The sequence below is a fragment of the Pongo abelii genome, chromosome 5 (assembly GCF_028885655.2).
Source record: "Pongo abelii isolate AG06213 chromosome 5, NHGRI_mPonAbe1-v2.0_pri, whole genome shotgun sequence".
Classification (NCBI taxonomy): domain Eukaryota; kingdom Metazoa; phylum Chordata; class Mammalia; order Primates; family Hominidae; genus Pongo; species Pongo abelii.
Genome location: NC_071990.2, coordinates 29680686 through 29751610, shown reverse-complemented (window position 1 = coordinate 29751610; position 70925 = coordinate 29680686). Strand labels below are relative to the sequence as shown.

Genomic DNA, 70925 nt, shown 5'->3' with positions numbered 1-70925 from the left:
GGACAGTCCAAGCAGGATAATCCTCATCTTAAAGTCAACTGACTGGGGACTTTAAATATATCTGCAAAACCCCTTCACAGCAGCACCTGCGTTAGTGTCAACTGAGTAACTGGGGTAACCTGAGTAACCAAGGGTGGTTATTGGGGTGTCATCATAGAATCAGCCTAGCATAGCCTGGATCTTCCTTTTGTGTTTAAATAGAACATACAAGTTGAAGATAAAAAAATAGATCATTGTTAATGATAATAAAATATATCTTATATAACCATGGAAATTTTTCTTAAATATTAAAAGGAAATGACATGTTTAATATCTTATAATGAATTTAGAGCAAATGAAAAAGTTCAATGATTCATCCTCTCTTGTGAAGCTGTATTAGTTATCTACTGCTGCATAACAGTCACCTACAACTTAGCAGCTCAAACCAACAAATATTTATCATCTCCCACAGTTTTCAATGGTCAGGAATCCAGGAGAGGTTTCTCTGAATGCTTCTGGCTCAGGGCCTCTCACAACGTTACAGTCTAGTTGTCATCCAGGGCTGAATCATCTGAGGGCTCAAATGGGGCCGGGGATTCACAAGACACAAGAATCTCTCACGTGGCTGTTGGAAGAGGCATTAGCTTCTTATTGTCTTGTCCCAGGAGGACTCACTTCCTAGTCACATGGACCTTTCCACAGGCCTCCTTATGACACAACAGCCAGCTTCCCCCAGGGCTCATGATTCCAGAGAAAGAAAGAACCAAAGTAGAAACTTCAGTGGGTCTTATGTTCTACACCCAGAATCACAAACTATTATGTCAGCATTACTCTATCAGTTAGAAGTGAGTCATTAAGTCCAGGCCACACGAACAGGGAGGGAATGAAGCTGCACTTCTGGAAAGGAGGAGTATCAAAGAATTTATAACCATGTTAAAAGCAAAATTAACATTATTGTTTCAGGATTTTGTAAATCAAATACTTCTTGTATCTGACTATTTTTTTAATACTTTAAAATTCTCTTCTGTAAAGTTGATTAAATATTTGAGACAGAGAAAGAAGATACAACAATATCTCAGTTTTTTTTTGCAAATGCCTTTAATATTAATGTTCTCTTTGATAAGTTGCAACAAAGTTGAGAAAATACAGTAGCTAAATCAAAGTGTCCCAAGACTTTGGTGCCATACAATAATGCCTTTACAATCATAACTATGTTTGTTTTTCTTCAGAGGTTTCTAATTCAGTTTAAGAATGCCCAATATGCCAATTTTCTTACTCAAGCATCTACAAAAATATTTGCCTAATCTGGGTGCTTTGCAGTTAGAAAAATGTGAATCTCACACCTCTGTCTATACACTAGCTTAGCATCATGACAATAATTTGTTTGGCTAGGGTAGGCAGAAATTGTTTACTCCAATCTGGGAACAAGATTTTTCAATAACTGGCTATTCAGTGGGCATCCTATGAAAGTTTAACATCTTTCACTGTGTTTTTTATTAGATGTGGTAAAAGTGATTTGGACTCCAGTATGATTCTGAAAAACACTGTTCTTTTGTGCTGCTAACATTGCTGTAAAAGCAGCTCTTTCATGTTTTCCATTCTTATTGCTATTTCATCACTAGTTATTCCTTTATGTCTTTTCATTTAATTTATTTTGCTCAACAATGTTTTTTTTTTACTCTGTAAAAGTTTAATCCACTTGTATGTGTGGTAAAATGTGAGCAACATATCAAATTCTCAAATTCTTTGCAAGATACAATTGCCTTGCACATCAGATTGAACATTGTATGCCAGACAATGTAGAGAGTTGCCAATTGGCCCAGGATCAAATGACCTCTTTCCAGCCAAGGCTATTTTTCATGAGATCCTGGTCCTCTCTGTCACATGACTCTTTAAAATTGGCTGTGGCTTTGTTTTAACGTGTGTAGTTATTGCTAAGGATCCTTGAGATGAACTTTGGTATTTTCTTTTCTCTTTCTTTTCCAAATAATCAGTCAGGAACGGCACACAAGGTACATTTTGAAAAATGACACTTTAAAGATTTGTGGGCCAGGAATGGTGGCTCATGTCTATAATCCCAGCACTTTGGAAGGCCGAAGTTGGCAGATCACCTGAGGTCAGGAGTTCAAGACCAACCTGGACAACATGGTGAAACCCCATCTCTACTAAAAATACAAAAACCACCTGGGTGTCATGGTGGATGCCTGTAATTCCAGCTACTCAGGAGGCTGAGGTAGGAGAATTACTTGAACCTTGGAGGCAGAGGTTGCAGTGAGCTGAGATCACGCCACTGCACTCCAGCCTGGGCAACAAGAGGGAGACTCCATCTCGAAAATAAATACATAAATAAATAAATAAATAAATAAATAAATAAATAAAGATTTATGATCAAGTAACTTAACTACCTGGACATCCGCTCCTGGCATAAAAAACAAAACCTATGAAGCCACCCTCGGCTGTTGTCCAATTCTATTCCCCAAAAGGAACTTCTATCTTGAGTCTTGTGTTTACTATTCCTTTTCATTTTCTCTAAAGATTTTTACAATAAGTATATATATATATATATATCCAAATCACAGTTTGACCCGTTTTTTTTTAACTTCCCCGCACAGAGAACTCACACAATGTGTATTCTTCTGTGATGCATGTTATGTGTAGGAGAGTTATCTCTGATGTGGGAGGTTGCTGTTCATTCACTGTTGCTGCTAAAGTTTTACTTTTTATTATTATATGACAATTTTGTTAATTCCCTTTGATGTATATGTGATTGTTTCCAGTTTTTGCCATAAACATTGGTGTACACATCTCCTGGACACATAGCCAAGAATGTCCCCAGAGTGTATGGTCAGGAGGCAGATGGTGGGATTATATGAAGTATGGACATTAATCATAGTAGATAAGGCTAATTTGGTTTCTCAAGTGCTTGTACCAAGAATGGGAAAGAGCTCATGTTGCTCATGTGTTCTGAAAACATTCAGTTGAAGGCAGAAATTAAATGTTAAAAGCCACTGTCTTGGCTACAGAATCACCCTAGGCATTTTTTCATATTCCATTAACAACTTCCTTTTCTTTACTTTTATATTATAAATTATGGCATTATACTTTCAGCATAAAGTTCAAATAATGCTTTCTTTTAGCCTAAACACTTGGAGTTTATGAAAAAAATGGAGGGAGGAAAAAAGCTCTGAGGGAAGAAAGGAGGAAAGAACGAAGGAAGGACAGAGAAAGACAAAATTTAAAAATGTTCAAAAAAGAATAGGAGGAAAGGGTTGGAAAGAGCAAGTATGGCTAATGTTATTAAAATGCAAGGGATTAAAAGATATGTAGATAATATCCATGGAATAATGGAAACTTAAGAAAGCCTTAATAGTTATCAAGTGCTGTGTCACAAACTACCTCAAAATTTAGTAGCTTAGTAGAACAAATATCTGTTAACTCAAAGGGACACTACAAACACAAGTAAAATAAATTCTGTGGGGGTGGCAGAAGTTGAATAAAGAGAAGGATTTTACAGGTTGGAATAAGTAAGAGTTATTGGTGTGCAGATGGAAATAACTTTTAGTCCAAGTCCTTCAAGGAGCAGATGCCAAGATGAGCTTAAAGTCTGTGACATCTTATGAGGGGACACACCTGTAAGGGAATATGGGAAGCGAGCCAGAAATCCCTGGAAAAGACGGCAGACCATGATGCAAGTGTGACCCCAAGTGCTGGACAGAAGGAGAGAAAGTTTGTTCGACACATCCTGGAACACAGGCAATCTAAGGAGAGTTGAACAAGGCCGTGGAGGAGTCTTCCAACTACAGTTGGCCATCAGAGGAGTCCCGTGTCTCCCAGGAATGGCTTGCCTTAATGTGCCTGCTGTGACCAGTCCCTGGCTGGGAACAGCCCCTGGGAAGCAGGGCTTTGCACCAATCCTGCAGAGGATGTCAGAGCACAGGAGCACAGCCTTGGGACATTACCTATGAGTGTCACTCAATCCTTCCTTCCTGAGGGTTCTGGGCTCTTGAATATGAAACCCTCTCAGGCTGGGTTGCTGGATGATTCTGCTCACACTTACAACAGGACAAGGGGAACCATAAGGTCTCCAAATGGATCTCTTATTTCCACACACACTTCTCCTGCCCTCCTTGTGTGATAGCAGCCCTGCCTCCTCCTCTTCTCACCTGCTTGTGTCTGGACACATACTCTTCAAACATCCCTTGGGGCAACCATAATGTGTAGTTCCATGGACTCTCATTTGTCTCCTTGCCAGGGTGCCCCCTTTGGGAAACCAGGACCTCTTCCCCTACAGAGCCCAGATATTGGAGATGAGAAGTGCAAAATCACCCTGAGGGTGAATATAAGGGATTAGATATGGAGCCACCCCTGCTTCGACTTCTTGGTTTTTGGACCCACGTATTCTTCCTTCTGTAAACACAGCACTATAGAGACATCTTTAATTCAATACATGCACCACATCCTGAAAGACGGCAGCCATTCCTCAGAGGGTTTCATACAAGCTGGCACTAAGTTGTGTCTGTAGAAACCTGTCCATGACTGTGTGGCTGGCAGCCCCTGGGAGGTGCAGGTGGTGATATAACCAGGGGATGCCATGGTCATGGCCCACGCTTCATCCCCTTCCCTCTGAGGTATGTCCCGCGGGCAGATAATGTACTGAAATTCTGAGCCAGTGGTTCAGGAATGCCCATAGTGATACTGGCTGAGGGTCTGAGAGCAGAGAGGAAAACCATACCACATCGAATAGGTGTCTAACCCTGTGAGGATGAACCTCCGCCTCGCGGGCCGCCTCCCACTTGAGCTGACTGATCTGAGCTGCTGTGTCTGCGGCTGTCAAGGAGCACAGGTCCTCGTTCAGGGCGATGTAATCCTTGCCGTCGTAGGCGAGCTGCTGATACCCGCGGACAAGGCGCCCGTCCGACCCCATTTCGCAGCCAGACATCCTCTAGATGGTGTGAGACCCTGGCCCTGCGCCCGCGGTCAGCCCCGCCCACCGAGCCCCGCCCCTGCCCGGACCAACCTGTGGGGATTTTGGTCTAAACTGAAAATGAAACCGGGTAACGGCTTCTGGGCCTCTCCCGGGTCAAGGGTCTCCGGGTCCCGCTGCCTCGGCGTGGATCTCGGACCCGGAGACTCGGGGAGACCCGGGCGTTCCGTGGGGGATGTGGAAGGGTAGTGACCTGCGCCCCAGGCCAGTGCCACCCACAGGCCTCGTTCTGGTTGTAGTAGCCGCTCAGGGTCCGCAGGTTCACTCGGTAAAGCTGTGAGTTGGCCTTGGCGGTCCCTGTCTCTTCCTCCCAATATTCCGGCCTCTCCTGCTCCATCCACGGCGCTCGCGGCTCCATCCTGGGACTCGTGGCGTCGCTGTCGAACCGCACGCACTGGGTGTCGTCCACGTAGCCCACGGAGATGAAGCGGGGATCCCCGCGGCCGGGCCGGGACATGGTGGTGTGGAAATACCTCAAGGAGTGGAAGCCTGGGGGCTAGGAGGGGGCTGAGACCCTCCGGACCCTCCTCCCGGCACCGCAACCGGGTTCCTGCGCCCCCGCCGGGCGGGCCTCTAGCTACTCCCCACAGAGGCCGTTTCCCTCCCAACCCCGCACTCACCCGCCCAGGTCTGGGTCAGGGCCAGGGCCCCCGAGAGCAGCAGAAGGAGGGTTCGGGGCGCCATGACCCCATCCTCGGCGACTGGGGAGAATCGGGGTCCCGGTGGGTGCGTGGGAACTTTAGAACCGGGACCGCGGCTACATTGATTGGCTTCTCTAGAAACCCGACTCTCAATGGGAGTGAGAACTGGGGCCGCCCGGTGAGTATCCAGGAAGAAGGACCTGACGCAGGTTGGGAGAGGGCGAAGAGAAACCCTGCGGAGATGGGGAATCTCCAACGCTGCACCTCCCCAATCCATACACCGCCTTTGGGGCCTGAGATCCTCAGAGCCATGCCTGGGGCCCTGGGACTTCGCCCTGACCCTGCTACTCCTGTGCCAAGCGCTCTGTCTCAATGTTTCCCTGAGTCTTGGCCCAGGAGCTGTCTGAGAAACCAGGGAGAAACTCTCGGCAAGGGCCCTGTCCCTCTCTCTTCACTTTGCATCACAGAATCCCCGTCCCAGAACTGGACTCCCTGCCTCCTACTCCTTACCTGTCCCCTTGGACTATTCTAGAAGAAAAATCACCCCAGGGAGCTTGGTGCCAGAGAGTGAGCTCACCCTGGGAATGGAGGTGTAGAGACAGGTTTTTTTTCTTGTTGTTGTTGTTTGTTTGTTTTTTAAATCTGGAAAAGTTGTGCCTGAGTGCATGAGATAGAATAGAGACCAATTTGCTTTTTGTTTATTACCTACAGTGGGTAGCAGAATCTTGGTAACCCCTGAATGATCAGGAATCTAATCGGCAAAAAATGTGACTTTGGTTCCTTGATATATAAATGTGTCTAAAAGCATTACAATAGGAATCACAAAGCTCCTAAGTTTCACTTTCCCAGACAATGTATCTGTGACTCCCTCTTGTAGTATTTTAAATTTACCTTCATTCCATAGCCCTGAGTTTCTGTGTGAGTCCAGGACATCTCCTAATACAAGGTAGCCACTGTGTTACTATATGTTGTAACCAGGAGCCAGTACATACTTTATTCACCTCACAGTGGCAAGCACTCAGTGCAGTTACAATGCCCATCACCAGTGCTCATGCACTGCCTGTTTTTAGGAAGTATCCACTTCTAAGTGTTGTGTATATTTTATATGAACACTTAATATTTTTTAAACCTGATTAACATTAAAAAATTAGTTTTTAGGCAGACCCACATAAGGTACTAAAGGCCAACTGCAAAGATCACCCTGCTAGGCTCTGTAGATGGATGTACTAAAATATATAAAACAATGTGTTTAAACTTGAGTTCTGCTGCTTTCGAATTCTTTCCCTCTGCTCCATTTCCTCACCTCCTGCATCTCCAGCCCTTCCCTCCGTCCCTCTCATCCCTCAGGCCCTCCTCTCCCCTTAGTCCCCACCACCCTGTCACTCCTTATTTGTGACACTAGCACTGTCCCATTACCTGCTACGTGACTGTTCTCTCCACAGTGGTCCTGCTACTGTGAGTCAAAGTGTGTCATTTCTCTACCTAAAACATTCCAGTGGCTCCACCTTGGTCTTGTGAAGTTTCTGGAATGTCAGGCACGTGAGCATATGAGGGCACACCTGGTTCATTGTAGGTATTAAATTAATTTTTGTTGACTGAATGAATGAAATATGAGTGTATTAAATTGCATCACAGAAAATTATAAAACGTAAAACACTGAAAAAGTTAAGAAAGATTTTATTTTATGTAATTAGTGTGCATATCAATTCATCAATTCATTCATGCACTACCACGCCTGGCAAAACAACACCCATTTATCTGCTTATAGTTCCTTGGTCAGAAATCTGGGCAAGATGTGGATAGAATCCCTGTTCTGGGCTTCCAAAAGCTGTGTTTTCATTTTGAATCCTCCTTCAGGCTTATACAGAGGTGGCAGAATGCAGTTTCTCACAGTTTTAAAAGACTGAGGTTCCTGTTCCTTGCTGGCTGTCAATATAGAGAAAAGGCAGGGCTGTGCTCAATTCCTGGTGCCTAACAGCATTCTTTCCTACACAGCCTCTTTATTTTCAAGCTCACAATGGAGAAAACCCCTCATGCTGAATCCCTCTCACGCTGTGAATCTCTATGCTCAGGAAGAACCCAGTCCTTTCAAGGACTCACCTAATTAGGACAGTCCAAGCAGGATAAATCCAGCCTAAAGTCAACTAATTGAGGCCCTTAGTTATATCTGCTAAATCCCTTCGCAGCAGCATCTACACTAGAGTTGCTTGAATAACTGGGGGAAAGTGAATGACCAGGAGGTGGCTGTTGGGGGCCGTCATAGAATCAGCCCAGCAAGAGTTGGATCTTCCTTTTGTGTTTAATTTGGACACAGTTGGAAATTGAAGTTAAAGTAAGGTGATCATTGTGAATGGTGATAAAATGCATCCTCTTCAGCCATGGACATTCTCCTTACCTTTTAAAACTAAGTTACGTGTTTAATGTCTTATAATTAATTTAGGCCAGGTGTGGTGGCTCACGCCTGTCATCCTAGCACTGTGGAAGGCAGAGGAAGGCAGATTTGTTGACTCCAGAAGTTGAAGATCAGCCTGGGCAACATGGAGAAACCCCCATCTCTACAAAAAAATTTAGAAAATTAGCCAGGCGTGGTGCTTCATGCCTGTAGTCCCAGTTACTCAGGATGCTGAGATAAGAGGGTCCCTTGAGCCCAGGAAGTTGACACTGCAGTGCGTGGTGATCATGCCACTGCACTCCAGCTTGGGCAATAGAGTGAGACCCTGTCTCAAAAACAATAATATTAATAATAATGATAAATTTAGAGCAAATGCAAATTAACGTGTAATAATACATCCTCTTTTGTGAAAATGTATTAGTTATTTACTATTGCATAACAAATTATATAAAACTTAGCAGCTCAAAATAGCAAATATTCATCATCTCCCGCAGTTTTCAATGGTCAGGAATCCAGGAGAGGTTTCCCTGAGTGCTTCTGGCACAGGGCCTCTCACAAGGTTGCAGTCCAGTTGTCAGCCTAGGCCTGCATCATCTGAGTGCTTCATTGGGACTGAGGATTCACATGAAACATGGCTCAGTCACATGGCTGTTGGAAAAGGCCTAGTTCCTTGTTGTCTGTTCCCAGAAGGCCCCAGTTCTCAGCCACATGGACCTTCCTTCAGGGCTGCTTATGGCACAGCAGGTAGCTTCCCCAGAGCTCATGATCCCAGAGACATTGAGAGAGAAGGGGGAGGCTGCAGTGAGTTTTATGTTCTACACCCAGAGTCACAAACTGTTATGTCAGCATTACCAGTTAGAAGTTGTATTTGTTCGTTCTCACACTGCTATAAAGAAATACCTGAAACTGGGTAATGTATAAAGGAAAGGGGTTTAATTGACTCACTGTTCTGCATGGCTGAGGAGGCTGCCCCAGGAAACTTACAATCATGGCAGAAGTGGAAGCAAACACGTACTTATTCACATGGTGGCAGGAGAGAGAATTGTAGATGGAAGTGGGGAAAAGCCCCTCATAAAACCATGAGATCTCATGAGAATTCCCTCAGCATCGTAAGAACAGCATGGGGGTACCATACCCACGATCCAATCACCTCCCAGGAGGTCCCTCCCTCTGTACGTAGGGATTACAATTTGCATGACAATTCAAGATGAGAATTGTGTGGGAACGCAGAGCCAGACCATATCAGAAGTGCATCGTTAAGTCCAAGCCACACTCAAGAGAGGAAATTAAGCAGCACCTCTGGAAGGGAACGGTATTAAAGGATTTGAATATATGTTAAAAGCAAAATTAAAACTCGTTTCAGGATTTTGAAAATCAAAGTTTTTTATCTAATTATTTTTTCGTTAATGCTTTTAGCTTGTCTTTTAATTTAATTTAATTTTAAGTTCCAGGGTACGTGTGCAGGATGCGCAGGTTTGTTACATAGGTAAATGTGTGCCATGGTGGTTTGCTACACGTATCAACCCATCACCTATGTATCAACCCTGGCACGCATTAGCTATTTTTTCCTAATACTCCTCCCACCACTGCCCTCCCCCTGCAGGCCCCCGTGTGTGATGTTCCTCTCCCTGTGTCCATGTGTTCTCATTGCTCAGCTCCCAATTATAAGTGAGAACATGTGGTGTTTGGCTTTCTGTTACTGTGTGAATTTGCTGAGGATAATGGCTTCCAGCTTCATCCATATCCCTGCAAAGGACTTCATCTCATTACTTTTTATGGCTGCATAATATTCCATGGTGTATATGTACCATATTTTCTTAATGCAGTCCATCATTGACGGGCATTTGGGCTGATTCCATGTCTTTGCTATTGTGAATAGTGCTGCAATGAACATACACATGCATGTATCTTTAAAATAGAATGATTTATATTCCTTTGGATATATACCCTGTAATGGGATTGCTGGGTCAAATGGTATTTCTGGTTCTAAATCTTTGAGGAATCACCAAACTGTTTTCCACAATGGTTGAACCAATTTACATTTCCACCTCTCTATTTCTCCACAACCTCACCAGCATCTGGTGTTTATTTACTTTTAAATAATTGCCATTCTGACTGGCATTAGATGGTATCTCATTCGTGGTTTTGATTTGCATTTCTGTAATCAGTGATGTTGAGCTTTTTTTCATATTTTTTTGGCTACATGTCATCTTATTTTGTGAAATGTCTCTTCATATCCTTTGTTCACTTTTTAATGAAGTTGTTTTTTTCATGTAAATCTGCTTAAGTTCTTTATAGATTCTGAATATTAGACCTTTGTAAGATAGATAGATTGCAAAAATTTTCTCCCATTCTGTAGGGTGTCTGTTCACTCTGATAGTTTCTTTTTCTGTGCAGATGCTCTTTTGTTTAATTAGATCCCATTTGCCAATTTTTGCTTTTGTGGCAGATGCTTTTGGTGATTTCATCATAAAATCTTTGCCCATGCCTGTGTCCTGAATTATATTGCCTAGATTTTCTTTCAGGGTTTTTATAGTTTTGTGTTTTACATATAAGTCTTTAATCTATCTTGAGTTAATTTTTGTGTAAGGTATAAGGAAGGGGTCCAGTTTCAATTTTCTGCGTATGGCTAGCCTGTTCTCCCATCACCATTTATTAAATAGGGAATCCTTTCCCCATTGCTTGTTTTTGTCAGGTTTGTTGAAGATCAAATGGTTGTAGATGTGCGGTCTTTTTTTGTGAGTTCTCTATTCTGTTCCATTGATCTACGTGCCTGTTTTTTTACCAGTATCATGCTGTTTTGTTTACTGTAGCCTTATAGTATACTTTTAAGTGGGAGTAGTGTGATGCCTCCAGCTTTGTTCTTTCTGCTGAGTATTCTCTTGGCTATATGAGCTCTTATTGGATCCATACGAATTTTAAAAGTTTTTTTTCTAATTCCACAATAAGCTTATCTTTTAAAATTGATGATTAAATGTTTCAGACATCACGGGGCCTTCGGTGCTTAGGGGAAAACAGTTTGAAACAGAGAAAGGAGATGCAACAGTATCTCTGAATTTTTCTTGTGAATACCTTTAATAACAATGTTGTTTTCAATTAGTTAACACAGTTGAGAACATACAGTAACTAGATCAAATAGTCCCAAGACTTCAGTCCCATAAAAATAATGCCTTGAAAATAAGACTTTGTTTTGTCTAAGATGTCTCAAATGTAGTGGAAGCATGTCCCAAGTGCCAAGTGGAAGCATGTCCCAAGCACCATTGAAATATCATCTTCACTAAACATTTGCCTACACTTAAAAAAAAAAAAAAAATACACTATATGGAGTAGCCATTCTTTTGTTTCTTTACTTCTCTAATAAACTTGCTTTCACTTAGAAAAAACATTGCCTAATCAAATTGCTTTTCATTTACAAAAGTGTGAATCTCATACTTCAGTCAACACATCTAGCTTAGCATGAGGCCAATAACTTTGGTTTGATGCAGTAGCCCGAAATGGTTAGCTCAAATAGAGAAAGAAGTTTTTTTCAAAAACCAGCTATTTGGTGGGCATTCCATAATAAACTTAAAATCTTTTGCTCTGGTATTGAGTGAGATGTGATAGAAGTCATTTGGACACTACTGTGATTCTAAATAACATGGCTATTATGTGCTTCTGAAGTTTTCTTTTTTTTTTTTAGCAGTCCTGTTCTGTTTTCCATTCATATTTGCTATTCCATCACTGGTTATTCCTTCCTATTCCTTTTCTTGTTTTATTTATTTTGATCAATGATGTGCATTTCCAATTCCGTAAAAGTTTAATTCAGTTGTATGTGTGGCAGAATGTAATATCAAATCTTTTGCAAGATGGAATTACCTTGCACAGCAGATTGAACATTGTATAATTGAAAATCTAGAGAGATGCCAGTGATCCAAGGGTTAAATGACCTATTTTTAGCCAAGGCCATTTTCAAGGCATCCTGGATCTCTCTGTCACATGGCTCCTTACAATTCTCTGTGGTTTGCTTCCAATGTAAGTAGTTCTTATTAAGGATCCTTGCAATGAACTTTGGTATTCTTTTCTCTTACATTTTTTTAAAATTATACTTTAAGTTCTATGGTACATGTGTACAATGTGCAGGTTTGTTACATATGTATGCATGTGCCCTGTTGGTTTGCTGCCCCCTTTAACTCGTCATTTACATTAGGTATTTCTCCTAATGCTATCCGTCCCCTATCCCACCACCCCACAACAGGCCCCAGTGTGTGATGTTCCCCATCCTGTGTCCAACTGTTCTCATTGTTCAATTCCCACCTATGAGTGAGAATACGTGCTGTTTGGTTTTCTGTCTTTGCGATAGTTTGCTCAGAATGATGGTTTCCTGCTTCATCCATGTCGCTACAAAGGACATGAACTCACCCTTTTTATGGCTGCGTAGTATTCCATGGTGTATATGTGCCATATTTTCTTAATCTAGTCTATCATTGATGGACATTTGGGTTGGTTCCAAGTCTTTGCTATTGTGAATAGTGCCGCAATAAACATATGTGTGCATGTGTCTTTATAGTAGTGTGATTTATAATTCTTTGAGCATATACCCAGTAATGGGATGGCTGGGTCAAATGGTATTTCTAGTTCTAGATCCTGGAGGAATCGCCATGCTGTCTTCCACAATGGTTGAACTAGTTTACACTCCTACCAACCATGTAAAAGCTTTCCTACTTCTCCACATCCTCTCCAGCACCTGTTGTTTCCTGATTTTTTAATGATCGCCATTCTAACTGGTGTGAAATGATATCTCATTGTGGTTTTGATTTACATTTCTCTGATGGCCAGTGATGATGAGCAATTTTTCATGTGTCTGTTGGCTGCATAAATGTCTTTTTTTGAAAAGTGTTCATATCCTTTGCCCACTTTTTATGGGGTTGTTTGATTTTTTCTTGTAAATTTGTTCAAGTTCTTTGCAGATTCTGGATATTAGCCCTTTGTCAGATGGGTAGATTGCAAAAATTTTCTCCCATTCTGTAGGTTGCCTGTTCACTCTGATGGTAGTTTCTTTTGCTGTGCAGAAACTCTTTAGTTTAATTAGATCCCATTTGTCTAATTTGGCTTTTGTTGCCATTGCTTTTGGTGTTTTAGTCATGAAGTCCTTGCCCATGCCTATTTCCTAAATGGTATTGCCTAGGTTTTCTTTTGGGTTTTATGGTTTTAGGTCTAACATTTAAGTCTTTAATCCATCTTGAATTAATTTTTATATAAGCTGTAAGGAAGGGATATAGTTTCAGCTTTCTACATGTGGCTAGCCAGTTTTCCCAGCAACATTTACTAATAGGGAATCCTTTCCCCATTGCTTGTTTTTGTCAGGTTTGTCAAAGATCAGATGATTGTAGATGTGTGGTGTTATTTCTGAGGCCTCTGTTCTGTTCCATTGGTCTATATCTCTGTTTTGGCACCAGTACCATGCTGTTTTGGTTACTGCAGTCTTGTAGTATAGTTTGAAGTCAGGTAGCATCATGCTTCCAGCTTTGTTCTTTTGGCTTAGGATTCTCTTGGCAATGTGGGCTATTTTTGGTTCCATATGAACTTTAAAATCGTTTTTTCCAATTCTGTGAAGAAAGTCATTGGTAGCTTGATGGGGATGGCATTGATCTATAAATTACCTTGGCAGTATGGCCATTTTCACAATATTGATTCTTCATATCCATGAGCATGGAATGTTCTTCCATTTGTTTGTGTCCTCTTTTATTTCACTGAGCAGGTTTGTAGTTCTCCTTGAAGAGGTCCTTCACATCCCTTGTAAGTTGGATTCCTAGGTATTTTATTCTCTTTGTAGGAATTGTGAATGGGAGTTCACTCATGATTTGGCTGTCTGTCTGTTATTGGTGTATAAGAATGCTTGTGATTTTTGCACATTGATTTTTTATCCTGAGAATTTGCTGAAGTTGCTTATCAGCTTAAGGAGATTTTGGGCTGAGACGATGTGGTTTTCTAGATATATAATCATGTCATCTGCAAACAGGGACAATTTGACTTCCTCTTTTCCTAATTGAATACCCTTGATTTCCTTCTCCTGCCTGATTGCCCTGGCCAGAACTTACCACACTATGTTGAATAGGAGTGGTGAGAGAGGGCATCCCTGTCTTATGCCAGTTTTCAAAGGGAATGCTTCCAGTTTTTGCCCATTCAGTATGATATTGGCTGTGGGTTTGTCATAGATAGCTCTTATTATTTTGAGATACGCCCCATCAATACCTAATTTATTGAGAGTTTTTAGCATGAAGGGCTGTTGAATTTTGTCAAAGGCCTTTTCTGTATCTATTGAGATAATCATGCGTTTTTTGTCATTGGTTCTGTTTATATGCTGGATTACATTTATTGATTTGTGTACGTTGAACCAGTCTTGCATCCCAGGGATGAAGCCCACTTGATCATGGTGGATAAGCTTTTTGATGTGCTGCTGGATTCGGTTTGCTAGTGTTTTATTGAGGATTTTTGCATGGATGTTCATCAGGGATATTGGTCTAAAATTCTCTTTTTTTGTTGTGTCTCTGCCAGGCTTTGTTATCAGGATGATGCTGGCCTCATAAAATGAGTTAGGGAGGATTCTCTTCTTTTCTATTGATTGGCATAGTTTCAGAAGGAATGGTACCAGCTCCTCCTTGTACCTCTGGTAGAATTTGGCTGTGAATCCATCTGGTCCTGGACTTTTTTTGGTTGGTAAGCTATTAATTATTGCCTCAATTTCAGAGCCTGTTATTGGTCTATTCAGAGATTCAACTTCTTCCTGGTTTAGTCTTGGGAGGGTGTACGTGTCGAGGAATTTATCCATTTCTTCTAGATTTTCTAGTTTATTTGCATAGAGGTGTTTATAGTATTCTCTGATGGTAGTTTGTATTTCTGTGGGACCGGTGGTGATATCCCCTTTATCATTTTTTATTGCGCCTATTTGATTCTTCTCTCTCTTCTTCTGAAATGTTAGGATTGCAGGTATGTGCTACCACACCTGCCCAAACAACACCCACTGATCTGTTTACAGTTCTTTAGGCAGAAATCCAGGCATAATGTAGACGGGGTCTCTATTCACAGCTTCCGAAAGCTGTGTTTTCATTTTGAATCCTCCTTCAAGCTTATTTAGAGGTGGCAGAATTCAGTTTCTGGCAGTTGTTAAGACTGAGTTTCCTGTTCCCTGCTAGCTGTCAAGGTAGAGAGGAGGGAGGGCTGTGCTCAATGCCTGGAGCCAAACAGTGTTCTTTCCTAGACAGCCCCTTTGATTTCAAAGCCCACAGTGGAGGAAACCCCTCACACTGAATCCCTCTCACACTGTGAATCTCTATGCTCAAGAAGAACCCAGTCCTTTCATGGGCTCACCTGATTAGGACTGTCCAAGCAGGTTAACCCAGCCTCAAGTCAACTGATCGAGGACCTTGATTATATCTGCTAAATCCTTCACAGCAGCGCCTACACTAGAGTTGGTTGAATAATTGGGGGAAGGTGAATGACTAGGAGCTGGTTGTTGGGGCTATCATAGAATCAGCCTAGCAAGGGTTGGATCTTCCTTTTGTGTTTAATTGGGACACAGTTGGAAATTGAAGTTCAAGTAAAGTGATCGTTGTGAATGGTAATAAAATACACCCTCTTCAGCCATGGAAATTCACCTTCCCTCTTAAAGTCAAGTGACATGTTTAATAGCTTATAATTAATTCATGCCAGTTGTGGTGGCTGGCACCTACAATCCTAGCACTGTGGCAGGCGGAAGAAGGCAGATCCATTGACTCCAAGAGTTTGAGATCAGCCTGGGCAACATGGTGAAACCTCCATCTCTACAAAAACATTAGAGTATTATCCAGGCATGGTGGTTCATGCATGTAGTCCCAGCTACTCAGGAGGCTGAGGTCAGAGGATATTTGAGCACAGGAAGTTGACACAGCAGTGTATGGTGAACATGCCACTGCACTCTAGCCTCTGTGACAGAGCAAGACGCTGTCTCAAAAATAGTAATAATCGTGATCATAAATTTACAGTAAATGAAAATTGAAGTGCAATAAATCATCCTCTCTTGTGAAAATGTATTAGTTATTTACTATTGCATAACAAATTACATAAAACTTAGCAGCGCAAAACAACAAACATCATCTCTCACAGTTTCCAATGGTCAGGAATCCAGGAGCAAGGTTTCCCTGAGTGCTTCTGGCTCAGGGCCTCTCACAAGGTTGCAGTCCAGTCCAGGGCTACATCGTCTGAGAGCTTCACTAGGGCTGGGGATTTACATGAAACATGGCTCACTCACATGGCTGTTGGAAAAGGCCTAGTTCCTTGTTGTCCGGTCCCAGGAGGCCTCAGTTTTTAGCCACATGGACCTTCCTGCAGGGCTGCTTATGGCACAGCAGTTGGCTTCCCCCAGAGCTCATAATCCCAGAGACAGAGAGAAAAGCTGCAGTGAGTTTTATGTTCTACACCCAGAGTCACAAACTGTTATGTCAGCACTACTCTATCAGTTAGAAGTTGTATTTGTCTGTTCTCACACTGCTATAAAGAAATACCTGAGACTGGGTAATTTATAAAGGAAAGAGATTTAATTGACTCAGAGTTCTGCATGACTGAGGAGGCTGCCCCAGGAAACTTACAATCATGGCAGAAGGGGACGGAAACATGTTGTTCTTCACATGGTGGCCGGAGAGGGAAATGCAGGGTGGGGGGTGGGGGGGCGGGGAAGACTCTTGTAAAACCATTAGATCTCAGAGAACTCGCTCACTATCAGGAGAACAGCATGAGGGAACCATCCCCATGATCTAATCACTTCCCACCATGTCCTTCACCTAGCACGTGGGGATTACAATTCAAGGTGAGTTTGGGTGGGGACACAGGGCGAGGCCATATCAGAAGTGCATCATTAAGTCCAAGCCGAACTCACAGGGAGGGAATTAAGCTGCACCATTGGAAGGGAGGAGTATCAAAGGATTTGCATACATGTTGAAAGCAAAATTAAAATTATTGTTTCAGGATTTTGTAAATCAAATGCTTCTTTCATGTGATTATTTTTCTTTAATGCTTTAAGCTTCTTTTTAATTTTTATTTTAAGTTCCAGGGTACATATGCAGGATGTGCAGGTTTGTTACATAGGTAAACGTGTGCCATGGTGTTTTGCTACACTTGTCAACCCAGCACCTAGGTATTAAGCCTAGCATGAATGAGCTATTTTTCCTAATGCGCCCCCCACCTCTGCCCTTCCCCAAAAGGACCCAGTGTGTGTTGTTCCCCCCACCCGGTGCCCATGGATTCTCATTGCTCAGCTCCCAATTATAAGTGAGAACATGCAGTGTTTGTTTTTCTGTTTCTGCATTAGTTTGCTGAGGATAATGGCTTCCAGCTTTTTCCATGTCCCTGCAAAAGATGATCTCCTTCCTTTTTAGGGCTGCATAGTATCCCGTGGTGTACATGTCCTATGTTTTCTTTATCCAGTCTATCGTTGATGGGCATTTAGGATGATTCCATGTCTTTGCTATTGTGAGTGGTGCTGCAATGAACATACACATGGATGTAACTTTATAATAGAATGATTTATATTTCTTTGGGTATATACCCAGTAATGGGATTGTGGGTCAAATGGTATTTCTAGTTCTAGATCTTTGAGGAATCGTCATATTGTCTTCCACAATGGTTGAACTAATTTATATTCCCACCAACAGTTAAAGTGTTCCTATTTCCCTGCAACCTTGTCAGTATCTGTTGTTTCTTGACTTTTTAATAATCACCATTCTGACTGGCGTGAGATGGTATCTCATTGTGGTTTTGACTTGCATTTCTCTAATGACCAGTGATGATGAGCTTTTTTTCACGTTTGTTGGCCGCATGTATGTCTTCTTTTGAGAAGTGTCTGTTCATGTTGTTTGCCCACTTTTTAATGGGATTGTTTGTTATTTTCTTGTAAATTTGCTTAATTTCCTTGTAGACTATGGATATTAGATCTTTGTCAGATGGATAGATTACAAAAATTTTCTTTCATCCTGTAGGTTGTCTGTTCACTCTGATCATAGTGCCTTTTCCTGTGCAGAAGCTCTTTAGTTTAATTAGATCCCATTTGTCAGTTTTTGCTTTTGTGGCAGATGCTTTTGCTGATTTCATCATAAAATCTTTGCCTATGCCCGGGCAAATGGTATTGCCTAGATTTTCTTCTTGGGTTTTTATAATTTTAGGTTTTACATTTAAGTCTTTAATCCATCTAGAGTTAATTTTTGTGTAAGTTGTAAGGAAGGGGTCCAGTTTCAGTTTTCTGCAAATGGCTAGCCAGTTTTCCCAACACCATTTATTAAATATGGAATCATTTCCCTGTTGCTTGTTTTCATCAGGTTTGTTGAAGATCAGATGGTTTTAGATATGTGGTTTTATTTCTGAGTTTTCTATTCTCTTCCATTTGTCTATGTGCCTGTTTTTGTACCAGTACCATGCTGTTTTGGTTACTGTAGCCTGTAGTATAGTTTGAAATCAGGCAGTCTGAGGCTGCCCGCTTTGTTCTTTTTGCATAGGATTGTCCTGGCTATATGAGCTCTTTTTTGGTTCCATATGAATTTTAAAATAGTTTCTTCTAATTCTGTGATAAGCTTCTCTTTTTAAATTAATGATTAAAAGTTTGAGACATCACAGAGCCTTGGGTGTTGTGGGGAAAACAGTTTGAGACAGAGAAAGAGGATACAATAGTATGTCAGAATTTTTCTTGCAAATACCTTTAATAACAATATTCTCTTCAATGAGTCAATAGTTGAGAACCTAGAGTAACTAGAGCAAATATTCTAAAGACTTCTGTGCCATAAAAATAATGACTTGAAAATAAGTCTTGTTTCATCTAAGATGTCTCACATTTAGTTGAAGTATGCCCCAAGTGCCAATTTTCTTATTGAAATATCATCTTCAAAAAACATTTGCCTACACTTAAAAAAAAGGGCTGTTGTGTCTATTGAGTAGCCATTCTTTTGTTCCCTTACTTCTCTCATAAACTTGATTTCACTTTAAAAAATTTGCCTAATTGGTTTTAATTTACAAAAATGTGAATCTCATACCTCAGTCAACACATCTAGCTTAGCAAGATGTCAATAACTTTGGTTTGATGCAGTATCCCAAAATGCTTAGCTCCAATAGAGGAATAAGATTTTTCAAAAACTGGCTATTTGGTGGGCATTCTATAATGAACTTAACATCTTTTGTTCTGGTATTGAATCAGATATGATAGAAGTGATTTGGACACCACTATGATTCTAAATAGCACTGCAATTTTGTGCTTTCAAGTTTTTTTAAGCAATCCTGTTGTGTTTTCCATTCATATTTGCTATTCCATCACTGGTTGTTCCTTTATACTCTTTTATTGTTTCATTTATTTTTATCAATTATATGCATTTCCAATTCTGTAAAAGTTTAATTCAGTTGTATGTGTGGAATATGTAACAAATCAAATCCTTCGCAAGATGGAATTGCCTTGCACATCAGATTGAACCTTGTATACCTGAACATCTAGAGAGATGCCAGTCAGCCAAGGATAAAATGGCCCTTTAGCCAAGGGTATTGTCATGGCATCCTGTAAGGAGCCTCTCTGTCACATGGCTCCTTACAATTCTCTGTGGTTTTCTTCCAATGTAAGTAGCTCTTGTTAAGGATCCTTGCAATGAACTTTGATATTTTTTCTTTCATTTTTTAAGAAACAGGTATATTTTAGTTTGAAAAACACTATTTAAGGAGTTATAATCAACTAATTACCTGGGTTCCCAGCACTGGCGTAAGACACAGAACCTGCAAAGCCACCCTGGGCTGCTGCTCAATCACATCCCCCAGAATGAGACTCCATCCTGAGTCTTGTTTTTATTATTACTTTGTATTTCTTTAAAGATTTGTACAATAAGTATATATAAAATCTGAAACCAAATATTAGTTTCACTGGTTTTTAAGCTTCCTGTACAGAAATTCCTACTGCATTTATTTTCCCATGATGCACATTATGTATAGGAGTTATCTGTGGTGTGGGAGGCTGTCATTCACTCATTTTTACTGCTGAAGGTTTACATTTTATGGTTATACCACAATTTCACTACTTTGCTATTGATGTATAGGAAGCTGATTCCAGTTTTTGCCGTAAACAGTGTGCATGTCTCCTGGGCACATAGGCGAGAAAGCCGCCAGAGTGTATGATTAGGAGGGGGATGGTTGGATGATATGTTGTATGGACTTTAACCATACTAAATAATGATAATATGATTTCCAAAGTAATTGTGCCAACTTAAACTTTTACAATAAATGTGTAATATGTCACGTTGATGTGTTCTGAAAACAATGAGTTGAAGGAATTAAGAGTTAATAGCTACTGCCTTGGCTGCAGAATTATAACAGGTATTTTTTTTTTTTTTTTTGATGGAGTCTCGCGCTGTCGCCCAGGCTGGAGTGCAGTGACACAATCTCAGCTCACTGCAAGCTCCACCTCCCGTGTTCACACCATTCTCCCGCCTCAGCCTCCTGAGTAGCTGGGGCTACAGGCGCCCGCCACCACGCCTGGCTAATTTTTTTTTTGTATTTTTAGTAGAGATAGGGTTTCACCGTGTTAGTCAGGATGGTCTCTATCTCCTGACCTCGTGATCTGCCCACCTAGGCCTCCCAAAGTGCTGGGATTACAGGCATGAGTCACCGTGCCCAGCCTATAGCAGGCATTCTTATTCAGACTCTGTTAATAACTTCCTGTTGTTAACTTGTATCCTATATACCATGGCTTTATACTTTTAACATATAAATTCAGAAAATGTTTCCTTATAGTACAAACACATAGGGTTATTTTATATGTCAGAATATGTCATAATAAAAAGGAAAAAAACAGAGGAAAGGAGAGAAAGAATGAGAAAGGAATGAAGGAAGCAAAGAAGGAAGGGGAAGAGAAGGAGGGAGGGAGGGCAAAATGGAAATAGAAAAGAAAGAAAGGGAGGGAGAGATAGAGGTGAGAAGAAAGGGAAGGAACAAAGGAGAAAAGAAACGAAAATAAAGAAAAAAATAGGCATAGATAAACTAGGAACCCAATATATGGCTAATATTATCAAAATGGGAGGAAATAAAACAGATGTAGTTAACCTCTATAGAATAACAGAAATGTAAGAGGGCTTCATTAGTTATCCATTGCTGTGTAACAAACTACCCCGAAATTTAGTGACTTAAAGCAACCAACATCGACTATCTCAAAAGCATAATACAAATACCAGCAAAATGGAACCAATGCAGGTAGAAGTTGAATAAACAAAAGGATTTTACAAATTGGAATAAGTAAGAGGTCACTGGTGTGCAGATGAAAATGATTTTGTATTCCAAGTGCCGTCATGGGATTAAAGTTATAGGATTTTATTAGGGGACACACCTGTCAGAGATATAGCAAGGCAGGCAGTTTACCCTGGGAAAGGCAACAGACCAAGATGCAAATGTGACCCCCAGTGATGGACAGAAGGAGAGAAGGTTTACTGGATGTGTCCTAGACCACAGGCAATCTCAGGAGAGTTGAGCAAAGCCATGGAGGAGTCTTTGAGCCACTGCTGTCCATCAGAGGCATCCCCTGTCTCCCAGGAATGTCCTGCCTCAGTGTCACTGGTGTGACCCGTCACTGGCTGGGAACAGCCCATGAGAAGCAAGGTCTCTGCACCAATGACACTGAGGATGTCAGAGCACAGGAGTGGTGCCTTTGGTGATTACCCAGGACTGTGGCTCAAACCTTCTGTCCTGAGAGGTCTGGGCCCTTGGTCAGGCTGGATTGCTGGATGATTCTGCTCACACTTACAAAGGGACAAGGAAAACCAGAAGGCACCCAAGTAGATCTCTGGTTTTCACACACACTTCTGCCCTCATTGTGTGAAAGTAGCCATGCCTCCTCCTGGAGATCAGGATCTATTACCTGTACCTGGAGAGGAAGAGACTCCTTTTCTCACCAGCTGGTCTCTGGGCACATACTGTCCAAACTTCTCTGGTGACAACCATAATGTGTAGTTCAATGGGCTGTCGTGTGTCTCCTTTTAAGGACCTCCTGCCCTGAACAGTCCAAAGTTGGGAGATAAAACGTGCAAAATACCCCCGTGGGTGAATCTAAGAGATTGGACATGGAGACAAACCTGCTTCCAACTTTTGGTTTCTACACCCACATATTCTTCCTATTGAGAACACAGCACTGTAGAGACGTCTCTGATTCAAACAATGCACCATGTTCTGAAAGATAGCCCCTACCCCTCAGAGTACTTCCTCCAGGATGACACTGAGCTGTGCCTGTAGAAGACATTTCCAGCATTCCTTGTGGCTGGCAGCCCCTGGGTGGTGCAGATGGTGATCGGATCAGTGAAACCCACAGCCATGGAAACACTGGAACTTTCCCTGCCAAGTGGGTCCTTCAGGCAGGTACTGGGTTGGGAGCACCGCCTAGCCTGTGAATCAGGAATGTCAACAGCACCCAGAGAGTGGTGCTGGCTGAGTGTCCGAGAGCAGGACAGGAAAACTCACCCATGGAATATGAGCCTATTTCTGTGAAGATGAACCTCAGGCCCTTCTAGGATGGAAGTAGCTAAATGTAGTCAACTTGTTAGTTAGTGGCTAGTTAGTCACCTAAAGCAATAGTGCCCCACTAGGGCACATCGTGGGCCTCAAATGCTGATGAGTTGGACATTCAGAGGTGGCAGCAGCTGGATCTGTCTTGATAATGGGGAGTCAGTACTTCTGGCCCCATACATAGCCTCATGCCTGCCATTGTGCTCACTCCATTCATGTGCCCATCCTACCAGGCCTGCGTTGACCCATAGTGAAGGCTGACTAACTTCCATTTGTCTGTTTGGTTGTTCAGTGATGCTTCAGATTTGGGTGTTTTCTAGGGGTGTCAACATGGGATTCAAGCACAACCCAGGTGGACCATTTTCACCTCATGATGGATGCTGTTCGGCCTGTCCAATCTATGACTTTCTGGGTCACACAGAAGCCAATTCACACAGATACTTGGAATCACATCATTGCTTGGTGTCCTGTGGTTAAGCATTCTATTGAATCAGGACCAGGAACACTTAAAGTTGCTTCTAACGGGGATCCATGTCTCTGCTGTGGATGACATGATCTTACTCCAGATCCCAGGCCCTCCACCATGATTATCCCACTGGTGCTTGGTTCAGCTCCATCCTGCATCTTTCCCCACCCCTGCCCCTTCCAGTACCAAGAGGTCTGAGGGATGGTGGCTGCACTACAGCCTGTATCTCCTGCAGGGTGCTTTCCTGTGTAGGCCCCACTTGAAGCTGGCCTCCTCCTATGTCACCTAGAGTGTGGGCCAAAGCAACATTTCTACATGTGGAATGTGGTGTCATCAGAACTCCAAGAGGCTCACAAGGGAGTGTGATTTCTTTTTTTGAAGTAAGGATGCAAAATGCAACACTTTGTAATTTACCTAGGAGGGGACACCCCTGCATTCCCCTAAACACTGGACCCATAAAACTTCATTACAGTGGCCTTTCCTGAAGCTCTGTAAGGTTTATCTTCACCTTCTGAAGTGCAAATGTTTTGCCAATGATGCCAGTGCACTTTCTACCTGCTGCTCATTCGCTCCAGTCAACATGAAGTTGTCAATGAAATGAGCTGATTTAATATCCTATAGGATATCCAGTATGTCTAGTATAGTCTTAAGACTCTACTATAGAGGACAGGGGAGTTACAAAAGTCCTGAGGCAAACTATAATTCAATGTGTTGTGGATCCCACATGAATGTGAATCACTCCATATCCCCTTTGTAATTGGAATGGAAAGAAATGCACTCACTAAATCCACAGCTGCAAGCTGTGTGCCCGAGGCTTTATTAATCTGCTTTACCAGTGATATCCAGAGAGCACAAAAGCTGTAATTCTAACTCCTACTTGGCCATATCTGGAGTAATCTCATTCATTCTTTAGGCCTCACTAGGCTTCCTCAGGGACAGATTGCTGGATTAGATGGAGACAATAGGCAGCCTCAACACCACCCCACCTCCTTCAGCTTTGTAATGGTGTTGTGACTCCCCACAATACTTGCAGTGTCCTCCACAAGACCCACCCTGAGACACACTGTGATTTTTGATTTGGCCAGGATGGGGGCAGTTTCAGAGGTTTCCCTTTGGCCTTTGGCACAAAGAGATCCCTTACACCACAGACTGGGGACGCAGTGTGGGGGTGACTCCACTTACCAGAGCATCAGTGTCAATTGTGGACTCAGGGAGTTGGAAGATAATCAGGGTTGGGTCTATGCATCCAGTGGTCCCATTGTGGGCCCTAATGTGTCCAGGTTTACTCCCTGGCATCCGTAAGCCCCACTGTGATGGAGAAGATGATTGTACTGTGGGCATCTGGGCATCAATATCAGCTTACATGCAGTGAAAATGATCCCCTCTAGTTCTGCCTATTTCCCTTTCCCAATGTACAGTCTCCTGAGTAAATGGCTATAGGTTCCCTTGCCGAAGGATTGAGGGAATTGTCCCAGCCATATACCTCCATGGTGTCCCAGGGTCCTTTCTCTAGGAATATGGACTCCTCCTCTGTCACTGAGATCTGAGTCCGAATCTTGGTTGAGGTCTAGGCATTGAGAAGGGGATCATGGCTTTGTATTTGGTCGAACACCCTCAGCCTCCTGCTCCTCAATTCTTGCTTTCTTATCGTACATATCAAGCAGTGCCCTTGTTGGCTGCCTCTTGTAACCCTGGTGTCCCCTCTACTAACTTTCCCTACACTCCCTGCAGCTTGTGTCCCCTTGGCTGCTCCTCTGAGGTTGCCATGGTAACCATGCCCTCTGGCTTTTGCAGGTCACTGCCACCACTTGTTCTCAGTCTCTTCAGGCCCATACTCTCCCCAGAGCTATGAATAAGCACAACTCTGGGACCTTTACTATCATCACCCCCAGCCTGCAGAGGATAACACCCCGCCACTTCTTAGTGATGCAGGCCCCTCTCACCAGCAGGTTCCTGAGGCTGTGGTGGAAGGTGTGCCTCTGGGTCCTCTTGTGGAGCATGGTCCCAATGGTCCTTCATCATGCCCACTTCCCGCAGCCTTGTTATTGCATCCTCTACATGTTCCAGGATAACTAGGTCATGTCTACCTTGTTGAGAGTTGGGCATCATTTTTTCCAGTCTATAGGGACTTACCCCAGTAGTGGGGTTACCCCATATCCTGGGGTCTTTGATAAACCCATGTCCTGAGAAAGTGCCTCCAAGCCAAGGGATTTTTATTCATCCAGACTGAAATTCTAGTTTCTTGATCAAATGCCCTCAAATTCCAATCCCAGAAGTGCACCCCAGGCCCCTATGGGGACATGCTGGCTAGTTCCTGCAAAGCTCCTGAGTGGGATTCCTGCTGCATCATGGAGGTGAGGCTTCTGTAGCATCTTTCAGCATAGGAAGTGGAAACGATTACTAGAGAAGGGTGAGCCTCCTCTGCATGCCCAGGGATTCCCGGAGGAGGGCACCCATCAGATGACCCTGTTCTAGTTTGCAGAATCTCAGGTTTCCCCACCAGGGCCCTGACTTTCCTATAAAAGGCCTGCGTTGGAGCACTGTGGCCATCATAATGATGTTCAGCTACCATTCCATGCTATCTGCCTTTTTGATACAGGAGATAAAGGCCTCTCCATGAGACACTGCAGAGACTCTCACACATAGCCAGCAACAGCTGTTAACAATCTGCAGATTCTCATTATCCTTTCATAGGGCATCAACACAGCTGGGAAGTAACTAGCCAACTCCACTCTCTTTGTGGGTTTACCCCCAACTCCATCATTATTGTGCAGGGCATTCTATCACTGCATCTGCCATAGCTTCCCCTAACCAGAGCATCTTCTCAGGTTAGCACTGGTGAGACCCACGGCAGCCCAGATGCACCTTCTGCCATGGACTTTCTTTGTCCCCCACTAACCTAGATGGCATCCTCTTGGCCTGACAGGCAGTGGGAAAGCTTATTTCAAATTCCCAGTTTTGCTCATTTTCATGGATTGCCCTTGATACCACTTGTGACAGCTACGGTCCTGAATGCAGACCCCAATACAGTATTAAATGTGTAAGGATTTATTAGGGGAAATACTTGTGAGAGAAATTCAGGATAGAGACAAAAATGCTGGAAAAGCCATCAGACCACAATGCAACTCTGAGCCCCAGTGAAGGAGAGAGTTCAGGAAGGTAAGCTGGAAGAATCCTAGACCCTGTGTAGGCTAAGGGAAGCTCAGTAGGGGTGGCAGGGAGTCCTGGAGCCTCAGTCAGCCTTCAGAGTAGAAATATTCTTGCCTTAGTTTCCCTGCTTTGGTCAATCATTGGTTGGAAAAAGCTGGGGCAGGTGTGGTCTCAGAGCAAAAGTGACAATAGATTTCAGGCTGTGACAGCTGGGGCATCAACAATTATTCTTCCTCTACCTGAGGGCCTGGGATGTGCATCCTCATGAGTGCCACCATGATCCACTCGAGTAAGAGGAAAAGGGATGATGATGGAGAGAAAAAAAAGGTATTAATTGATGAACTAACACTTTAAGTAGATGAGAAGGGATGATGTTCAGGGCGCCAGCAGGGGAACTGGCTCTGGCTGGGAGCAGGATGGTTAACACACAGCAATCCCCCATGTGGTAAAATACCTGACATGCAGTGCAGCTGCAAATGCATGAGCAGACAGTGGTGGAATCTGTGAAGTTGTCTTCTAATGTGTTTAGTTTTCTCAGTGAAGTAGGAAGCAAGATAATCAGCGGAAGTAAGAATGGGGAAGGAGGGTTGGATGTGTGAGCACAGAGAGAAGGTATGTAAGAGTCACCCAGGCCAGGAGGAGGCTGAGGGTGAGCCATGCAGGGAGAGGGTGATTGCTGGCCATGGTGGGAGTTCCCCATGAGGTTTGGGTCATGAATGTAGAGAGAACAGTCAGCATGCTGTGTGCTGCTCTCCAGCCTCCTTCAGCTCATGGGGGCAGGTGCAGTGTAGGCTGAGGTGAAATCCACCAGCTGTGTAGTTTTGCCAAGCAAGTGTGACAATGAAAGGGAGAGGCAAGGGAGGGATGGAAATTATTTACTACAGAATCCAAAATGGGTGAGGAGGGAGGAGAGGACAACAAGCACTGAGGGAGAGGGAGTAGATAGCAGGATCACTGGATTGGGAATTTCGAGGGGGTGGAAAAATTATTGGAATAGATGTACTACAGAACGGACTCCATGCCTGGAAAGCAGGCACATATGCAATGAGTGGTTCACTGATGTTACATTATAGCATATGATCAAATGATAGTATCAGTGTCTTCAGGACCTGTGGCTACCCTGCAAGGGGATGAGTGGAAAGATGGTCAGAAAGTGGGAAGTGTGAGATTGAGAACGTGGAAGGGCTGGGGTTCTTTGCCATGATGAGGCCTAGGGGAGGACAAGGTCCTGAGATTCTGGCAGAGAGAGGAGATGGTAATGAAGAAAAGGAGTTCCAGGATCTGAGAGGCCAGGGAGCGAGGGCATCTTCTCTGCTGTATAGGTGTCTATTGCTGCCATAAAAGTTACCACAAACCAAGCAGCTTTAAACAGCACCTAATTATCATGTCACAGTTGTGTGGGTTTCAAGTCCACCCAGTCTCATGGGGCTAAGATCAAGGTATGGGCAGGTCTGTGATCCTTCCTGGAGAATCTGGGGAAGAGTCCACATCCAAGCTTATTCAGGTTCTTGTCTGAATTCACTTCCTGCAGATAGAACTGAGCTTCCCACTTCCTTTTTGGGAGCACCCTTAGATCCTAGAGACTTCTCTCTGGTACCTAAAGCACATCCAATCCTCTTGCTTGGAACCTCTGATCTCACCTTTGCTGTGTCTCCTCTGCCTTCCATCTCTGCAGCATCTGACTCCATCCAGAGCAAATTCTCTACTTTTAATGGCTCATGTTATTTGATCGGCCCCACACAGAGAGTCCGGGATAATCTCCCTACTTTAAGGTGTTTCATCTTCTTTACATGAGTAATGTCCCTTTTGCCATGTAATGCAACCTGTCCACAGGTTCCAAGGACTAAGACTGGATCTCTCTGGGGACTAGTGCTCAGCCCACCACATCTGCATATATTGAATTCAGAAAGAATCAAGGAGACAGCACTGCTGGAGAGGGTGACGCTGATCTAGGAGCTGCAAGAGTCAGGATTGACAGGAAGGGCTTGGGGCCCACAGGGAATGGCTACAATGAGGGGAGCAGGGCTTTAATCTGATGACAGCTTAGGGGTTTTAGGGAGGAGGGAGGCAGAAAGGTCTGAAAACCACAGTGAGGAGCAAGGACCCCACCTCACCTCTGAATCCAGAGGTACAAGTTGCTGGGAAACTCCCCCATGTAGGGGAACTTCAGAGTGGGTCACATCCTCAGGAAGACCCAGCTTCCTGCTAGAGCTTCGAGGTGGGGGAACATCCTGAGAGAGAATGAGGTTTTGCTGATCGTGGACTGAGGATTCCAGGGAGTACACAGGGAAGATTTCTGGAGTTAGATAGGGGACATTGTTGGGGGGACAGAATAGGAGCATGTGGAGCCTTGTGGGGATGCAAGTGCAGGTTATGTGGGGGACCCAGTGTGACTGACACAAACAGGCAAAGGGCATGAGGAGCTCAGTCCTGGTGGACTCGAGGCTGATGACGGTGCTGAGGCTGTGGGAGATGAGGGAGGAGGAGCAGGGGTGGCTCTCACCTGGGCTCTGTCCGTGGCAGTGAGGACAGTGAGATGATTGGGTCTTAGTGCTGTGTGGGCCTTCCGATGACTGGATGGAGTGTCTGAGGGAGGAGGGGTCTTAGAGGATTCACTCATGACCCTGAGGGAGGGTGTGTTCTCACTCCAGGTCTCAGGTCTGCCCTGACACCTTTCTTTGTGGTTTAGGGCTCCCTACTATAAATTATTGGGGATTAGTACATTTTGGAGTTTACAACTTAAAGCAGAAACTCAGATGGTTGAAATGTCATTTTCATGAAGGTTTGTTATTAGTGTATCATTTAGATTGTCTTGCAAAAGTCTCATTTGTAGTTGTTGTTTTTCTAAAGGGCTGTCGATCTTGTTTTAAATTTACAAATATAGATAATTTATCTTCACTGTTAATTGGTTGTGGGTTGTCTAATTTTGTATTGTGTAGTTTTACATATCTATAATAACAGTAGTTTGAGCTTCTTATATTCTAATAATTAAGACTTTAAGCTGTGTACACATTGCAATTCAAGTATGAGTCATGCATAACCCTAGCACTAAGAGACAAGAGGGAAAGTCCTTCTCTCCTAAAATTTTGCAAAGATTCTGGGTTCTTTTTCCACTGAGTGGGAACAAGTCAGCTAGTGAGGAACATGAGGTCTTTGGCTTCATCGAAAGGTGATTCACCTCCCAACTGTGAGAAGCACAGACCACTAGGAAGACCTCCCTGCCTGGTTCCTGGACCCCTACACCATGGCAGAGGCCATCTTTCCTCCCAGTGCAGAGTGACCTCCCAGATAGCAAGCTGGTTAGCCGCTGCCAGCTCTTGGGTAGTTTTGTCTTCTAAGGCATGGGTTTTTATCTGAGAATCTTCCTCTTCCCAGATGACCCAAACTGGGGTCATCCACTCTTTTCTGAGCCACCTCTGCCCTGAGACCTGTGGCTATGCCCTCCAGTCACAACAGAACACCCTTTCAGAACACCCTGCAGGAAGCTGAGATCTCTACAGACTCACATGAATGGTGTGTGCACAGAGCTTCGGTTCTAGTTCAGGAGGTGTGGAGGGAGGCTCGCTAGTCCAACAGAGCTTGAGGCTAGTACCAGTGTCATATGCCAGGAGCCAAGGTTACAGGGGATACAAAGTGTCCAGACCTACCAGAGAAAGCAAACCCCTGCAGCATGCAGGGCTAGACAGGGACAAGAAACAAAGTCATTCTGGGCCAGCAAGAAGAGGGAAAGGGAAATTACAGACATATCTCAGAAATATTGCAAATTTGGTTTCAGACCATGCCAACAAAAGAAGTCACACAATTTTTTTGGTTTTGCAGTGTATATAAAAGTTATATTTATACTTTAGCCTATTAAGTATACAATAGCATTATGTATAAAATAGATATGTACATACATTAATTAAAAATTACCCTACTGCTAAAAAATGCTAACAGTCATCTGAGGCTTCAGCTAATACTAATGTTTTTGCTGGAGGAGGGTCTTGCCTCAATGTTGATGACTGCTGACTCATCACAAGGGGGGCTGCTGAAGGCTGCTGTGGCAACTTCTTAAGACAATAAAGTTTGTGGCATGGATTGTAAAGCGGGAATTAGTACATAAGTAAGGTCAATATGAGTTTTCAATCCAGTAAACCTGAATATGAACACTCCACGCCCTTCCACCAGCTAGCTATAAAGCCCTGGGCACATCTGTCCCACAGTTGGCCCTGACAGACACTTGCCCAGTGAGTGAGTGCTGAATGAACCCATATGAGTCAGTTTCCTCATCTGCAAACCAGTGATGTAATTCCTGCCTTGCAGATTCAGAAGAATAAGTGAGACGAAACACAGTGCCAAGAAAAACAGACACAAGACCTGTGGAAGGCTGGGCACCAGTGCTTTAACTTATGTGCTAATTCCCGCTTTACAACCCATGCCACAAAATTTATTGAGTTTTCAAGTCAAGTGGACCTGAATATGAACCCTCCAGGCTTTTCCACCAGCTAGCTATAGAACCCTGGGCACATCTGGCCCACAATTGGCCCTGACAGACACTTTCACAGTGAGTGAGTGCTGAATGAACCCATATGAGTCAGTTTCCTCATCTGCAAACCAGTGATGTAATTCCGGCCTTGCCAATTCAGAAGAATACATGAGAAGAAACACAGTGCCAAAAAAAACAGACACAAGTCCTGTGGAAGGCTGGGCACCAGTGCTCTGAAGAAAGCTCTGCCTAAACTGGCAGGAACATTTTTCACAGCAGAAACAGGAGTTGGTCTGGATTCTGTCTGGGGCCAGGCTGAGAGGGAGGTAGGGGCAGCAGAGCGGGGCAGGGGCAGGGGCCTATGCAGGACCAGGCACTGAAGCAAAGCCCAGTCCTGGAAAGGCGGGCTCCTGATGTCTGCTAGGAAACTCAGACAGCTCCCTGCCTCACTCGCCATGGTTTTTCCTCTTCCAGGATCTCTCAGAGCTGTTGCCTTCACTTTTCCTGCCTTGGAAAGTGAGGATGATAACGAAAAGCTGTTGCCAAGTTAAAGGAGGCTGTGGCCTCCTCTCCCCTCCTGGTCCCTAGCACACCAAGACTCACAAAGATGCTGCTCTGAAAACCCCAAGGCAAGCATGGAAGAGCAGAACAGCTCCAGGGGCTGTGGGAAGATGAGGTCACCTCCGCATGTTGACGGACACCAAGGGTGGGGGTGGAGGATGTGAAGGGCATGAGCACAGGACTAGGGGGAAATCCTCTAAATCCCACCCTGCACCAACCTCACCCTTGCAGCTCCTTGCCTAGTTACAGCTCTCAGCTCTCAGCTCCTTCCCACCCCTGCCCCAGCCCAGACTTTAGAGCTCCCTCTCCCCAACCCCTCCAGAGCAGCACAGTCCACAGAGCCCTTGAACACAAATTCCCCCTCATATAACAGTTAATTATTTCTTAGTAGGGACAGACAGCAGGTCCTCTCTTTCCAGTGACCCTATATCCTTGTTCAAGGCATCCAGTTATAGTCGCTGAGCCAGGGATATTTATCTGCCCCCCGGAGGCCTATGCCCAAGACAGGGAGCTCCCTGGACTAAGCAGTACAGGGGGCCTTAAGCTAATGGGCTAGAAAAAGAGAAAGGAAGGTCCAATTCCTCCCTTACAGCCAGATTCTGCAGCACAGGTTCCAAGGGCCTCAGCCCCCTGCCCTAGCTGATGCTCCCCCTATCACTCCCCCTCAACAGGACCCTGAGCCCCCCACACAGCTGAGCTGGCCCAAGCTGAGGAGTTGCTGGGGAAGCAGCTGGAGCTGGACCAGGCCCTGCTGGAAGGGCAGGAGGGGGTCAGGGCCAAAGCCCTGGTGCTCAAGATCCAGAAACTGAAGAAACATGAGGAGGTGATGAAAGAGCCTGGGAGGAGACACCCAAGCTTCCCACCAGTGCCCACGGCACCCTCCATCCCTGGAAATACTGTGCACCATCCCCAAGTTGTCCTCGGATCAGAAACATCCCAGTCTCTCTCAGGCCAGATAAAGTGAAAGAGACCCCCACAAAGGGCTGGCAATTGGCAGGTAGTGTGGGAGCCAGGGCTCTGCAGTCTTAGTCCCATCCCCCTTTGACCTCACAGCAGGGCACCCAGGCCTTACAGGAATTTACCCTGGACCATGCCCTAAAATAACCTCACCCCAAATACAATAAAGGGAGAGAGCATCCACACATGATGCAGATGCATTTGTGTTTCATGTTTAGTTATGTTAAAAATTCTGACAATCAGGAATGGGGGTTCAGGAGTGGTGCTGATGTAGAAGTAGGAAGCCAGGTTTGGGGTGGAGGCTGTCAAGGGTGAGGGCAGTAGAGTATCCTTCACCCCCACTCTGCTGTCCTCTCCTGAAGGGCAGATGGTCACTTTCCAGAAAATGGGCAAATCCTCTACTGTATCTGTCCAACTGAGGGGAAAATGTGGCATGGTGAGAATAAGGCATGAAAAGGGGAAAGTGAGGCATGAACACACAGCACACATACACTGTGTGCTGAACCCACTGCGTGGGTTCAGAGGACGGACTTGGGAGTGGGGGAAGAGATGTAATATGATGAGAGAAGACAGATACCCCACACTGAGGCCAGGAAAACATCCCAACACAGCATCAAAGACCAGGGGCATGAACCAGTCAATTGTCCATTATGCATCAGATGCCTATGACCTACATGATGAGATTGAAAACAAACATACTAAGGAACTAGGAGGACCTACATGGTTTCATGAGATCAGCACTCACTGTGGAGGAGACGTCTGTCTCATCATGCAGCTCCTAACACTGATCTCAAGGAGATGCTGCCCATCACTGAGGGTCCTGGCATCATTCTCATCTGAAACAAACATGATGGCCAAGCCCTTTGCCAAACCAACCTGGTCTAGTCACCTGGAAGGAGACAGAGGGTAGGACTAGAAGACCCCAAGATTGAAGACACCCAGAGGGAGGGATGAGGATGTAAAGTGTGAAAAGATACAGAAAGTAAGGAGGTGGGAGAGTGGGTGTCCCTCTGGGTGTGGGGCTTACCTGATGCAGGCAGATCTTAGAATCCTCAGACATGTCATAGGTAAAGGCAATGTTTACCTGCTCCGTGTCCATGGCTAAGCCAAATAGGTTGGTAGCCAGAGAGTTGGTCTTTAAAAATCTTTTGGGATCATTGTCCAGCAAGCACAGAACAGCAAAAAATTTTAGTCACATGAGGTGCATTTTTTTCTTCCTGGCCAGTTTTCCCAAGGCCTCCACTGCCACCATGCACCCTGGGTGCCCTCCACATTCTCCGAGTGTCCAGATGGGTGTGAGGAGTTAAGGGCAGGAAGAAGTAGTGGATCATGGATTAAGGTGCCATTTTCCACCTTCAGAGGTAGTGAGGTATAGATTCATAAGCTGGAATTGAAGAGATCTCTGCCTTTTGTGAACAGCTGTTTGGCCACCCACAGCCAAGGCTGAGCCCTGAGAAGGAAGAGAAACTTATCTAGAAAAAGTAATTGTCCTGAGAAGAAACCTGTGGAAGTACCCACAGGTCGATCACTAAGGTCATCTCAGAGTGTGAGACAGGGGTCTGGCCCCAGACTCACGGACCTTCTCCAATATGGAAGCAGCAACCCCATGCCAGCTGGGACCTAAGAGCCTCTCCAGTTGCTCAGGGGCCAGCAATTACACAACCTGCCATCTGTGCCTGGCACTTCCTTGTGATGTCTGGGTGTCCTCCGAGGGCTGGAGTCCAAGGAGTTGGGGCAAGTAGGTGGTGACCAGGCAAAGCTTGAGTTGCAAGAAGACAGGGATATAGGCCACCCTGGTCATTGTAGTCTTATCAGGTCCTTGTCCCTTGTGGAGGCAGAATTCACCACATGTTAGTTTCTCCTGCTGTAATGAACATGAACTTGGGGTTGGTGCACTGATACAATAAGGTTTGCTCTGCTGCAGTAGTGTTGCCTCCATGTAAGAGAAACCAAGGCTTCAATATAACATTTGTCTGTTTATCTCAGAGCCTAAGGGCTAACAGAGCATCTGTGGGAACACAGCGGCACACACCTCAGTCAGGACCCCACAAGGACTGAACAAAATGTGGGGTCATTAGCTTTTCCTGGCCTCAGATAGGAGTCTCACTCGGCCTCAGCCATGACTTCCATGCCATGTACATGTAGTAGGGACCTGTGTGCCCAGCAAGTACACAGTTGAGCTAGCTTTCTTCATTACCTCGGGTGTGTGGCTGGAAAAAAAAAGTTGCCCATGACCATGAGGCTCTGGAGGGAAGCATAGAACCTACTACTAAATTCTTCTGGGCTGAACCATTTCAGGCATGGTTTCCTCTGTATCAAAGTTGCTCTCTCACTGATCTACTGACAGTTAGCCCTTAACAAAAGAGTGTGTGGAGAAATAAAACCCATATCGGCCTGAGAGGGCCCCAGACATGTAATGATGTCTGGTGGCTTTGGCTGGGGCCGCCCCATGGCTGTTCTCCTTCCTGGGCATTCCCCACTCCCATCTCACTGGAGCTGTGGTGGGTTCACCTGTCCTCTCTTCTCACTCCCATTCTTCAGGGTGGGGTGCTGGGGGGTGCTGGGGGGTGCTGCTCGGCCCCCAACACAGCACTGGTGTCCCCTTTGAAGCCTGGTTTCTCTCTCTTTTCACCCGCACGCCTGCTGGGGAGGTCACAATTCCAGGAAGTTGGCTGCTGGGCATCCGCTATGGGCTCCAGCCCTGGACCACAGGCGCTGTCATATTTTGGGTGGAAAGGAATTTGTTTCTTTTCTGCAAAGTAAAGGAAAATGGAATGAGGGCAATTAGGTTGATCTCAGGATGTCCACGGGTCCATGGGAACTTGAAAGACTCATCCCCTCCCCCCTGCTTTAAGAAGATAAATGGAGAAAAGGAGCTCCCATTAAGGGAAAACATTGACTCTATCCCTATTGACTCTATCCTTGAAATGGAATTTGGATTCAACTTCAAAATTGAATTCATTTTTAGGGATAGAGTCAAATTCAAATATTGACTCTATCCCTGAAATTAAATCACGAGCAAATAAGAAATTTATGAGATCCAAACTAAGCCATTTATGTAAACTATTCCAGAATTTAAAGCTCAGCAATGACAAGATATCAGGAAATAGTGACAATTCTCACACTCCACAGGTGAGTCCAGTGAGGCTGCTCAGGGCTTGCTGTCTGCTCCTTGGTGCTGTCCTGATACTTTGGAAGCATCTATGATTCTGTGAACCTCACCCACAGCTGCCCAACAACTTCCTTTTGCTTATATGAGCCAGACTCTGCTTTTATGGCTTATACTCAAATAATTTATTTATTTATGAGTTATATGTCCCATGTGGAGATAGGGATGGAGAGTTAGGTACTCTTCAATGTTACTACCTGCTAAGCATATATAAATGAATTTTTTTTTTTTTTTTTTTTTTTTTTGAGATGGAGTCTCACTCTGTCACTCAGGCTGGAGTGCAGTGGCATGATTTTGGCTCACTGCAACCTCTGCCTCCTGGGTTGAAGCAATTCTCTTACCTCAGCTTCTCGAGTAGCTGAGGTTACAGGTGGCCCACCACCACACCCAGCTAATTTTTGCATTTTTAGTGGAGACAGGGTTTCACCACTTTGGCCAGGCTAGTTTCAAACTCCTGACCTCAGGTGATCCACCCGCCTCGGCCTCCCAAAGTACTGGGATTACAGGTGTGAGTCATCATGCCTGGCCGAAATGTTGCTTTTTAAAGGTATAATTTTGGATTAGAGCAAATGCTAGTATATTTAAGTAAATTCCATGAAGAATGTGAACACTGCAAGCAAGTGCATTATTCTCAGCTTCTGTCTCCTCACAGAGCCATCATCCACTCTCTTCCATCCTGCCCCCTACACTGGGAGGCAACCATGACAGACAGGTAACACGTCCTGTGCTCCTTCACCATCTGGCTTGTGCTTGGGTGTGGATGATAACAGGCACCTGCAGGAGATGGGAGTGTGGGAGGAGGAGTAACTCAGGGTTTTCATTTCCCTCGCTTACTCTGTGCAGCTCTGTGATTCTGTAATCACTTCAGGCCTCTATCTACAGCCACAGGCATGCCGGGCTGTCCCTACTGAAAGCTACAGATTTGCCTGAGTTCTAGAAACTGCTCCCTTCCTTGTTCTTTCAAGCTCAGAGATGCAAACCATTTCCTGCTACAGATCATCCCAGGGAGCTTCAGTGCCCCTTGTGACTTTCTTAGCCCTGCCAGAACCACTTTAAAATGTGTCTTCCTTCTGTGTCATCTCTTTCCTGCCAGGACCCAGACCAAAGGGTGCTCCCACAGAAGAAATGACAAGAATTTATTTATGACATGGCAATAACATATCTATTCACAATGCTAATTCGATTTGTTTTGGAAGAGACCGGGTCTTGCTATTTTGCCCAGGTTGGTCTTTAACTACTGGCCTCAAGCAATCCCTTTGCCTCAGCCTTCCAAAGTGCTAGGATTATAGGCATGAGCAAGTGTGCCCAGGCCTTAATTCAAAAATTTGACTTACTACAATAAAAGGGAACAATAGAAGTATTCTGGAAATGGAGCAGGAAAGAAGGCAGAGGTGGAAACCATCAATCTGTGTCATCTGAGAAGCCCCACATGCAGAGGCTGTCCTGGGTTTTTATGGGACAAGAACAACAAAGGACACAGGATCCTGGTGTCAGGGACAGAGCATGGCCACGGCGGAATGATAGCGGCTCTCCTATGAAATAATGCTCATATACATACCTTATGAGGAGGATCAGATCAACATAGAAAAATATGCCAAATAAAGTGGAGGTGAGGGCAGGATGGAGAGCTTCCAGTATCTGCCCTTGACCTCCATGGACTTGGAGAAGGGCTCAGCCTGGAGATGTGTGAGGCCTCCAACCTGGAGCAGCACCCGCCCGTAAAGACCCTAAAGACAATTCACAAGACAAGGAGGGATCCAGACAAATAGACAAGAAATGACCACAGCAGGACCTTTGTTGAGCACAGAGCGAGGCCACACACCACTCAGCACCTGCCCCTCCACCCGCCCTTCTCTCCCCTCCTGCCTCTGCCCCAGCACAGCAGATCCTCAGAATCCAAAAAGAGAACCTAACCTCCATGTTTTCTTAATAGCTTGTATTTTACCACATCTTCAAAGAAATGATATGAGAACAATAGTTAATAGAGTAAGAAGTCTATTCAGGGTGAGTGAGTGACAAGGGAAATCTAGGAGGGAGATATTGTAACCCTTTCATTCCCAGAAAGGAAATGATGGTCCAGGGAGATACACCAGGCCTGGATATTGAGATTATATGGAAGGGGTTCTGGGGCATCAGGGGAATGGGCCTCACTCCCACTGTCCTCTCTGTGCTATGCTTGGGAGGAGATAGAGCTCATCAGCTGCACAGCTGGGGAAAGAGAAGTCAGGGTCTTCCAAGAGACAAGGGGAGCTGCGAACAATCTGTGTCTTGCTGGTCTGCACAAGGCAGCTCTCAAACAGTGGAGAACATGCTAATTAGCAGATTCAGCTCAGCCACTCTCAGACATAATACCCTGAGCATTACAGACAGCCCGTCACCAACCCCTACCTTCAAATCCAAAGATCCCCTACAGCTCGAAGCTGCTCCCCAGCCTCAACTCCTGTTGATATTGGGCCCCAAGGGTCATATTTCAGGAGGCTGAGACAGGAGAATCACTTGAACCCTGGAGGTGGAGGTTGCAGTGAGCCAAGATCGTGCCACTGCACTCCAGCCTGGGCAACAAGAGCAAAACTCCACCTCAAAAAAAAAAAAAAAATTGGTGAGAAATCTTCCAGGTTTTTCTCTACTTAAAATATACATTATGGAGCTGGTATTACCGGCATTATAATTCAGTATATCCTTATCTTTTAAAAAATGGTTAACAGTATGAGATGCCCACATCTTCTCATAACAATACTTAAAATTGATCTTACTACTTTTATTGACCCTATACAATTGTATTGCATAGCAGTTCTTTGGAGGACGATGGAAATGTTCTACATCTTCATTGTGGTATTGCAGATGTGGGTGTGTACAACAGCCAGAACACAACGAGCTATACATTTCAAATAGATACATTTTAGATACATTTGATTGTATGCAAAGCAAGTCCCAATAAAATGGCTTTTAAAGTATTATCTTCTTTGAGATTTGTACTTTGCTTATATAAAACAAAACAAAACAAAAACCTTGTTTTTGTGCCCAAGAGACACACCCTGACACATCAGCAGGTAGAGGTATATATATATATATATATATATATATATATATATATATATATCCGTATATTTACAAATTCAGAGAGAGAGAAAGCTATGTTAAGAATGTTCATACATACCAAACTAGATAAAAAGCAAAAATAAAAATTAGAAATAATAAAACTATATTTTAAATTTTATTCTCTTCTTCACCTTTTTTCTCCTCTTTCCTTCCTCTCTCTTCCCTGTTTTCTTCAACACGCCTCCCCATCCTTCCCTCCTTTCTCCATTCTCTGCACTTGATCCCGGGTGTATTCCAGCCTCAAGGCCAACACACGTCACCGCGTCCGCCTGGGGCAGGTCAGGGAAGGGACGCGAGGCGGCGCTGTCACTGCATTCTATGAGCGTCAGCGCCCTGCGCCCCCTCTGGTCTTGCATCATTTCAGTGAACGTCGCTCCAGTCTTTGTTGGGGCCACACTCGGGATGTAAATTTAGGATTCTCACTGAAGTGGCGGGACCCTGAGAGGCTTTTTCCTGACCCCTTAGATGTGGGTTTTCCTGCAGGTGGCGGAGCCCGTTTCCATCAGAACCGCCCAGAGGCGGGCGCTGCCTTCCTAGGGTGGCGGAACAGCTGGTAGCGTTTTCGGATCCTGGAATCCGTGGGCGGCCCGTGGAAGGGGCTGAGGCGCATTTCCCTACTCACCTGGCTCCAAATCCACCGCGGTGCTGTTTCAAGCGAGTCAGATTCCAGATCGCGCTCCACCCCGGACTCGGAATTCCTGCCCCGCAGGTTTGCATTTTCACAGCGGGCAGGTGTGAGTGCCTCGCTACTGGAGACCAGAAGCCTGAAGGCAGCTCCGCCCTCCCCAGCCCACAGCGCCGTTATTCCGTTTCTATATCAGTAAACACGTTTCATTTTCCGTAGACCAGGGCGGGGTGACGGGTGATCCCAGTCGTCGCAGTGAACTCCGGGCCGCAGACTTGAAAACGCGCGCGGACGCCCAGCCCAACCCCACCCTGGTTCTGTAAGCGACCGCGCTGGGTCCTTTCTCTTTCTTTTCCAGACCTTACAGTGGTGCCTAAAGTCTGCGAGGAGGAAGTCGCCTGTGTGCTCCGGTGTCCAGAGGCCTAAGGCGAGTGCTGAGAAAGAAAACGTAGTTGATGGGGCAGAGCAGAAGGGGCTGGAGGTGGGGTGGAGGGGAAGGGCTTTGGACAGAAGACCTGGGAGACTTGATGGGGGATGGGCAGCCAGGCCTGGACCCTGGGGAGTGACTCACCCGGAGCGGCAGACCATCTGGGCTTCCCCTAGCCCAGAAAGGGTGGATTGGCTTCACCTCTGCTCGCCATCACCTCTACATGCCTTGGAACAAACCTTGTATATTCTTATTATTATCGTTATTTAAGTATTAAAAGTCTTTTTTTGGGGTGAGCTGAATGAAACCCTTTGCTAGAGCTGGCACAAGGAGGAAGGATGTCCTGGAGGGAGAGTAGACACCGTGGAGGGAAGGGGTTGGGACCTGTGTCAGGAGAGCTAGGTCCACCTCTCTGCCCCACATTACTCTTGTGACCTTTAGGAGTATAAATAATCCACCTAAGGTGGGGACAGGACCCCAGTCCCTGCTGTGTTCAACAAATTATGATGATCAAAATAAATAATCAGTGAATGTGGATGGGAAATCTAAGTAATTGTTAAAACCCTGTGATGCTTAAATTTTCACTCACAGAAATGTGTAGGCTAGGAGTTTTAAGGGAAATGGTTAGTAATTATAGGTATAGTTCAGTTTTAAAAAATGTTTGTAAGGGTGACAAAGATAGAATGAACACAGTTCCGGATCATGGATGGTTCATCGTGTACTGGGGGATGGTACAAGATGGTAGATGACAACTGGGCATGGTGGCACTCACCTACAGTCCCAGGTACTCAGGAGGCTGAAGTGGCTGGATTGCTTAGGCCCAGGCATCTGAAGCTGCAGTGAGCTATGATCACACTGATGCCCTCCAACTGGCAGCAGAGTGAGATCTCCCCTCTTAAAAATAAATAAATAAATAAATAGTATATGGAGTTCAAGAATGCAGGCAAAGTTGGTACCCATCAGGGAGGTTCAAACCATGGGCTAGAACAGTGGTTCTAAAACTTGCCTACACATTGGAACCACCTAGAGAGCTTTAAAAGATATTAAAGCTTAGGTCCAACCTAGCTTTACTGATTCAGTTGGTTTTGGCTGTGACCTGGGACTGTGGATACTAAAAACTCTCCAGGTGGTTCTGTGAAGGGGCTAGGTTTGAGGGCGACTGGCTAGATGTTCCAAAGACTGAGAGATGTGTGTATTGGGGATGAGACGATTCTTTCAGTAGAAAGAGGCTTTTGCATGGTGTTTTATTATTGAGATATAACTTATGTGCCACATAATTTACCATTTAAAAATGTACAGTCCAGGGCCCACTGAGAACCATCCCAGCAACCCATCCACAGCTGGTCTTTGCTGGACACCATGAATCACATTGCCTAAACCTTCTTCATTCCCACCAACAGCGGCTGCCCTCCCCCCACCCCAGCTATGAGATGCTCAAGGAGGAGCATGAGGTGGCTGTACTGGGGGTGCCCCACCACCCTGCTCCCCCAATGTCCACCGTGATCCACATCTGCAGCGAGACCTCCGTGCCTGACTATGTTGTCTGGTCCCTGTTCAACACCCTCTTCATGAACCCCTGCTGCCTGGGCTTCATAGCATTCGCTTACTCTGTGAAGTCTAGGGAGAAGAAGATGGTTGGCGACCTGACCAGGGCCCAGTCCTATGCCTCCACCGCCAAGTGCCTGAACATCTGAGCCCTGATTCTGTGCATCATCATGACCATTCTGCTCATTATCATCATCCTATGGTATGAGGCTACCACTTCTCCTGTTGTCCTTCTCAGTTTCTCCCCAACCTCCACTTTTCCCTAGTTTATAAGACAGGAGAAAAAGGGAGAAAGCAAAAAGTTGGAAAGAAACAGAAGTAAGATAAATAGCTAGACGACCTTGGCACCACCACCTGGCGCTGGTGGCTAAAATAATAATAATATTAACCGCTGACCAAAACTACTGGTGTTATCTGTAAATTCCAGACATTGTATGAGAAAGCACTGTAAAACTTTTTGTTCTGTTAGCTGATGTATGTAGCCCCCAGTCGCGTTCCTCACTCTTACTTGATCTATTATGACTTTTTCACGTAGACCGCTTAGAGTTGTAAGCCCTTCAAAGGGCTAGGAGTTTCTTTTCGGAGAGCTCGGCTCTTAAGACACGAGTCTGCCAACGCTTCCGGCTGAATAAGAAACCTCTTCCTTCTTTAATCCGGTGTCTGAGGAGTTTTGTCTGCGACTCTTCGTGCTACATTTCTTGGTTCCCTGACCAGGAAGAGAGGTAATTGACGGACAGTCGAGGCAGCCCCTTAGGCGGCTTAGGCCTGCCCTGTGGAGCATCCCTGTGGGGGACTCCGGCCAGCTTGAGCGACGCGGATCCTGAGAGCGCTCCCGGGTAGGCAATTGCCCCGGTGGAACGCCTTGTCAGAGCAGTGCGTGGCAGGCCCCCGTGGAGGATCAACACAGTGGCTGAACACCGGGAAGGAACAGGCACTTGGAGTCCAGACATTTGAAACTTGGTAAGACTGGTCTTTGGAACTTGCCCACTCCATTTGAGTGGAAGCGTGGCCTGATCACCCACGGCGTGCCTGTACTGGCACTCTGGTTTTTGTTTTTGACTTGACTTGAATTGCTTGATACTTTGGTTTTGGTTTGACCTGGCTTGGATTTCTGGATACTCTGATTTTGGTTTTGATTCTGGTTTGGTGAAAACTGAAAAAGCGTGTGTGTGTGCCCTTTTTACCCATTCTTTGTTTTGTGGTGTGCGTGTGGTGGGAGCTTGGTGTTTTGTCTTGAGGAAACATGGGTCAGACACAAAATAAGCCTACTCCTCTAGGAACTATGTTGAAAAATTTTAAGAAGAGATTTAATGGAGACTATGGGGTTACTATGACACCGGGGAAACTTAGAACTTTGTGTGAAATAGATTGGCCAACATTAGAAGTGGGTTGGCCATCAGAAGGAAGCCTGGACAGGTCCCTTGTTTCTAAGGTATGGCACAAGGTAACTGGTAAGTCAGGACACTCAGACCAGTTTCCATACATAGACACTTGGTTACAGCTGGTGCTAGACCCCCCACAGTGGCTAAGAGGGCAGGCAGCAGCAGTGCTAGTAGCAAAGGGACAGAGAGTCAAGGAAGGATCCCGCTCCACCCACTGAGGGAAATCAACTCCTGAAGTTCTGTTCAACCCAACATCAGAAGATCCATTGCAGGAGATGGCACCAGTGATCCCAGTGGTGCCCTCCCCTTACCAGGGAGAGAGGCTCCCCACTTTTGAGTCCACAAGACAAACGTATCCCTAGGCCACCCAGAGTAGACAAGAGAGGAGGTAAAGCCTCGGGAGAAACCCCTCCCTTGGCAGCTCGTTTAAGACCCAAAACGGATACAAATGCCCCTGAGAGAGCAGCGGTATACTGGAATAGATGAGGATGGGCACATGGTGGAGAGGCGTGTTTTTGTGTAACAGCCCTTCACCTCTGCTGACCTTCTCAACTGGCAAAACAATACCCCATCCTATACCGAAAAACCACAAGCTCTAATTGATTTACTCCAAACTATTATCCAGCCCCATAACCCCACCTGGGCTGATTGCCACCAGTTGCTCATGTTCCTCTTTAACACAGATGAAAGGCGGAGAGTGCTCCAAGCAGCAACTAAGTGGCTAGAGGAACATGCACCGGCTGATTACCGAAACCCCCAAGAGTCTGTAAGGACCCAGTTACCAGGAACCGACCCCCAGTGAGACCCAAATGAAAGAGAGGATATGCAAAGGCTAAACTGATACAGGGAAGCTCTCTTAGAAGGATTAAAGAGGGGAGCCCAGAAGGCCACAAACGTTAACAAGGTCTCTGAGGTCATTCAGGGAAAAGAAGAAAGTCCAGCACAATTCTACGAGAGACTGTGTGAGGCCTATCGTATGTATACTCCCTTTGATCCTGATAGCCCTGAAAATCAACGCATGATTAACATGGCTTTAGTTAGTCAAAGCGCAGAAGACATTAGAAGAAAACTGCAGAAACAGGCTGGGTTTGCAGGGATGAACACATCACAGTTATTAGAAATAGCTAACCAGGTGTTTGTAAACAAGGATGCAGTAAGCCGTAAGGAAAACCGCAGAGAGAATGAGCGTCAGGCCCGGCGAAACGCTGACCTGTTAGCTGCAGCAATTAGAGGGGTCCCCACAAAGAGGCAAGGGAAGGGGGGCCCTGGGAAAGAAACTCAGCCTGGCTGTCAGAGCTTGCAGTGTAATCAGTGTGCTTATTGTAAAGAAATAGAACATTGGAGGAACAAATGCCCTCAGCTAAAAGGAAAACAAGGTGACTTGGAGCAGGAGGCTCCAGACAAGGAGGAAGGGGCCCTGCTCAACCTGGCAGAAGGGTTATTGGACTGAGGGGGACCGGGCTCAAGGACGCCCAAAGAGCCTATGGTCAGGATGACAGTTGGGGGTAAAGACATTGATTTTCTTGTAGATACCGGTGCTGAACATTCGGTAGTAACCACCCCAGTCGCCCCCTTATCCAAAAAGACTATTGACATCATTGGAGCCACGGGAGTTTCAGCAAAACAAGCTTTCTGCTTGCCCTGGACTTGTACTGTAGGAGGACATAAAGTGATTCATCAGTTTTTGTACATGCCTGATTGTCCCTTGCCCTTGTTAGGAAGGGACTTGCTTAGCAAACTGAGAGCCACTATCTCTTTTACAGAGCACGGCTCTTTGCTGCTAAAGTTACCCAGAATGGGAGTCATTATGACCCTTACCTTCCCCTGAGAGGAGGAATGGAGACTTTTCTTAACTGAGCCAGGCCAAGAGATAAGACCAGCTCTGGCTAAGCGGTGGCCAAGAGTGTGGGTGGAAGACAACCCTCCAGGGTTGGCAGTCAACCAAGTCCCCGTACTTATAGAAGTTAAGCCTGGGGCCCAGCCAGTTAGGCAAAAACAGTACCCGGTCTGCAGAGAAGCTCTTGAAGGTATCCAGGTCCATCCCAAGCACCTAAGAACCTTTGGAATTATAGTCGCTTGTCAGTCTCCATGGAACACTCCCCTCCTGCCTGTTCCCAAGCCTGGGACCAAGGACTACAGGCCAGTACAGGATTTGTGCTTGGTTAATCAGGCTACAGTGACTTTACATCCAACAGTACCTAACCTGTACACATTGCTGGGGTTGCTGCCAGCTGAGGACAGCTGGTTCACCTGCTTGGACCTGAAAGATGCTTTCTTTAGCATCAGATTAGCCCCTGAGAGCCAGAAGCTATTTGCCTTTCAGTGGGAAGATCCGGAGTCAGGTGTCACTACTCAGTACACTTGGACCCGGCTTCCCCAAGGGTTCAAGAACTCCCCCACCATCTTCGGGGAGGCGTTGGCTCGAGACCTCCAGAAGTTTCCCACCAGAGACCTAGGCTGTGTGTTGCTCCAGTACGTTGATGACCTTTTGCTGGGACACCCCACGGCAGTCGGGTGCGCCAAGGGAACAGATGCTCTACTCCAGCACCTGGAGGACTGTGGGTATAAGGTGTCCAAGAAAAAAGCTCAGATCTGCCGACAGCAGGTACGTTACTTGGGATTTACTATCCGACAGGGGGAGCGCAGCCTGGGATCAGAAAGAAAGCAGGTCATTTGTAATCTACCGGAGCCTAAGACCAGAAGGCAGGTGAGAGAATTCTCAGGGGCTGTAAGGTTTTGCAGACTGTGGATCCCAAACTTTGCAGTAGTAGCAAAGCCTTTGTATGAGGTCACAAAGGAGGGGGACCGGGAACCTTTTGAATGGGGATCCCAGCAATAGCAAGCCTTTCATGAGTTAAAGGAAAGACTTATATCAGCCCCAGCCCTGGGGCTACCTGATCTGACAAAGCCTTTTACATTGTATGTGTCAGAGAGAGAAAAGATGGCAGTTGGAGTTTTAACCCAAACTGTGGGGCCCTGGCCGAGGCAGGCTGGTGACCTACCTCTCTAAACAACTAGATGGGGTTTCTAAAGGATGGCCCCCATGTTTGAGGGCCTTGGCAGCAACTGCCCTGCTAGTACAAGAAGCAGATAAGCTGACTCCTGGGCAAAACCTGAACATAAAGGCCCCCCATGCTGTGGTGACTTTAATGAATACTAAAGGACATCATTGGCTAACGAATGCTAGACTCACTAAGTACCAAAGTTTGCTTTGTGAAAATCCCCATATAACCATTGAAGTTTGTAACACCCTGAACCCCGCTACCTTGCTCCCAGTATCAGAGAGCACTGTCGAGCATGACTGTGTAGAAGTGTTGGACTCGGTTTACTCTAGCAGACCTGACCTCCAGGACCAGCCTTGGGCATCAGTAGACTGGGAACTATACATGGATGGGAGCAGCTTTATCAACCCACAAGGAGAGAGATGTGCAGGGTATGCGGTGGTAACTCTGGACACTGTTGTTGAAGCCAGATCATTGCCTCAGGGCACTTCAGCTCAGAAAGCTGAACTCATTGCTTTAATTCGGGCCTTAGAACTCAGTGAAGGTAAGACTGTAAACATTTACACTGACTCTCGATATGCCTTTTTAACCCTTCAAGTGCATGGAGCATTATATAAAGAAAAGGGCCTATTGAACTCTGGGGGAAAAGACATAAAATATCAACAAGAAATCCTGCAATTATTAGAAGCGGTATGGAAACCCCACAAGGTGGCAGTTATGCATTGCAGAGGACACCAGCAAGCTTCCACCTTGGTGGGTTTGGGGAATTCCTGTGCTGACTTAGAGGCTCGAAAAGCAGCATCTGCCCCCTTCCGGGCATCAGTGACAGCCCCCCTGCTCCCTCAAGCACCTGATCTTGTACCTACTTATTCTAAAGAAGAAAAGGACTTTCTCCAGGCAGAGGGAAAACAAGTGATGGAGGAAGGATGGATTTGGTTACCAGATGGGAGAGTAGCTGTGCCACAGCTGCTAGGAGCTGCAGTTGTACTGGCTGTGCGTGAAACCACCCATCTAGGTCAGGAATCACTTGAAAAGTTGTTAGGCCGGTATTTCTACATCTCGCATTTGTCAGCCCTTGCCAAAACGGTGACGCAGTGGTGTGTTACCTGCCGACAGCATAATGCGAGGCAAGGTCCAGCTGTTCCCGCCGGCATACAAGCTTATGGAGCAGCCCCCTTTGAAGATCTCCAGGTGGAATTCACAGAGATGCCAAAGTGTGGAGGTAACAAGTATTTACTAGTTCTTGTGTGTACCTACTCTGGGTGGGTGGAGGCTTATCCTACACGAACTGAGAAAGCTTGTGAAGTAACTCGTGTGCTTCTTCGAGATCTTATTCCTAGATTTGGACTGCCCTTACAGATCGGCTCAGATAACGGGCCGGCGTTTGTGGCTGACTTGGTACAGAAGACGGCAAAGGTATTGGGGATCACATGGAAACTGCCTGCTGCCTACCGGCCTCAGAGTTCCAGAAAAGTGGAGCGGATGAATCGGACTATCAAAAATAGTTTAGGGAAAGTATGTCAGGAAACAGGATTAAAATGGATACAGGCTCTCCCTATGGTATTATTTAAAATTAGATGTACCCCTTCTAAAAGAACAGGATATTCCCCTTATGAAATATTATATCATAGGCCCCCTCCTATATTGCGGGGACTTCCAGGCACTCCCCGAGAGTTAGGTGAAATTGAGTTACAGCGACAGCTACAGGCTTTAGGAAAAATTATGCAAACAATCTCAGCTTGGGTAAATGAGAGATGCCCTGTTAGCTTATTCTCCCCAGTTCACCCTTTCTCCCCAGGTGATCGAGTGTGGATCAAGGACTGGAACGTAGCCTCTTTGTGTCCACGGTGGAAAGGACCCCAGACTGTCATCCTGACCACTCCCACTGCTGTGAAGGTAGAGGGAATCGCATCCTGGATCCACCACAGCCATGTAAAACCTGCAACGCCTGAAACCTGGGAGGCAAGACCAAGCCCAGACAACCCTTGCAGAGTGACCCTGAAGAAGACGACAAGCCCTGCTCCAGTCACACCCAGAAGCTGACTGGTCCACGCACGGCCGAAGCATGAGGAAGCTCATCGTGGGATTCATTTTTCTTAAATTTTGGACTTATACAGTAAGGGCTTCAACTGACCTTACTCAAACTGGGGACTGTTCCTAGTGTATTCATCAGGTCACCGAGGTAGGACAGCAAATTAAAACAATGTTTCTGTTCTATAGTTATTATGAATGTATGGGAACATTAAAAGAAACTTGTTTGTATAATGCCACTCAGTACAAGGAATGTAGCCCGGGAACTGACCAACCTGATGTATGTTATAACCCATCTGAGCCCCCTGCAACCACCGTTTTTGAAATAAGAATAAGAACTGGCCTTTTCCTAGGTGATACAAGTAAAATAATAGCTAGAACAGAAGAAAAAGGAATCCCCAAACAAATAAATTTAAGATTTGATGCTTGTGCAGCCATTAAGAGTAAAAAGCTAGGAAGAGGATGTGGTTCTCTTAACTGGGAAAGGAGCTACAGAGTAGAAAATAATATATTTGTCATGAGTCAGGGGTTTGTGAAAATTGTGCCTGTTGGCCATGTGTTATTTGGGCTACTTGAAAAAAGAACAAAAAAGACCCGGTTTATCTTCAGAAGGGGGAAGCCAACCCCTCCTGTGCTGCCAGTCACTGTAACCGACTAGAACTAATAATTACCAATCCCCTAGATTCCCATTGGAAAAAGGGAAAACGTATAACCCTGGGGATCAATGGGACAGGCTTAAACCCCCAAGTTGCCATTTTAATTAGAGGGGAGGTCCACAAGCACTCTCCCAAACCAGTATTTCAAACCTTTTATGAGGAGCTGAATCTGCCAGCACCAGAACTTCCAAAAAAGACAGAAAATTTGTTTCTCCAATTAGCAGAAAATGTAGCTCATTCCCTTAATGTTACTTCTTGTTATGTATGCGGGGGAACCACTATCGGAGACCGATGGCCTAGGGAAGCCCGAGAGTTGGTGCCTACTGATCCAGCTCCTGATATAATTCCAGTTCAGAAAGCCCAAGCTAGCAACTTCTGGTCCTAAAAACCTCAATTATTGGACAATACTGTATAGCTAGAGAAGGGAAAGACTTTATCATCCCTGTAAGAAAGCTTAATTGTGTAGGACAGAAGTTGTATAACAGTACAACAAAGACAATTACTTGGTGGGGCCTAAACCACACTGAAAAGAATCCATTTAGTAAATTTCTAAATTAAAAGCTCCTTGGGCTCATCCAGAATCTCATCAGGACTGGACGGCTCCCGCTGGACTATACTGGATATGTGGGCACAGAGCCTACATTCGGTTACCTAATAAATGGGCAGGCAGTTGTGTTATTGGCACTATTAAGCCGTCCTTTTCTTATTACCCATAAAAACAGGTGAGCTCCTAGGTTTCCCTGTCTATGCCTCCCGAGAAAAGAGAGGCATAGTTATAGGAAACTGGAAAGATAATGAGTGGCCCCCTGAAAGGATCATACAGTATTATGGGCCTGCCACATGGGCACAAGACGGCTCATGGGGATACCGAATCCCCATTTACATGCTCAATTGGATCATACAATTGCAGGCCATCTTAGAAATAATTACTAATTAAACTGGCAGAGGTTTGACTGTTTTAGCTCGGCAGGAAACCCAAATGAGGAATGCTATCTATCAGAATAGACTGGCCTTGGACTACTTGCTAGCAGCTGAAGGAGGAGTTTGTGGAAAATTTAACTTAACCAATTGCTGCCTACAAATAGATGATCAAGGACAGATGGTTAAAAACATAGTCAGGGACATGACAAAGGTGGCACATGTGCCTGTACAGGTTTGGCAGAGTTTAATCCTGAGTCTTTATTTGGAAAATGGTTTCCAGCTATAGGAGGATTTAAAACCCTCATTGTAGGTGTATTGCTAGTGATAGGAACTTGCTTGCTGCTCCCCTGCATATTATCCTTGCTTTTTCAAATGATAAAAGGTTTTGTTGTTACTTTGGCTCACCAGGAAACTTCAGCACACATGTATTGTATGAATCACTATCGCTCTATCTCACAAAGAGACTCAGCAAATGAGGATGAGAGTGAGAACTCCCACTAAAAAGTGAAAATTCTCAAAGGGGGGAAATATGGTATGAGGCTACCACTTCTCCTGTTGTCCTTCTCAGTTTCTCCCCAACCTCCACTTTTCCCTAGTTTATAAGACAGGAGAAAAAGGGAGAAAGCAAAAAGTTGGAAAGAAACAAAAGTAAGATAAATAGCTAGACGACCTTGGCACCACCACCTGGCCCTGGTGGCTAAAATAATAATAATATTAACCCCTGACCAAAACTACTGGTGTTATCTGTAAATTCCAGACATTGGATGAGAAAGCACTGTAAAACTTTTTGTTCTGTTAGCTGATGTATGTAGGCCCCAGTCGCGTTCCTCACACTTACTTGATCTATTATGACTTTTTCACGTAGACCCCTTAGAGTTGTAAGCCCTTCAAAGGGCTAGGAGTTTCTTTTTCGGAGAGCTCGGCTCTTAAGACATGAGTCTGCCGACGCTCCCGGCCAAATAAAAAACCTCTTCCTACTTTAATCTGGTGTCTGAGGAGTTTTGTCTGTGACTCGTCCTGCTACAATCCCAATGTTGATCTTCCAAGTCTGTCGATAGATCAGGAGGCATCATCCAGGCCAGGAGCTCTGCCCATGACCTGTATCCCACGTACTCCAACTTCCATTCCTCATCCTGGCCCCAGAGCTGAGGCCTGTATCAGCCCTTTATCCTCACACACTTTTCTACGATGGCATTCAGTAAAGTGCATGTGTTCCTGGTTAAAAAAAAAAAAAATGTAGTGGTCAGTGGCTTTCAGCATAATCACAACATTGTGCCACAGTCGCCATTATCTAATTGGGAAGACTTCCTTTTTTCAAAGGTTAGTCAAGTGAAGCAGTGGGAGTGGAGAAGGAACAAAGAAATCTGTAATTGGTTGTGATCAATTAGTTGTAAACACCACTGCACTCTGACCAGCCTAATTGGGAAGATTTAAGGATGGGACAGGGTCTAATGGCCTCAGAGGCAGAGATGACAGTAATCTGGAAGCAGGAGACTGCTTAGGCAGTGGCATCCCGGTGGGACAGGGCAAGGAGATTGGGGAGCCCACTTTTACTGCAACACTGGAAAGAGGGATGTCACCACAGAAATGGGGGTGGTGACAGACAGGAGGTTGTGGCAGCAGTGGCTTCCATAGTAGAGACCTCATGTGTGACATTCAGCAGATGGGGTGCTGTGGGTGTCTTAGAGCACTCTGACTATAGCTGGGACAATCACAGTGTTTAGGAAGCCTGTACAGTAATCTAGGCTGAATCCTGTGCAGTGATCTAGGCTGAAAGCTGGGACTAAGGTAGTGGCTGTGGCATCAAAATAGGGTTGGAGGAGCTTTGAGTACTTGAGAAGCAAAAGGGGGAAATCAGAAGGCATCACGGAAAGAGAAAGAGGGCAGGAAGAGAGGATGATGTCGTGAGAGACTTGCAGAGTGTCCTTGTAGACCTGTCACATTGGAAGGTACTATGGTCTCAGAGGTACAGATGTCCTAAGGCAGGCTGGAAAAGGGAGTCTGGGGAGAGCTTGGTGTTGGAGTGGACCCTGGCAAGCTGCCTCCTTGGCCCTTTGATCACCCAGGGGCTGAATACAGAGGCAGCCCCGGGAGACCTCACACACTTACAGGACGTGACCATAAGAAAGGGGACCTAGCTTTGAGTAAAAGGGAGGAGAAGGAGATTGTAAAGCTGAAAAGTCTAAGAGATTTGTCCTCTGAGCGGATCAACTGGGGCAGGTGCTTCAGAAACAGAGGTAGCTGAGGTCTGGAAACAGGTCTGCAAATCTGGTCACTGGCCACATAGCCAGTAACGCTGTGCGCGGCTGAGGGGAGTGTGTTGGGAGAATAACCACGCGTTGTCTCTTCTGTAAGTGTGTCCTGGAAGGAACAAGCGAATGACAGCCAGCTTGATCAGGTGGCTGGTGAAACGGTCTTGGTGAAGCACGTGCTTCTAGGGGTGGGGGTGCGGGGATGGGGTGGTCGCAATACAGGGAGGGCGGCAGGGCCCTGGTCGTGCTCATGCGGTTGGGGCTGTACTCTCAGCTGCTCGGAGCCAGTCCCCGCATTTGGCTGCGCTTGCGTGCGCTCCCCCTTTTCTGCTCCAGGTCCAGCCAGCCGAAGTTCTCCAGGTCTCCTGACCGCTGGAACTTTCCCTTCTGAGTGTGGCCCCGCCCTCCAAGCTCGTGATTGGCCCTAAGCTGCGGGCGCCAGTTTTCATTGGGTGAGCGGTCGCTGGGGTGGGGCCAGGTGACAGGAAATTTCTGGTGGCTCTTCGCGGCTCCGCTGGGTTGGCAGCCGCTTGAGCCACTGCGAGGACAGCAAAGTCTGGACAATGGAGCTAAGCCTAGTCCTGCTGTTCCTGACCTGCACTGCCCTTTTTGCACCCCAGGGAGCTGCTGCTGGTGAGTGGGGTTCCTGGCGGTCCTCGGCGGAGCGGCAGCGGCGGGACGTTTCTGGGGGTCCGGGTGGGTAGCGGCGAGCGCTGTGCGGCCGAGTTCGGACTCAGGTGCGCTGTCGGAGGTGCGGGGAGCTGGACGCGGCCCGTTCCTGCCACACCTCAACCCTGCTTCTCCGTCTCTTTTCAGTCCTCCTCGGGATCGCTCATCACCCGCCCCCTGCATTTTCTGATCTTGTCCTGCACTTGCTTTCCTCGCCTCTCCGCCTCCTCTCACTTTTCGGACAAAACATGTTCTTCTGAGCCCCTAGGTTCTCGGGCTGCTCCTGTGAATGGCATTCGAGGGCCCTTCCAGCGCGGCCACTGAGGCAGCTACCTCCCCCGGTGCTGGGGGCGGCTCTCAGGTCCCTGAAGCCCTGTCTTCTCCCGAAGCCGACGTGTTCTTAGCTCCTGGGCCGCAGCTCCTGGAGTTGGGGCCCTCCTTTCTCGGGACCCGCAGCTGGTGCTTCCTGCTGCTGTGGGAACTGTGGGGCTTCTGACCCTCACGTTGAGAGGTTGGAGTCTGCAGGCTCCGGGCAGAGGATTCTTCCTGCAACTTCTCTCATCCCCAGCTCATTCTCCCCTGGCCTCCCGCTCCCAGGGATCCTCCCTTGTCTTGCATCCTTCCCTGTTACTGTTAACTCCAGTGATCTAAGGACACCGGATTCCCTCCCACCTCCTCCCCTGCCCACCTCAGGGCCCCTTGGGTCCTGTTGCCCTCCCAGCTCCCTGTTGCCCCTTCCTATCTGCAGTTCTCTGATACATTTCTAGGATGTCCTCTGCCCTCATCCCCTGCTCCCACCACGGCAGGTCCCTTCTGCCTCCCTTATGGGCCTTTCCTACAAGCAGCCTTCACCCAGGGCTGCCCCTATGCCTCCCACTCCCAAATGTCCCTGACCCTAACTCTCTGGTGCTGCCTTTTGCCCCGGGGTCTTCCCTGCATCCCACTCCCCTCTAGACCACCCAAGGGGAGCCCTAGTGCTAATGTTAGTTGGGCCTTAGGCAGGGGGCAGGGCAGCGCAGATGCCCCTTCCCCTCTACTGCAGGTGCCTGCTCTGGGCCCTGCCTCACGGTGGCCCCTTCCCCACTCCTTCATCCTCAGCCTCACCCTCTTGAGGACCCCACCCTCACCCTCTTGAGGACCCCACCCTCCAGCCCACAGGTGCTGGACCATCCCTCCCTGGTCTCTCCGCCCCTCTCCACCTTGGGACCTTGTGCTGCTCCTACCTCTTGCCCAGCTGCCTTGGGCCCTCAGCAAGTTCTCATCTTTCCCAAGCCCCACCCTCACTCAGAGCACCCTCCCCTCCTGTCCTCACCCTAACCAAAGTTCCCCCAGGGTCACCCCCACACCATGCTCACTCCATCCTCCAGTCCTTGCCCTGCACATCTCTCCTCCTCTACCCAGACCCAACACAGGCTGTGGGTCCAACTGCTTCTTTTTTTTTTTTTTGAGATGGAGTCTCTCTCTGTTGCCCAAGTTGGAGTGCAGTGGTGTGATCTTGGCTCACTGCAACCTCCACCTCCCAGGTTCAGGCCATTCTCCTGCCTCAGCCTCCTGAGTAGCTGTGACTAGAGGGACCCGCCACCATGTCCGGCTAATTTTTTGTATGTTTAGTAGAGATAGGGTTTCACCGTGTTAGCCAGGATGGTCTCGATCTCCTGACCTCGTGATCCGCCCGCCTCAGCCTCCCAAAGTGCTGGGAATACAGGTGTGAGCCACCGCGCCCGGCCCCAACTGCTTCTTGACCTTCAGCCCTCTCTTTTGGTTCCTTGATCCCAGTGGGCTCTCACTTCCTACACCTCACATTCAAAATCTTCACCATGTACTGGGCTGTGGTCTTCCCCTCCTCTGGGCCTTCTCCCAGCCCCACATTCCTCCTGTGAGGGTTTACTAACCTGAATCCTCTTTTACAGTGTGACTGCTCCCCCTCCAGCACTACTCCCCTCTGAAGGCCCTACCTCAGGCGTGAATCTCACTTCTGCCTTGGTTTTCTCTCTCTGGCCAGCACCCAAACCCCTTTCTAATCCTATATTATTGTTTGGTACACTGTGATGATTCCTTTCTTGTTGTTTAGTTGTGGCAACATATACATAGTACGAAATTTACTGTTTTTTGTGCATCCTGAAACTCTGTGCCCACTAAACAGTAACTCCCCATGCTCCCTCCTCCTGGCCCCAGAACCACTGTTCTACTTTCTGTCAATATGAATCTGATCACTCTAGATGCCTCATATAAATAGAATCATATAATATTTGTCTTTTTGTTTCTGGTTTATTTCACTTATAATGTTTTCAGGGATTATTGATGTAGTACATTTCAGAATTTCATTCATTTTAAAGCTGAATAATATTCATTATATGTATAAACCACATTTTGATTATCCATTCAACAGTCTGTGGACACTTGAGTTACTTCCACCTTTTGGCTTTTGGGAATTATACTGCTACAAATATAGGTATTCAAATATCTGTTCATGTTCCTGCTTTCATTTCTTTTGGGTAAATGTTCAGAACTAGACTTGCTAGATTACATAGTAATTCTTTTTTGAGATGGAGTCTTGCTCTGTCACCAGGCTGGAGTGCAGTGGCACAATCTCAGTTCACTGCAATCTCTGCCTCTGGGGTTCAAGTGATTTCCCTGCCTTAGCCTCCTAAGTAGCTGGGATTACAAGCGCCTGCCACCACTTCCCTGCCTCAGCCTCCCAAGTAGCTGTGATTACAAGTGACTGCCACCACACCCGGCTAATTTTTTGTGTTTTAGTAGAGACGGGGTTTCACCATGTTGACCAGGATGGTCTCGATCTCCTGACCTTGTGATCCGCCTGCCTCAGCCTCCCAAAGTGCCGGGATTACAGGCATGAGCCACCACACCTGGCCAGTAATTCATTTTTTAATTTTTGGAGGAATCAATACACTATTTTCCATATCAGATGCCCTATTTTGTATTTCCAAATGTACTACACAAAGGTTCCAGTTTCACAACCTCTTTGCCAAACTTGACATTTGTGTGTGTGTGTGTGTGTGTGTGTGTGTGTGTGTGTGTGCTTGATAAAGCCAAACTAACTGGTGTAAAGTAATAGTTCATTGTGGTTTTGATTTGCATTTCCCTCATGACTGCTGATGCTGAGCATCTTTTCATGTGTCTGTTGGCCATTTGTACATCTTTTTTAGGGAACTGGCTATACAAGTCCTTTGCCTATTTTTGTGTTAGTTGAATGTCTCCTGTTTGAGTTGTAGGAGTTCTTTATGTATTCTGGATATTAATCTCTTATCTGATATATATGATTTGCAAATATTTTCTTTCATTCTGGGGGTTGCTTTTTCACTGTGTTTATTGTGCTTTTTAATGCACATTTTTTTATTTTGATGAGTCCAATTTATCAATTTTTTTCTTTGTTGTTGTATCTTTGGTGTTTTATCCATGAAAGTGCTATCAAATCCTATGGCATGAAGATTATTCCCTATGTTTTATTGCAATAGTTTTTCAGTTTTAGTTCTTGAGTTTAGGTCTTTGATGTTTGTCTTAGTTAATTTTTATATGTGGTGTAAGTTAGGAATCCAACTTCATTTTCTTTTTCTTTTTTGCATGTGAACATCTAATTTTCCCAGCACCATTTGTTGAAAAGATGCACTGACTCTTTGAGACGCCTGCCACCTACCCACCCCAGGGGAGACCAACCGGTCCATCCATCTCCCTACCTGGGGCCTTGCCATGCCACTCTGAAGCCCACACCATTGCTTCCCCCTGGGATACGGACCTCGTAGAAAACGTCTCTGGCACCACAGCCTACCTGCCTCTCATGCCTCACAGCCACAGTATCCCTTGCCCCCACCTTGTCCATGTTGAGCCTTCCTCAAAGGCAGTGGCCCTTGCCTCCACCTCACCCTCACCTTTGCACCACAGCCACGCTGTTCATGGGTCCCTCTGAGCCTGGGTCCATTACAGTTTCTGCTCTCCCCTCTGGCAAGACCTTCCTTCCACCACTGCCTTCATGCTCCTCCCTTGAACCTGCAGGGCAGCCCCTTCCATTGGCCTCCTCTCTATACCCTTAGGAGGCCTGTGGCTGCCCTGCCCTGGCACCTGGCCTACAAGTTTGCCATCTCCATTCCCACTTCTTCTGTTCCTCAGTCCCCTCCTCTATCCTCCCACCTTCCCAGTTTTCCTTGTGTCTGAAATCATCATTCTTGTCCCTTTGCCCGTGTGCATTTCCTGCCTCCTCAAGAAGGCTGAGACAGCAGACCTGTGTGTTAAATATCGATGTGAAGTTACTTCCAGGAGGAAGTTTCATCTGTGATTTCCTCTTCCCCAGAGCCCCACAGTCTTCATTATAACCTCACGGTGCTGTCCTGGGATGGATCTGTGCAGTCAGGGTTTCTCGCTGAGGGACATCTGGATGGTCAGCTCTTCCTGCTCTGTGACAGGCAGAAAGGCAGGGCAGGGCCCCGGGGACAGTGGGCAGAAGCAGTCCTGGGAGCTGAGACCTGGGACACAGAGACTAAAGACTTGACAGAGAATGAGCAGGAGCTCAGGAGGACCCTGGCTCATATCAAGGGCCAGAGAGGAGGTGAGAGTGGGCAGGGGGCAAGAGTGATGGGAAAGGCCTTCTCCAGGAGAGCTGAGGGCAGAGAGCAGGACCTGTCTCTTCCCACTGGATCTGGATGTGAGTAGGGGTGAGGAATGGTGCTCGGTGGGGCTCAGCACGGAGGTCATCCAACACTCAGCCCACACAGGGAGGGATGGAGGAGGGCCAGGGAGGGGTCCTTCCTGGTCCGAGTTCCTCACTTGGGCTGGAATGGAGAAATCACTGCTGGGTAGGGGCAGGCAGCCTTGCATTCCCTCCAGGAGATTAGGGTTTGTGAGATCAGGAAGCCAGCAGCACCAGGGGCTTTAGGCATTTCTACACATATGGGAAGCTCTTCCTGTCTCCCAACCTGGAGACTCAGTAATGGACAGTACCCCGGTCCCCCAGAGCTCAGACCTTGGCTATGAACATCACAAATTTCTGGGATGAAGATGCCGTGCAGACCAAGACACACTATTGCCCTGTGCAGGCAGACTACATGCAAAAACTATGGTGATATCTGAAATCCTGGGCGGCATCAGAAAAACAGGTACAGTGAAAGCAGTGGGTCCTCCAACAGAAGCCTGAACCCTGGGGTGGGCGTTAGGCAGGAAAGGAAGCCTTCAAGGCCAGGGCTGCCTCATCTGCCTCCCAGCCTGCCCATCTTGGAGAGCTACCTCCTAGCCGCACGACCCAGGAGCCCACCCCTGACAACCCTCTCCTCAGCATCAAAGCAGAGGTCCCAGAGTGTGAGGCCACAGTCCTGAGGCCCATCTTCCTGCAAGCCTAGGGGAATTGGACCCCAGGTGAGGACAGATTTGCAGAAGGTCTGGGGTCAGTGAGGGTTTCAGCCAGAGTCAGAACAATAGAGAGGACCAGTCCTGTTCCCTGCCTCTCCCTTAGAGGGGAGAAAGGCTTGGCCACATGCCTCACTGGCTCTGTCCTTTCATCTCCAATGACCCCCACAGTGAATGAGATGCACAGTGGGGCCTTAGAAGACAATGTCACCATGATGTGCTGGGCTCCAGCTTCTATCCCCGGAATATCTCTCTGACCTGGCATCAGGATGAGGCATCTTTGAGCCAGGATGCCCAGCAGTCTAGTGGTGTCCTGCCCAGTGGGAATGGGACCTACCAGACCTGCATGGCCACCAGGATTCCCCGAGGAGAGGGGCAGAGGTTCACCTGCTACATGGGACACAGAGGGAATCACAGCACTCACTCTGTGCCTTCTGGCGAGCCTGGGGCAACTCTCGAGGGTTTCAACCTAGGGAGGTCAGGCCAGGGTGGGGATAGCAGGGACAGCTGTGGCTCTGTGTGCTCAGTGTGTCACAAGATCCCTTTTTTAGAGAAGGCTCTGGTGCTTCAGAGTCAATGGCAGCCATTCTGTATGCTGCTGTTGCTGCTGTCATTATTATTAGTATTATTATTAGTAGTATTATTCTCTGTGTCCTTTGGTGCAAGAAGAAGACAACATCAGCTGCAGAAAGTCCAGGTGAGAAAAGGAAGCAGTGGCTGGAGATGGAAGGACTCCTCTCTGGGCAGCAGGGTCCCCTCATAGCTCCTGCACAGATAGACATGTAGGTGACAAGGTCCTGGAACAGGGGATGGAAGTTGGGATATTTGAGAGGGGAACGGGAGCCACATCTCCATCTATACCCCTAAGTCCTGCCCAAGCCAGGGCTGGGCCACGGCCCTCAAATGTCCAGCTGTGGCCTCCTCCTGCTGCAGGTGAGGAGTGGGCAGCAGGGAGGGCTGTGGCACCTGCTTTGTCCCCATCCTGTTCTCTCTGTTTCTTGGGCTCACCACGGTGCATCCAGGTGGGGTGAGTTGAGAATCGTGTGCTGATTGCTGAGGTCCTGGATGATCGCGGCCTTAGAGTGAGTAAATAGTAAAGGTGGCTGTGATCTGGGCAGGGGCTAGAAACTGGAGAGGAATCTGAGGAGAGGCGGTGCCCCTAGTCCCTTCCTCTCTGCCTCCCTCTCCCCTGTTTCTCCAGCTATCATAAGGACGCCAAGAAAAAGACCCACAAAGCCCAGACTGGAAGGCCTACCTCTGCAGCCCCTTTGAGGTCCCCTTGTAACAGGGAGGGTCCTGAGTGCACACGGCCATCCCTGTCCACTTTGCAGCTCCCCATGTGCCTCCTCCAGGAGCTGCCTCGGGGGTGTCATGTCCTCTGGGTCACTCGAGGTTCCCACCATGTGGCCCTGCCTCCCTGAGTTTCTGTGCAGATGTTATGGATGAGTAGATAAGCAGACATCCCTGGGACATTTGGGAAGCAGGAACCAGCTCCTTGTCAGGGCAGCTGTGGTCCCTGTTTTCATCATATGTCCAAGTGTTACCTTGTCTAGCCCCAGGAACACAGTCCACAGGGACCATGTTTTTTGGGCTTTGTTCTGTGCTCTGTGGCCTCACCTTCCCCTCCCTGAGCCAATTCCCCTTTCTCAAGGTAGTCACTGCCTGATTAGTTTAAAATAAGAGACGGTCAGTCTGAATCATTTCCCCACAGTCAAGTTGTTTCAGGGGAGAGGAAAGGAGACAGCAGGAAGTTTTGTGTTTCTGCAAAGACAAAGGAAGTGCAAGGGACAGTGGGAGGCTGAGGTGTCCCAGAGATCTGGGTCTTTTGCCATTTCCCCACTTCTGTGTGTCTGGCGGGGGTGGTGGTGATTTCTCATCCTTGAATCTAATTGCACTGTCAGTTGGCCCCTCAGGCCTGGGCAGATGGGACAGTTCATCCCCTGCCCTGCAGCAAGAGGGTCCCATCCAGGAGGCACCCACAGCAGGGGCAGTGCAGGTCTGGTTGCTCCTGCTCTCACCTGCAGCATCTCCCATAGAGGAATTGTCAGTTCTGGTTCCCTGTGGGCGGTAATGGTTTCCTTGTAGGTCACTGGGGCGTTGGCCAGAAAAAGGTTGTGAAAATCACATGCTAATTTCTCAAAATTCCTGCTTTCAATGTTGATGTCCAATAAAGATGTTTATAATTTCAGCTGGATATTCTTAATAGGATTTCCTCCAATACCGATTCTGTAAAGCATATTGAATGGAACAGGAATTCAAATTTGAAACTCTCTCTCTAGAAGGGTCCATGTGGGAGATGGTGGCTGTGGCTGTGGCAATCCCCAGGTGCAGAGTGGGTGGAGGCAGCCTCAGGCTGAAGGGTCTCAAGAAATCCCTGATTCCATAGGGAGAAGACGAAGATCCCCTGTGGGTGTGAGGGCAGTGGCCTGGGTGGAATCCCTGCTAGGAACCAGACAGGAAGGCCTTGCAGCTTCACCAAGCAGCAGCCCTGTGGTGGAGCTGGATTTCCAGGGATGAGTGGACCAGGCAGGAGCAGGGCGTCCCAAGTGCAGGTCATGGACCTGAGCATGAAGGGAGGCAGAGCCTTCTTGAGCAAGGGGGTCTCCAGGGTCAGGTCAGGTGCAGACCCTGTGGCAGCCACGTGTTTCCATCCTGGGCCTGACAGGCCTGCTGGGCTTCCTGGTGGGCTCTCCAGGTAGGAGCTGCCTGCTCAGGACTGGAAGGGGAGGAACACTGAGCTGTAGGTGGAGGGTGGAACCCACAGTGGGCAGGGCCTGCCCTGGTGTGCAGGTGCTTCTGCAGGAAAGGAGGGCCTGGGGGGAAGAGGTAGAGAAAGGCGTTGTGTGACCCAGCCCAGGCCTGGAAGTACATGGAGCCAGGGCCTCTCTCTGGGGAGGCCTCCCACTGTGTCAGACCTGGCCAGGCTTGAGAGGAGGGGAGGGCACTGAGTTTCCTCTGGAGTCTTGTCATTTAGTCCTGGGGCCCTTTCATTCCCCACAGAGTGCATAGTGGGCACAGGGCAAGTGCTGATGTTGATGAAGTCACGGGAGGGGACTGGCAGGGGCTAGGAAAAGTGCCATAGTTGAGAGAAAAATGTGGGAGCATCATCTTCCCTCAGAGAAAGGGTGAATCTTATTTGGGAGTGACTGAGGAGGGAGAAATCCTCAGGGAGTAAAAAGCAGCACTCTGCGCCCAGGGGAGCATTTATTGGTTTCTCTCTTTTCTCTAGAGCATGTGAGCCTACAAGGCCTGGATCAACACCCGGTGGGACAGGAGACCACCAGGGCAGTGCACAGCTGGGATTTCAGTCTCTGGTGTCATCTCATCTCCTGGGTCCACTGGCTCCACTGAGGGCAGCTACACTGCAGCCAGGTGGCCTGGATTCAACTCCCTGCCCAGGTCTCACCAGCACTTTCCCTCTTGGTGCCTCAGTTTCCTCATCTATGAAATGGGGAAACTAATAGCATTTATTTCTTGTGGTTGGGTGGATGAAAAGTGTTAGTATATATGAGGTGTTTGCAGCTGTGCCATATTATTTTTGTTATTTTGTTATCATTTTATATTTTAATATATCACACGTGCAGTAATTATATTATTATTATAAATGAGCTTTATGAGTGAGTGTCCTGGTTACAGCTCCTTCTGGGGAGCCCAGGACCAGCTTTCCCCTCACTCTGTCACACTCTCATGCATTACCCCATATCTACTATGTCTTCATAATTTTATACTATAGAAATTTACCCTTTAAGTAGACATTTCTGTTCTGTGTTTTATTTCAAGTGTCTGGGAAGGGATAGAGTGTGAGGTTCAAGAGAGAAGGAGAGGTCTGTCTTGATGCCTTGACACAGCACGAAGAAATCTCCCCACCTCCCCCACATCTCCCTGCCGGTTCTCAGTGATGGACAGATTCACAGCAACACATGAAGGGCTGGGAAGGGATGGAGGGGGACATCTGCAGCCAGTGTTTAGGGGCTGACCTGCCTTGCAGGGTCACCTAAGGGAGGGTCACCAAGGGAGGACACCTGCCTTGCAGAGGACCTCTGCATCTTGCAGATGCAGAGCTGAAGTCTGATATGAGGGAGAGGACAGAGAGTGCTTTGGACTTCCCTGATTAAGAAGAATAGAGATCAGTCTGCTTCTGTGGTTAAGTGACCACTGGGGAGACTGGACTGAATTAATGAAGAATAAATGAACTGGGAATGAGGATGAGTAAAGAAAGCATCAGCATCTCCCACTATCAGTTCAGACTGATTGGGAGGTGGGGAGGTGGGATAGTTCCTGACCCTGTTGTGAGGTTCCTTTTAACTTTCTGGCCTTGGGGCACAGATGGGTGGTGCTCTTCTTGGTCAGGGCAGCCTCAGCTCCACTCAGGTAAGGCAGTGGTGGCAGGGAGAGTTAGGGGAGCACCTGTGAAATGGACCAAGGCAGGGATGGGAGCCCTCTGTGCAGCCAGAGTGGGCGCAAGGCCTGCCTGGAAGCAAGAGGATGAAGGAACCTAGTTGGGTCCTGGTCCGCTGCCTGCCTGTGTTCACAGGTCAACCAGTAAAGGAGCTGGGGTGGAGAATTCAATCGTGGGCTACCTATCCAGAGATGTGTTTACAGGTGTATTCTTTCACATTTGTATTCAGGTTTGGTGTCAAAAACACATTTATACATGCCTGTTTCATGTTTAAGTATTTTCACATTTTAGTTAACCCTTAAATATCATTGTTGAATGCAGTTGTCATTAGACATAAACTTGCATATTCATTGAAGCTTTTGTTTTTATTTTAATCAAATTTATAATTGTGTACAATTGAAAGAGTCAAATATTTGTGCAGAATCTCTTGAGAAAAATGAGAGTCCTCTCTGCCTCTTCTCAATTTCTGCCTTTCTAGGGGCCAACCACTTTCAAGCTTTTTAGCTGATTCTTTTGACTTTACTTCTGTATCTCTAACTACCATTTCTTTATTATTATTGCTTGATTTTTTAAAAATGCACCCATTGTTACACAGCACAATGGTGGATGCAACAGTTAAGAGTACTTGTTCTCTTTTACTCTTCCCAGTATGTTTATATAGTGATTATGTTTAGTTCAGTCATCTCTTGTTTCTTTTACCATGACTAATCCTCTCATATGTCAACTGGACTACTTTTCACTGCCTGCACTGATTCTTCTTGGAGTTAATACTTGCATTTGTTTTTGTTTATTTTAATAACTCTCATTAATTTAAGTTTGATATCTCTTTTGTTTGTATGACTCTCTTAAGATGTTGGAGACTTTGGACATTGTGTTAATTTTACCTTCTTGGAAATATCCCTTCTGGGCCTTTCTGGCTGCTCCCATCTGGACTGGAGGCTTCTTCCTGTGGAGCAGAGTCACCACCCTAGGATCTCCCTCCATCATTATCTGGGGCGGTGCTTTACATGCAGTGGAGCCACCTGTGTTGCAGAGAAAATGCAGACTGATTCAACATGTCAAGGCTGGGCCTGTGAGCCCTTCTGTCTAGTTTCAGGAGGTGCTGATTTTCCTGGTTCATGGGTGATAGCTGGGGTAGCAGGGATTTCTCTTTTTGTCTCATAGTTTTCTGTGTCTACGGTAAGCACATACTAATATATTTTTAATGAATTCATGTACTTTTTCCCTAAATTAGTAACAGGGCTAATTAGTCTTTTCCTTGGGCCAAAAACTACATTATGTAAAATTTCATATCTTAACTATTTTAAAGTATACAGTAGTACAGTATTAACTGTAAATACATTGTTGTGCAACAGATCTCTAGAACTTTTCATCTTGCAACACTGAAACTCCATGCCCATTGAACAAACATTCATCCATCCCCCTCACCGAGCCCCAGCAGCCATTAGTCTACTTTCAGTTTAGACACCTCATATAAATGGAAATGTGCAGTATTGGGTTTTCTTTATGATTCGCTTATTTTACTTAGCAGTGTCCTTCAGGTTCATCCCTGTTGCAGCCTGTGACCAGGTTCCCTTCTTAAGGCTGAATAATATTCCGTTGTCTGTATATACCACATTTTCTTCATTCATGTGTTGGTGTGTGTTGTCTTGGCTATCGTGAATAATGCTGCTTTGAATATGGGTATACAATGTTTTTCTTTTCAAACCTTCCCTCACTTTGGTGGAATTAATCCTTTAGTAGCTACTTCTGACAGCACATATTTAAAGTATGTCTGTATGGTTCAATTTTTCCATTGTTTTTATTCTCTCCAGGAAGAGGAGATAAATATATGAAGGTGCTGTTTGACACATAATTTAATAGGGAAGAAAGAGACAGTGTAACTGACCAGTGCTGGGTCTCATCATCCTGCAATTTCAGAACAACTATGAATACAAAAAGAATTTTAAAAACCCAGTCCTGCCTAGAAGGTGGGAGTCATCTCTAAATATGGTGGCCCTGGGGCAGCTGGCCTCCCTGCCAGGCTTCTTCCATGGGGGCCCTTTCTGCAGTAACTGTGATTTCTTCCCATTTCACTCTGCCCTGTGTCCTGACTCAAGCGACAAGGTGTGTCTGCGGCTGTGCTCACACCTGGAGGAAACCTCAATGGTGTGAGTAAATTGTAAATGTTTACTTATTATGGGTTATTTTATTATTTATGAAGTATGTATTTTGATTTCATTTTACTGACAACATAATAAACCAGGACATGGTGACCCTAGCAGCACATCCTCTTTCCTGTGTCAAGGAGCATCGTCCAGGGAGGTGAGAAGAAGGCAGTCCTCCCTAGAATTGAAGAACCAGATGGGCTGGGCAGGTGGGTTTTCACCTGGAACCTGGAGGATGAGCAATGACATCTCTCTCTCCACCCTGAGCTCAGCCCCAGCATCCACCTCCTGGGATCATGAGCAGTGCAGTGGTGCCTCCTAGTGGTCTCTGCTCTTCCTTTCCCAGATCAAGCACAGCCCTGAGATCCAACTGTCCCTCCTATGCGCCTGGGTTTCTTCACTGGACACCAGCGTGAGTCAACTTTCCTATAAAGCAGAACAAGCACAAGATTGGACCATGTTAGAGGAGGAATGGTGTCATCTCCACTTCTGGAGAGATCCCTGTCCCCATGTTTGGGGGAAGGACCAAGCCTCACTCCCATGCAGAGAGGAAGCTCTGGCTGTAACTGCACCTGTGGAGAGGTGAGGCCCTGCCCCCTCTACACTGATGACCAGAGCCTGCAGAGTGGGGCCAAGCTTTCCCTCAGCTGTGTCCTGTCAGGTTCATCCAGGCCTCAAAGAATAGACTCTGGACATTGCCTCTGGCAACGTGAGCTGGACACACACCCAGATGTAAGGTAGCCCTGCCAAGTATCTTGGGGTTGCCAGTAGTTCTGGGTGCTCAGTGTCTGGAGCGGAGGGTGGGAAGGAGGCTTGGTGCAGAACAAGAACCATATGTCACACATTATTTTATTCTTTATTAGTGTTTTTGTCATAAAATAAAACACAGGTACCATAAAAGATAAAAGATCTAAAAATGGTGCCCTTTAATCAAAAGTAAACACCCTTTAACCATCAGAGAGAGGGAGAAGTTTGGCAGCTGAACTAGAAGCCCCATCAACTGCCCCAGCTCAATGATAAACTCCTCCCTTTTTCAAATAAAAGCACATCCTGACTTATATGGTCATCACTTCTTTGTTCAATTTTATATTTTTATCATCTAAAATTATAGTTTAGCTTTACTTTTAAAAATACATTTTTTGTCCTCATTTATTCTATAGATTCCTCCTTGAAATTTGTATTGTTTGGTAGGGTTTCCTGTTCTTTGCATTTTGCAGATTGCACCCCAAGGTATGGTTTAATGTATCTCTAGGACCTGTATTTTCTATAAATTGGTAGTTTGGTATGGAGGTTTGTGCCTATTCAGGGTTTTTTTTTTTTCTCCATGAGGATTGATGGTACTATATCATGTTTTTCATCAAGAGGAAGAATTCAATACTAGTCATTTCTTTTTTGTGATGTTAACTGCCATTGCTTTCAGTGGCTAAATCTGTTAATTCATTACGAATTGCAAAAGTCTCAGTCTTTCATTTCTTCTCATATACTAGCTGAATAATTTCTAAAATAAAAGATTTGCCCTCTTCCACCAGTTGTCTATTCAGTAGAAACTTGTTTTTTGAGAGACTAAACCAAGTTTCCAATCACCTATGACCCAGCAATTACACTTTTGGTTATATACCAATAGAAATGCATGCATTTGTGTGCCAAAATATATGAAAATATTATTTATAGCAGCATGATTTTTAGAATCTGAGTACAACACAAACGTCTGTCAACAGTGGAGAGACAAGAAGTGTGAGCTATTTATAAAACTGAGCACCTGACTGCCACGGGAGTGAATAGTGACCACACACAGCAAGACCTGGGACATGGCCGTGACTGTATCCAGAACTGACAGAACTAATCTATGGTATTAGAAATCAAGAGAGTGTCTGCTGTAGGGTTGGGGAGGGTGATTTATAACCAAGTAGAACCCAATGGTGTTTCCTGGAGGCTGGCAATGCTGTTCCTTGATGTGGCCACTATTTACCTGAGTGTTCACTTTGTGAAAATCCACGGCCTACTTATGGTTTGTCCACCTTTCTCCATGCATGTCGTCCTTCATTCAAGTATACATTCCTGATGTTTTGAAACAATTCTCTCTAAGCTAATACAGAATCTCCATTACTGAAAGTCCTTAGAAATGCTGCATTGGAAAAAATTAGTCCAATTATTAAAAATCCATGAAATAAATGCTGTGACTCAGACATTAAGAGGAGAATCTACAACAAGAGCAGTAGGCTTGGGAGCTGACAGAAGAACAGCTTTGGAAATGGCTGTTGAGCCAGGAACTAGGAATCAAAACCCAAAAAGGCCCATGCAAGGTGGAGGGTGTGAAATGACGCCCCAGTAGTGCATGAATGAATGAGTCATGGGCAGTGGCTCATGGGTTGCTTGGTCAGTCAGGATCTTGGGTAAAATAAAGTTGGAAAACTGGGGAATGGAAGAGAGAGGTATGCACAGACCTCTTGACATGGGCAGAGCTTGAGAAGATAGTGGTTGCAGGTTTCCCCAAATGGAGAACATCAATAAAAAGGTAGAAATTTTACAAAGAGACCAGATAGAAAGTTTGGAGCTGAAAAGTGCAATAACTGAAATGAAAAAAGTCACTAGAGGGGCTCCAGAGCAAATTTCACCATGCAGAATGGAGAATCAGCAAGCTTGAAGATAAGACAACTGAAATTCTCTAGTTCATTAGCAGAAAGAGAAAAACTTATGAAGAAAAATGAACAGAACTTTAAAGATCTGTGAGACAACATCAAGCACATGCACTTTGGGAGTCCTCAGAGAAAGGAGAAGAATGACTATTTAAAGAATAACTCCAAACCTTCCAAATTTGATGAAAAACATTATTCATCCAACAAACTTGTTAAATTTTAAGCAGCAAAAGAATTTAAAGAGGTCCACACCGAGAGAACATTATAATCAACCCATCAAAAGCCAATGACAAACACAGCATATTGAAAGGAATAACAGAGAAGGAACTTTTCAGGTTCAATGGATCCTCAATAAGATTGCAGCCCAGTTTTCTTCAGAAACCATAGCGTTCAGAAGGCATTGGGATGTTGACAAATTTAGAGGTCAGAAAAAAAAAGACTGTCATGCAATAATCGTGTGTCTGGAAAAACTCTCCTTCAGAAATAATGCAGATATATGTGTGTGTATATATATATATGACTATACATAGTACTACATATATATAACTATATATAGTACTACTATGAAATTATATATATATAGTACTATATATAGTAGTCCTACTATAAAAGCTAGTAGTAATATGTATATTTTTGGTGTTTTTATGTGTGTGTGTGTGTGTGTGTGTGTGTGTATATATATAGTACTATATATAGTAGTCATATAAAAGCTAGTAGTAATATGTATATTTTTAGTGTTTAATTCTTCTTTTGTTTTTCCTATTTGGTTTAAAAGAAAATGCTCATTGACTGATGAATGAATAAACAACATGTAGTATATTTCTACAATGGAATATGATTTACCATAAAAGGAATGAAGTACTGATACATGCTACAACATTGCTGAATCTCGAAAACATGATAAGTGAAGGAAATCAGCCACAAAAGGATACATGTTTTATAAACCCATTTTTGTGAAATCTTCAGAAGAGACCAATCTATAGAGAAAGAAAGCAGACTTGTGGCGACAGGGTCTGGTGGCAGGAGGAAATGGAGGGTGACTGCTTAACGGTGCAGAGTTTCCCCTGAGGTGATGAAATACTCTGGAACTAGAGAGTGATGATGGCTACATAACATTGTGAACCTACTAATTGTCACTGCATTGTGCACCCATTGTACAATGGGTACAGTGGTAAATTTTGTGTTCATGTATATTTTATCACAATAAAAAAGAGGCTGAAGAATAGATTCCAAAATCTTTTATATGGTAAACTCCTGAGTTTGCTTGAGCATCTGCCCATCTGTCTTTTCCCGTCAGGACGTCATCTCCTACTTAGAGCTCACCCTTGTTCTTCTGTAAGTAGAAAGCCTTTCTTCACAACAGTCCCAGATCAGCCAGACCCAACCCCCAAAATGACTTTCTGTCTTGGATCCAAATGCTCAGGTGAAACTCTGGGGCAATTTCAGTGGGAGTGAAGAGATTATCCAACTAGGATGATTCATTTGGAGGGAAATGTTTGACCTTATGTTAGGAAAATCATTTGCTTTCCTAAAAAGGATCCTGCTTACCCGTGAGTATACAGTTTTTGTATGCACGGGGTGGAGTTCACAGCAGAGGAACTAACAATAGCTCTAGGAACACCATACACCTCATGCATAGCTGACTCACCCATCTGCTTCCCCCAGCTGAAGGAAGGAGCTGGATTATTACCTTGGCCCATCCTTCAACTGCATTTCACTGGATGTGCACCCTCTACAAGTGTGAACCTTCCAGGGTTCTCAGTTGCTCTTCCTGCTGTTGTGTGGCCTCCACTGGTGTGGCTCATGCCCAGGTGGCCTGCACGAGGCTGAGTGTCTCCTAATTCTCAAGGCCAACATTTTCAGTGAGCCCAGACCAAGCCTTTATGTTCTCAGGGACTCATATTTTCATCTGTGGAAGGGAAAAATCCATCTCACTGTCTTAGGTGTGATGGTAATTTTACATAAATATATATATATAATTATAGTATTTTTATGTCTATAAATGAGATAATCAGTATTTTATAAATTGATGGTATTGTTAGCATTGACTTCATTGCTCAGCTAAATGCTGTAACCAAAGCATGAGTCATGGAGTGGAGGAAGAATATTTTTCTACTCTCTGGAGGTGCCATAATCGGCATTTCTGCCCTATGGATTTCAAATGAGAAATTTGCTTTAGGCTGAGGTTGGAAGGAGATCTGAACTTCTTTGTATTACTATTATTTTAGATGGGGTCTCACTATGTTGTCCAAGCTGGAGAGAAGTGACTATTCACAGGTGTGATAATAGCACACGACAGCCTCAAAATCCTGGGCTCAAGCGATTCTCCCACCTCATCCTCCTGAGTAGCTGGGACTACAGGTGTGCGCTCAACCACTTTTCATTGTTATTTTACTTCAAATGCTTTATTTTGAATATTAGAAATGCGAAAATCTATTTGATCACAGAAGACTTTAAAATACACAGATCAATGCCTACTTGAATTAAAAAAAATAAAATACACAGAAGAAATACCACCTAGGTCTCCCCTCAAAAATATCACTGCTATTGTATTGTTGAACCTTCCTGGACTCAGCGTGAATGTTGGTCCCTGGAGCTATCCTTTGCAGTGGTGCTGATTTCCATTTTGTTGGTGGTGGTTTGTTTTTTTGTTTTTGTTTCTGAAACACAATTTCACTTTGTCACCCAGGCTGGAGTGCAGTGGTGCGACCTCAGCTCACTGCAAACTCCTCCTCTCGGGTTCAAGCGATTTCCATGCCTCAGCCTCCTGAGTAGCTGAGATTACATGCGTGCGCCACCAGGCCCAGCAAATTTTTTGTATTTTTAGTAGAACAGGGTTTTGCCATGTTGGCCAGTCTGGTCTCGAACTCCCGACCTCAAGTGATCCACCCGCCTCAGCTTCTCAAAGTGCTGGGATTACAGGAATGAGCCAGGGCACCTGGCCCATTTTGTTGTTCTCTATGTATATATTTTTATAGGTATCTTTATTGTACAAAGTTGCATTCATATGTTATGGGTTATCTTGAATGTTGCTTTTTGAATGTATTATTATACAAGTAGTTTTCCATGTTGTAAACTCTGTATAAAGTTTACGTGCTTTTTTGGCCTGCATGGTGGCTCACGCCTGTAATCCCAGCAGTTTGAGAGGCCGAGGTGGGTGGATCACTTGAGGTCAGGAATTCGAGACCAGACTGGCCAACATGGTGAAACCCCATCTGTACTAAAAAATACAAAAAATTAGCCAGGAATCGAGGCATGTGCCTGTAGTCCCAGCTACTCAGGATGCTGAGCCAGAAGAATCGCTTGAACCCGGGAGGCAGATGTTGCAGTAAGCCGAGATCATTGCCACTGTACTCCAGCCTGGGTGACAGAATGAGACTCCATCTAAAAAAATTTTTTAAATTTAAAAAGTTGACACACTTTTACAAGCTGCATCCCATCTCAAATAATGAGGTGATGTAACTGAGTTCTTTTAGATCCATCTGCTTTCATCTTATCTTTTTGTAGGTAATATTTTGACAAGCATGTTTGTACATAAAGATTCTCCTATGGTTGGGATTTCAAAAATTCATAGACTACTCAGGCCAGGTGCGGTGCCTCAAGCCTGTAATCTCAACACTTTGGAAGGCCAAGGCGGGTGAATTGTCCGAGCCCAGAAGTTCAAGACCAGCCTGGGCAACATGGCAAAATCCTGTCTCTACAAAAAATACAAAAAAAAATTAGCTGGGCATGGTGGCATGAACCTGTAGTCCTAGGTACCCCAATGTTTGAGGTGGGAAGATTGTTTGAGCCTGGAAGGTTGAGGCTGAAGTGAGCTGTGATCATGCCACTGCCCTCCAGACCGTGCTACAGAGTGAGAATTTGTCTCCAAAAATAAATAAATTCATAGACTACTCAAGTGATAAATATTAAACCAGAGACTGCTTTAAACATTTTAAAGCCTTATTAAACTGTCATACTGTGATTGTACTGACATATTTATTCATTTAACAAATATTTACTGAGAGCTATTTACTGATTATGATGGTGAGAAACAATGGTAAGGAAACAGAGCAGATCCCTTTATCAAAGAACATACATTTCAGTGATACTGACTGTAATGGTTAATTTTAGGTGCCATATTGACTGGGTTAAGGGATGCCTAGATAGCTGGTATAACATTATTTCTGGATGTGCCTGAGAGGGTGTTTCTGGAAGGGATTGGCATGTGAGTGACTGAGTGCGGAAAATCCTCTCTCACTGTGGGCAGCCACAATCCAATCACCTAGGGGCCCAGATAGAACAAAAAGGCAGAAAGGAGTCAAATTTTCTCTCTCTCTCTGTCAAGCTGGGACACTTTTCTTTTCCTGCCCTTGGACATCAGAACTCCAGGTTGTATGGTCTTTGGACTCTTGAGTGTTACACTAGTCAACCCTTTACCCTCCCACCTCCTCCTCTGGCCCCTCAGGCCTTTGGCCTTGGACTGAGCCAGGCTACTGGTTTCCTTGGT

General features: G+C 45.8%; 2 protein-coding genes, 1 long non-coding RNA gene and 1 pseudogene across 5 annotated transcripts; 3 read left to right on the top strand and 1 right to left on the bottom strand.

Annotated features, from left to right (window-relative positions):
* Nucleotides 1-257: 257 nt before the first annotated feature.
* LOC100435133 (saoe class I histocompatibility antigen, A alpha chain-like) lies at nucleotides 258-6015 on the bottom strand. Its single transcript, XM_054558628.2, has 3 exons — nucleotides 5584-6015; nucleotides 5183-5452; nucleotides 258-876 (listed from the first exon to the last, which is right to left on the bottom strand). Coding segments are annotated over exons 1-3 (570 nt in total). The 5' UTR covers nucleotides 5882-6015; the 3' UTR covers nucleotides 258-874.
* A 34785-nt stretch (nucleotides 6016-40800) lies between these two features.
* On the top strand, nucleotides 40801-41638 carry LOC112133801 (interferon-induced transmembrane protein 3-like; annotated as a pseudogene).
* Nucleotides 41639-45176: 3538 nt separating this feature from the next.
* LOC112133793 (uncharacterized) lies at nucleotides 45177-49374 on the top strand. Of its 3 annotated transcripts, none has more exons than XM_063725424.1 (3): nucleotides 45518-46592; nucleotides 46698-46786; nucleotides 47169-49374. In XM_063725424.1, exons 1-3 carry the CDS (start codon nucleotides 45518-45520, stop codon nucleotides 47199-47201), a joined length of 1197 nt encoding a protein of 398 aa, XP_063581494.1. In that variant the 3' UTR covers nucleotides 47202-49374. The 3 variants fall into 3 exon arrangements, with proteins under 3 accessions (XP_063581492.1, XP_063581494.1, XP_063581493.1); XM_063725423.1 differs by having other exon boundaries at nucleotides 46698-46885; XM_063725422.1 differs by lacking the exon at nucleotides 46698-46786 and having other exon boundaries at nucleotides 45177-46592.
* Nucleotides 49375-51713: 2339 nt separating this feature from the next.
* On the top strand, nucleotides 51714-67971 carry LOC129060191 (uncharacterized). Its single transcript, XR_008526716.2, has 3 exons — nucleotides 51714-51863; nucleotides 63468-64382; nucleotides 67212-67971. It is a non-coding gene; the product is annotated as an uncharacterized LOC129060191 (long non-coding RNA).
* Nucleotides 67972-70925: the final 2954 nt, after the last annotated feature.

What these genes read in the sequence shown, in the direction of transcription:
- LOC100435133 (XM_054558628.2), bottom strand. Translation starts at nt 5,881, where the DNA reads ATGGATTGGGGAGGTGCAGCGTTGGAGATTCCCCATCTCCGCAGGGTT. An exon ending in CCTGACCCAGACCTGGGCGG is followed by an intron (nt 5,453 to 5,583) that starts GTGAGTGCGGGG and finishes CCTAGCCCCCAG; the next exon opens with GCTTCCACTCCTTGAGGTAT.
- LOC112133793 (XM_063725422.1), top strand. Translation starts at nt 45,518, where the DNA reads ATGAATACTAAAGGACATCATTGGCTAACGAATGCTAGACTCACTAAG. An exon ending in AGAGATGCCAAAGTGTGGAG is followed by an intron (nt 46,593 to 47,168) that starts GTAACAAGTATT and finishes CTTTCTCCCCAG; the next exon opens with GTGATCGAGTGTGGATCAAG.